Source organism: Primulina eburnea, chromosome 16 (genome assembly GCF_022965805.1).
Source record: "Primulina eburnea isolate SZY01 chromosome 16, ASM2296580v1, whole genome shotgun sequence".
Taxonomy (NCBI): domain Eukaryota; kingdom Viridiplantae; phylum Streptophyta; class Magnoliopsida; order Lamiales; family Gesneriaceae; genus Primulina; species Primulina eburnea.
In genome coordinates this window covers 20,055,983-20,128,071 of record NC_133116.1, presented here as the reverse complement: position 1 = coordinate 20,128,071, position 72,089 = coordinate 20,055,983, and the positions used below count along the sequence as shown (strand labels likewise).

At 36.6% G+C, this 72,089-nt stretch overlaps 2 protein-coding genes, 1 long non-coding RNA gene and 2 other non-coding genes across 5 annotated transcripts; 2 read left to right on the top strand and 3 right to left on the bottom strand.

Annotated features, from left to right (window-relative positions):
- Positions 1–13,617: 13,617 nt before the first annotated feature.
- Positions 13,618–15,004, bottom strand: LOC140817570 (uncharacterized). Its single transcript, XR_012114806.1, has 5 exons — positions 14,855–15,004; positions 14,674–14,781; positions 14,485–14,571; positions 14,328–14,374; positions 13,618–13,803 (listed from the first exon to the last, which is right to left on the bottom strand). It is a non-coding gene; the product is annotated as an uncharacterized lncRNA (long non-coding RNA).
- Positions 15,005–15,194: 190 nt separating this feature from the next.
- Positions 15,195–17,894, bottom strand: LOC140816103 (uncharacterized). The gene is made up of 8 exons (XM_073175170.1): positions 17,483–17,894; positions 17,169–17,378; positions 16,984–17,078; positions 16,722–16,838; positions 16,264–16,640; positions 15,900–16,143; positions 15,569–15,813; positions 15,195–15,402 (listed from the first exon to the last, which is right to left on the bottom strand). Exons 3-8 carry the CDS (start codon positions 17,041–17,043, stop codon positions 15,195–15,197), a joined length of 1,251 nt encoding a protein of 416 aa, XP_073031271.1. The 5' UTR covers positions 17,044–17,078; positions 17,169–17,378; positions 17,483–17,894.
- Positions 17,895–45,370: 27,476 nt separating this feature from the next.
- LOC140817165 (uncharacterized) lies at positions 45,371–47,461 on the bottom strand. The gene is made up of 2 exons (XM_073176798.1): positions 45,698–47,461; positions 45,371–45,519 (listed from the first exon to the last, which is right to left on the bottom strand). The coding sequence occupies exons 1-2, from the start codon at positions 47,148–47,150 to the stop codon at positions 45,503–45,505; spliced, it is 1,470 nt and encodes a 489-aa protein (XP_073032899.1). The 5' UTR covers positions 47,151–47,461; the 3' UTR covers positions 45,371–45,502.
- LOC140817634 (small nucleolar RNA R71) lies at positions 46,513–46,619 on the top strand. Its single transcript, XR_012114846.1, has one exon. It is a non-coding gene; the product is annotated as a small nucleolar RNA R71 (small nucleolar RNA).
- A 20,241-nt stretch (positions 47,462–67,702) lies between the features above and the next one.
- On the top strand, positions 67,703–67,783 carry TRNAL-AAG (transfer RNA leucine (anticodon AAG)). The gene has a single exon. It is a non-coding gene; the product is annotated as a tRNA-Leu (tRNA).
- The last annotated feature ends 4,306 nt before the right edge of the window (positions 67,784–72,089 follow it).

The window sequence follows — 72,089 nt, the reverse complement described above, 5'->3', positions numbered from 1 at the left end:
CATATATTTTATAAATGAAGTGAAACATAAATAACACAAAATAGAGTGTAAATATGAAATCTCTTTTCAAAATATAAATAATAATCTTTTGAGACAATCATCAGTAATTTAATGAATATTTGGTTAGATTTATTCAAATTATTTATAATGTTCTATATATTATCAAAGTTACACAATGATTGGATTTTTTAGACATGATAATAATTGTCAATTTAATGAATATTTGGTTAAATTTATTTTAAATAGTTTATAGTTTTCTACATTCTTTAAATTGCTTGAAGATCTTAAAAACTATTAACTCTTATTTTAAAAATAAACTGTTAATATATTTAGATTTTAAAAAAGATAATAGGGCATACATATATGGAAACATTTTCATTTAAAAGTTTAGCGGGTGATTATTTTGAATAAATAAAATTACACTTATTTTCGAGAAAATATTTTCACAAATAATTTTTTTCGTGAGCATTACAAGATATGGTTTCATGTCATGGCAAGTTATATTTGATATACAATCAAATTTATATAGATTTTTTATATTTTAAAAATTAAAAATTTGATTATAAAATTAAGTTACGGTAACCTACTTGATATCTCAGGGATGAACCTATCAAGATCATGCCCAAACTCTCGGCCCATCTCTGGGGCCCACAGGTTAAGGGCCCATGAACAGTCCAGTATTCTCCTATAAATACCAGGTCGGAGTCTTCAGTTAATGAATTCAATATATTGTTTTCAGCAGCATCCTTAGCTGTTCCCCCCATATATCCTCAGTCTCTGATTTGAGCGTCGGAGGGACTACGCCAAGACACCCTCCTGGCCCCCTCCTAACGATCTTATTTGTGATTTCAGGCTCAGAATAATTTCAAAACCTGCGTCTGGACTAGTGACACTTGATGGAATCGGACCCTAAATTTCCCGTGAGTATCAAGCGATCGTTATGGTCAAGTTTAGGGTCCGATTCCAGCAAGTGTCAATAGTCCAGACACAGGTTTTGAAATTATCCTGAGCCTGAAATCACAAATAAGATCGTTAGGAGGGGCCAGGAGGGTGTCCTGGCGTAGCCCCTCCGACGCTCAAGTCAGAGACTGAAGATATATGGGGGGAGCAGCTAAGAGTGCTGCTGAAAACAATATATTGAATCCATTAACTGAAGACTCAAACCTGATATTTATAGGAGAATACTGGGCTGCTCATGGGCCATTAACCTGTGGGCCCTTGAGATGGGCCGGGAGTTTGGGCATGATCTTGATGGGTTCATCTCTGGGATATCATCACTTTTTTTAAAATATATGGGTCATTATGTAATTTTTTTTTAAAAAAAATACAATACATTTTATAAAAATAAAAATATTTTTATTATATTATATTTTACTAATAAATCATTTTTTATCTTATCTGTTATATTCTATCATTTCAAATTTTTTTAAAACAAAGAATCTATCATTTTAACTTAAAAAGTAATAAATTTCAATTTAAAATTAAAAAAAGACATTTATTTATTTATTTTTTCAAGGATCACACGCGATCGACCCTCTATTTCAAGAAGCTCAGTCAAATACCCTTGCGTACATATATGGATTACCATATATTTATACTTTTAGGACGAAATTGTGGACGTAATTAATATAATGTGCAATAATTTAAAAATTAAAAATAATACAGTTGTGAAACAAATAGTGGAGAAAGAGAAGCAGGGAATGGAGGAATGTGATAATTTATTGATTTGGCACGTTTATTGAATTTTGGGATTGTCTTTCGGAATAGTTGATGTTATCTCAGTAAGAGCTCAGGTCATTTTTGGATTCGAGCATGGAAATAGAAACTGAGGCACGACCAACCCAAAACTGGTCACGAGAGTATGGGATTGGGAGTTAGCCCAACCATGTTAACCATATAAGGAAGGAGAACTCCTTAACACGATAAATTGATCACTCATTCTCACTTAATTTACTCAAGCATAATCAATCGATAATGATTTAAGATGATCATTTACAGCCTATCTGACACAAATGTCCTAAATTAAGGATCACACTCGAATTTTATACTAATTATAACAAATTCATCTCTCAACTCAAATAATGATTTAAAAGATCGTATTATATCAACATATAATATCACAGTTGATAGTTTCACTATAAAATAATGCTCCTCGCGCATAAGAGGTCATTGCACTTTATACTATATTTCTTGTTATATAAACTGGCTCTCGCACGGGGATAGGAATTCTAAATACTTTCATGCTTGTGCGACAGCTAGAAGAACCAGAAATCATATCAGGGGACTAGTCTCATCCCACGGGGACTGGTGTACAGACAAGAGTGGCATGGCTGAGATTGTTGAGCGCTACTTCACAAATCTGTTTAGCTCTACTAATCCTACCGCAGATGAAAGGAATAAGATCCAGCATTATGTAAACGCAACAATTGATGATCAAATAAACTCAGTTCTTTGTGCCCCATTCTCGGCTGCTGAAGTGAGGAAGGCCTTATTTGACATGCACCCAGATAAAGCCCCAGGACCAGATGGTATGTCAGTTTTCTTCTTTCAGAAATTTTGGGATGTGATCGGGGAGGAAACAACTGCGGCCATATTAAAAGTACTCAATGATGGGCAGCTATTGAGGATTGGAATGCTACAATAGTTACACTGGTGCCGAAAATTCAGAATCCTCTGACTATGAAGGACTTTCGTCCTATCAGCCTTTGCAATGTCTGCTATAAAATAGTTGCCCGGAGTTTGACGAATAGGTTGAGTCCTATACTAAACAAGACAATTAATGAGTTCCAAAGTGCCTTCATCCCAGGTCGACTGATTTCTGATAATATTACTCTGGGCTTCGAAGCGTTACATTGGATCAGAAGCAGAAAAAAAGGCCAGAAAGGGTATGGTGCGTTGAAACTTGATATGAGCAAAGCCTACGATAGAGTGGAATGGAGCTTCCTTGAAGGTATGATGATTAGACTGGGCTTTTCCCCGATCTGGGTGGAAAAAATTATGCGATGTGTGCGTACTATAAGGTACTCTTTCTCTTTAAATGGTGACATTATTGGAAATGTTATCCCAAGCAGAGGCCTGAGACAGGGAGATCCTCTTTCTCCTTACTTATTTGTATTATGTGCACATGGATTATCTTGTGCTCTTCTATCTCTTGAAGAGCGACTGTTATTAACTGGAGTTCGTATAGCATCATCATGTCCTGCCATTACTCACCTATTCTTTGCAGATGATAGCCTGCTTTTCTTCAGAGCGACACTGGCAGACTGCGATTCCATCAAGAATTGTCTTGCATCTTATGAGAGAGCTTCCGGTCAACTTATTAACTTTGAGAAGTCATCTTTGTCCTTTAGCCCGAACACGGATGTACAATTAGCAGAAAACATTAAGTCTCGACTGGTCATTCCTATGGTGCAAGGTCATGAAATTTATCTAGGCCTCCCGGTATTCTCCGCTCGAAATAAAAAGTTACAGTTCAGGTATTTGGTTGAGCGGGTAGTACAGAGGATTCAAGGGTGGGGCAACAAAACTTTTTCAGCAGGGGGGAAAGAAACTTTGATAAAATCGGTGCTACAGTCAATCCCTACCTATGCTATGTCTTGTTTTCGTATTCCAAAATCGGTCTGTGAGGAGATAGAGCGTGAATGCTCGAACTTCTGGTGCGGAGTTGATGAGGGAAAGAAAAAGTTGCATTGGAAATCCTGGGACGCCCTGTGCCAACCAAAATGCAAGGGTGGTTTGGGTTTCCGCCACCTCGAAATCTTCAACAAAGCATTGTTAGCTAAGCAGATATGGCGTATCATAAAGAATCCCGGCTCGCTGGTAGCTCGAGTCCTCAAAGCACGGTACTTTAGACACCAAGATATCATGAAGGCCAGGCTGGGAAATAATCCATCTTACCTTTGGCGGTCCTTGTTGTGGAGCAGACCTCTACTGGAGAATGGGATTTGTTGGCATGTGGGAGATGGAGCTAAGATTGCCGTGGAGGGGGAAAGATGGATTCCGAATTGTAGAAGAGGCGTCATTCTAGTTGGGACACATGACAACCATATGGTGGTTAAGGACCTTATTGAAAATGGGACATGGAAGGAGGCACTGGTACAACAGTACTTCTCACATCACCTGGTGGAAGAGATCCTAGCCATTCCCATCTCTTCGACCCACCGTGAGGACTACCGATTCTGGCTCTTTGATCCGAAAGGAAATTACACAGTTCGAGATGGATACAAGGTAGCCACGGGATTCTATGACTCTCCAACCTCTAGTTCGAGCTCTCGCTTGAAGAGTTGGTGGCAATACCTTTGGGCTCTTTCAATCCCTCCAAAAGTCCGGATATTTTATTGGAGAGTATCACATGATATAATACCTACAGGACAAAATTTATTGTCTCATCATGTCCCAGTCTCTGGTATGTGCCCGTTGTGTCAGTCAGTTTGTGATTCAACAAGTCACGCATTATTTGTGTGCCCCACAGTCAAAACCTGCTGGAAAGGGTCCTGCTTCTGGGCTCTATTAAAACAGGTTAGCCATTTACCTACGATTGATATTTTCCTATGGATGAAGGAGAAGCTTAGTAAACTAGAATTTGAGATGTTTGCGATGCAAACTTGGGCAACCTGGTCTGAACGATTGAGCTTGACCCACAAGAAAAAAGGACGCTCAGATGGCATTAATGCAGACTGGAGTGAGATTCTATTACATGACTTCCAGCATGCTAGACTAGCTCTATCTTTTACCACGGAACCTACCAAGTGCAATTCACCTAAGGTCTGGGTTGCTCCACCCGAAGACAAACTCAGATTGGATGTAGATGCTGCTTATAATGAAGATTCCAATAACTATGCAATTGGAGGGGTGGTCAGAAACCACGCGGGACAACCGGTCCTAGCATTTGGAAGGAAAATTGATAAACCCCAGTCTATTATGTGTGCTGAACCTCTCGCTATTGAAGGTGGTTTACAGATCGCTCAGTTGCACGACTTACCAATTCATCAAGTTACATCAGACTCTCTTCTAGCAGTGCAAGCAGTCACAAGGCCAGAAGAGAATTTCAGTTATGTAGGGTCCAAAGCTACAGATATCAGAACTCTCTTGGAATCTCAAAGTAACATTACCCTTAGTCATATTAGGCGATCGGCAAATGTAGTTGCTCATTCGATTGCTGCTTTTTCTATTTCTTCCTCGTCTCACTTCGTGTGGGAGACTGGGGATTTCCCTCTTTGGTTAATTCATCTTGTAATGAAAGACATATTAACTTTTCAATAAAATTACAAGATTTGACCGTCAAAAAAAAAAAAAAAAACTTTCATTGTTGATAAGTGAAGTTTCACATTAATTTAAATTCTTACTATATATGTTAGGTACAGTAATTACATCAGTTATGTAAAATAATCAAAATGTGATGTTTGAGCTGCTATACAATTTAAAAGATAAATTGAATCGTTACCACCAATTATAAATTATATTTTTTTTTTAAAACGGTAAACGTTTGATCCTATAATTGATATCGGATTCAACGTTATAAATTTGATTCACATGAGTTTAAATGAGTGCAATTATTAGAATTATCTTTGCTCAGTATAAATTATAACAAAATCTATTTTTTTTAAAAAAAACTATATTATTTTTTAAAGAACTTTTCTATCCTAATCGCATTCAAATTTATTCGAGTCAAAAAACAATATAGACCTTCCATGGTGATGGGGACGTAAAATAATTGTATTTTATGACATCGGGTTAGTCAAACTCTATGACATGTAATATTCGATTATATCCAAATTGTGAATAGTTTCCCTTTGATTAATTACATCGTAGTTTACTAGTTCAAATATGTTTTGCATTTGGAGTTTTTTTTCAAACATTTTTGTTTCATATTTAAACCGTAATCTGCGACTTCCTTTCCGTTTGGGAAATGAACACTAATAATTTTCTATCACACAATCATGTTGGACTAAAAATATTGACGTTGAGTCACAACAAAAAAATAAATAAATAAAAAATAAAAAAATTGACGTGAACAACTAACAGATAGCTCAATTGAACTGAGAAAAGTAGACAACTAAATTGAACTAACCTAGATCAAAAAGCTACCTGATAATGCTACAACAAAAATATACCGATCTAATGACACTCAACAACTGAACGTATTAAGCTGAATCAGACTAGTCTAGAGCAATTGTGTCGATTAGTAGACTGATATAAAGATATTCTCTTATTGCAACATTTAATTAGCCTCTGAGCTTATTCAGTAAGGACTGACAACAAAATAAAGTACCGGTTGGTTGTCTATTTCAGTTATATGTCCAAGGAAATTCGAAACTACCCACCACTATATTTAGGAGGACGCGTGGAACTCTCTAAATGTTATCTGACATCCAGTACAATTGTGAATACCAATTATATTTGTTAACGTTGGATTGACATTTGTAAAAAGTAAATGAATCATGTGAATCTATGACCACTGTTACATTAAATCCATCTTCAAGTATTCTCAAAATCATCAGCATCTCCTAAATATTTATTTCAAGCCGATCTGGACACATGCAAAAGTTCTATCACATCAATTAAGGATTGTTCTGTGCACTTGTTTGTTCTCACTAATCTTCTGTATTCTTGAGCTTTATGGCTTTGTGAGAAAATATTGTAATTGTCAGAAAGTTGTTTCTGAACAGATTGAGAGATATACAAATAGTTGCTAGGAGTTTCGACTCAATAAGGTTGATTAACTAAACTGAAATAAGTTTGTACAATGAGTTGTATTAACCAAATCTTTTAATGGAATAATTATGAAAACAGAAGAACGAAAGACATATAAGATTTGTTTTCGAACTTCTATAAACAAGCATAAATATGACATATTAATCGATAATTATAAGTTTTTTTTTAATATAATATTTTGTAGATTTGTATGAAATATTAATTATTGCAGTTTTAATCTTATATGTTATTTAGAACTTGAAAAATTTATTCATTTATTTTAAATTTATGGTAATTTTATCCTTTTATTTATTATTTAAATTAAAATAATTAAAACTATAGTAAAAATAATAAATTAAAATAATTAAAACTATAGTAAAAATTGAAAGAAAAAAAATATACGTTTAAATTCATATTAATCACATTTAAACTTGAAACCTCAACTCGTCGACGACTCTTTAAGTTTTTTTAAAACCTTGATTTAATTTACTGTGTAGCAAGGTTCATTTATATTTTATATATTTAAATATATTAAATGAGGTCACATGTGAATTATTGGGAAAGTAAGGAATAAAAATTATTAATGAGAGTGGGTGCAATGAGCCATTTCAACTACCCAATAATGACTCATTTATCACCACACTTGAATGAACACATTGGGGCAGCTCAAGTGAAAGTTGCACATTATTACTAAATAATAATAATAATAATAATCAATCTCATCACCCAAATACCATCAATGGTCCTACAAAATTGGTGCCAAAAACAAAGTTATTCTCATTGGGTTGGGATATTCGTGTATCGATGGTGAGTATATATATACACGAAGACCGATTCGGTTTGAACGGTTCAGATTCGTCTAACTTGAAATATTTTTTATGTTGTTAGTTCAAAACCCTAATTAAAGGTTTGAGATTAGATATATTCCATGAGTCTATATTACCATTATTGAAACATGAGGATGTATATTGTACGACAATCTCACGAATTTTTATCTGTGAGACGCGTCAATCCTATCGATATTCACAATAAAAAGTAATATTTTTCATGGATGACACAAACAAGAGATCTGTCTCACAAAATATGACCCGTGAATCCGTCTCACACAAGTTTTTGCCTTTGTAACATGTGTAACATAACCTCCATGTCTATTTGTATTATATGATATACAAATTTATATTTCAACCTTTTCTTTCAATCTAGATTAGGGTAGGAAATTAGGTAGAGTACCCTCTACCTATTACCCTTTCGGCCGGTTGGGTTGGTTTTATTTAAAAAGATCGCGGGTTTAGGTATTATCTCGAACTTTAATTATAAAATGTCGGATTGAGATCGGGTACCTATATTAGTCATCAAAAAATATTGAACAATTTTGCGTATATGATATGAAAAAATAAACCGCCCTGATGTCCTAATTTATTTTAATTAAATTGGCTACGATTCTTCTATGTCATATTCATCTCCTCGACCATCTCCAATTATCAGAATTTGCAAGGAGTGTCCCTTTGAGCAGCATGCTAAAATATTCATCACGCTGGCCCATTTAATAAAATAATTTTTTTTTGTAGGTATACTGCCTGCCAAAAATGTTTAATTTAATTGCATGTGATTGTAATTAGTTTAATTTAAAATGTTGTTTCATTTAATTTGTTTATATATTTTTCAATAAATGACACGGTTATTGGAAATGACAGAGAAAATTAATTATTTTATTTAATTTCATGTGATGTAATTAGTTTAATTTAATATGTTGTAATTATAGGTGATATGATTGCATGGTGGATGATTGTAAGTCTCGACCAATGTGTTCATGTGAGTGCTTAGGCTAAAATCTCGGTTCAGTCCCATTATTTGGGTTAGTTCTCGATTTAGTCCTAAACAAATTTTATGAGCCGATTTAGTCTCAAGCGTTTCAAAAGTTTTTTCAATCTAATTTCTCCGTTAATTTGCGGTTAAGATAAACGGAAGTTAAAGATTTGTAAATTAATTTAATTTATGATACCTCTATATCATCATCTCAAGGTATGTACGCAATTGCTGCTGGTAACAATTTTTTTTATTTGCACGTGAAAACGAAGTATCGTGAATTCATTGATAGAGATATTAGCTTGAAATTGGGCTAAATTTTTTCTCCCTTGAGCTCTGCTCGGTTTGGTTGATGATGGGCAATTCCAATTTATTTTAATTGTTCAAATATTTGATTTTCACACGTAAGCTAATTGCTTGAAATTTATTAGCAGCCGAAAGTACATCTGTGAAATCAAATGCCTTGTAGATGATGCTACATCAAGAGTTCAAAATACAGAGGAGCAAGATATTATTTGCATGTGTGGTAAAACAAAACAAAACTTCGGTATAATTCTATTTTCGTAAATGGTGAGCTTCATTTTTTTAAATTTTTTTTGTGAAATTATATTATGTTTGTTTCCTTGTGTGAAATAATTAATTGTTCTTATATTTTTGTTGTGATATAGGGTAAAACATATGTAGTTTTATTGGACATAAACCCGATATATACGAGACTTGGGAAGAGGCACAAAAGCAAGTCAATAAAAGTAGCGTCGCATCCCACATGTCATTCTTGAGTGGGGAGGCGGCTGTAAAAGCTTTTGATTCTTATATGGACAAGAAAGCTCCAGTGCAAGCTTCTTCCTCTACCAATACTGCCGAAGAAACGTCGAACACAAATTCTAGTGCAAATTCAGATGCAAGTGCAAGTACAAAACCCACTCAAGCTGGAAAAATAGATAAATTGACCGAGGCGCTATCAAATTTAGTAAAGATAATGGAAGATATAAAATAACAAATCGAATATCTAAAGATTAGTGGTGATGACAACTGATGGATTGTATTGAGCATGTTGTATTATCTTGTAACCTTTTAATGGATTGTATCGAGCGCACAATATTATTTTGTAAACTTTTAACGGAATGTATTGAGCGCACAATGAATTGTATTTAATTGAATCCAATATTATTTTTTAACCTTTCAGATTAAGTTTGGTCCTTATGTTTTCAAAGGTTTATTTTTGAAAATATTGTAGAGAATTGAATCCAATGATACATATGTAGCCTTGATATTTTCTGGTTTGGAATGAATTTTTGACAGTTGAGGTGCTAGACTTTATCCCTTTTGTTCCAATTGATAAGAACCAACTTCTCCATATTTTTAGAATAACAGTACCACCAACCAAAACCTCAACCAAAATAGCACAAACTTCTGCGTACTTTCAAAGTAAGAGTACTAACAACAAAAATTACAATATTTTGTTAGTGAAAGAATTCAAATCCAAAATAAAAAAAACCCGGTTAACAAAATCACTTGTTCCTGCTAGATCCTTCAGACGAGGTAGACTTCATGGATGATCGTAGTTGTGAGACAGTTGTGAGTTGACTCCTTCTTTTACAAAAGCAGGTTTCTTGATATTCACTGGTCTATTACCCTATAAAAAAAACATACATTTATTTCCTATTATTGAAGAAATTTAATGCAAATATGCATTATACATTTCAAACAATTTACATTTATCAATGATATTGAACTTAAGCTTACTTGAATATGAACACCAACGTCTTGTGGTCTTCTCACATGTAGTTTAATAGGTACTCAAATAAGAATTTTTGTAAACAACACAAAAAAATGAAATAAACCAAATATGTTTACATGTAGTTTTTCTTTTCTTATATTTTGTGTCACAATCTCTTGTTGGACGTGTTCATTCCCCTTACAAGTCCTTTGATTATGTTAGATCCACCACATAATTTGCATTTATTGAACTTTTTTACACCTTTCAACTTATTTCCAGAAGAAGGTGGAGGTTCATCTGGTTCTCTTCTTTTGCCGGTCTTCCAAGTTTCTGTTTGTGAATTTGAGGCAATGAAAGAGGAAAATGACATTCAGACAAACATGGACCATTGGTAGACATTATGGACATTGCATAACATTTTTTATATGTCTCCATCAGGTAATAAGAATGGAAATACATTTCTGGATCCTCTTTTTTACGTGCTTGCAAGTAATTCCAGTCAAATCATATCTCCTACAACTGCATGGCATAATCGACAGGTCAACTGAATGCTGATCACGTATATCATCTGACCTTGATATCTGTTAATGCATCTCAACGGACTTCATTGGGAAATACCCAACAGCCTCCATATAGATCTTTGCCAACACATATTTGATGTTTGGACAAATTCAACTCTTCTATTTTCTTACCTTCTCTCTATTAACTTGAAATCTGGCCATCAAAAGATTCCATATTGTTTCAAACATATCTATCACTAACTTTTCCCTGGCATCTAATATAATGCTGTTAAAAGTTTCATACAAGTTTTTCAATAAGACGTCAGATATAGGGGAGGTGCTGAAATATGCTTTAGACCATTGATTTTCATGTTTCTTAGCAAGCCATTCATATGCATTTTCATCAATATATTTCATCTCAGTCATTCGAACTCGAAGATCTTCAATTCTTGTCGCTTTTGCCGTAGCCCAAAAGGTGATCTTAACAGCTAAATTCTTGAATCCAGCATGTTTCATATGGCTGTATAAGTGTCGGACACAAAATATTTGCTCTGCATCAGGAAATAAAGATTCAAGTGCGGGAATCAAACCTTTTTGCTTATTTGACATAAATGTAAAGTCATGTTGAGCACCACTAATCCCAAGGTCTTAATCTAAGAGCCGGAGAAATCATGTCCAACTATCTTTTGTTCACGTTCAACCAATGTGTAACATATTGGGAATATGTTGTTATTCGGATCTAACCCCACAGCCACTAGCAATTGTCCACCATGTCATTTCTTTAAGAAGCATCCATCAACACCAATGACACGACGACATGGATCCTTAAATCCTTGCTTACACGCTGAAAAACAAAGATATAATCTTTGGAACCTTGGCTCTTCTTCGTATTCGGTCAACTTCCAAACTACCGTGGCTCGAGAATCTGATATTTTAAGTTCAGCACAATATCTCCTCATTTGACGATATTGCTGGACCCTACTGACCAATCCTAGCCCATAGAACCAGCCCCTAAGTCGCACAATCCCTGCTGGAACTTGACTCAAAATACTGCATGTTTTGTGTGTGAGTCTCCTAGGATATTTAGGACTCCTAGCCCAACTAGGACACTTCCAACCCCTAACCACTTGACCCCTCATGACCCTAACCTCCCCTAGACCACGCCCAGCTTGTATGTTCCTTTGTTTGCTGCGATTGTGTGGGTGTTCTAGGCCTTTAAACTTGTGTAAAACCATCCCCTAACAATTCCTAATCATGACATCCCCTTTTCCATCATAAACATGATTTTGAAACAATTGCCAAGCTTTAAAAATCCATGATCATGTAAAAACGAAAATAAATAAAAAGTCACTTGTTTTTCATGCAAATTCAATTATATAAAATACTATGGTGTGATGGATGATTAAAGGAAAGAATATGACATACGTGCCTTTGCGTTTTAAGCGCACGAATAATCGTTGACAATGAAGAACGGAGCAAGACATTGGCTTGATTCTACCTTGAACCTTCGAATTCCTCCCAAAATAATTGTGTGTGTATCGTGTAAGGGGGTGGGGAGAGTTTCAGAAAGTGGGGCATGGGAATTGGGGTGAAGAGTGTAGGGTTTGAGGTGTTTTAATATATTATATATACTAATCAATTCTCTAATCAAGGATTTAGGCCCATTAAGAATAAGTTTAGGCCCATTAGTACTTGATTAGGATTTAATTAAAATATTAAAATAGTTTTGGTAAAAATAAGTTTGTGAATTTAATAGCCGGGTCGCCAAAAAGTTCGTATTTTTGTTGAAAAATCAACACCGATAAAATTTACGTCCCGGCGTATAGAATCACCTAAAAACCCCTTATTTTCAAAAATATGAAAAAACATCACCCTTAATTTAAATAATTAAAAATAATTAACCAATAAAAACATTTTCTATTTTTCAGCCATCGGTCTCCGTTCCTCGACCGCAACTCGAATAACCTTTAAAAATACATTTTAATGCAATCATGTAGAAAAATATATTTTAAACATGTAAATATACGCAACATAATTAATTAATACAATTAAAACAAATAATTAAAATACAAGAGAATTTAATAATTACATGCATGTGATTCGCGTGGACCTTTAAATTTTTCGGGCGTGACAATCTTCCCCCTCTTAAATTGAATTTCGTCCTCGAAATTCACTTATCCTTAATAACCCAAAGTTTAGATTCAGTTCTAGTATCTCAAAATCCACGCTTCCGCTGTACTACTCTGATCAAACTTAAGTTCTAGAATGTCCTTATGTCTCCTTGATCCCAATTAAATTTTCCTTCTAAATCCTTATTTTCAAATCGCAACTTAAAAAGACCCATAATGACTTAGTGCTATTACTATTCACTAGAAGTAAAACGCTAATTGACAACGGATTTTATCCGTTGTCTTTTAGGGTATTTATAAGCAGTGTTGTAGAAAGTCAGGACAACGACAACAGATAAAATCCGTTGTCTTATATAACAAAGACAACGGTTTTACATTGTTTTTTATATGTTGTGTGATATGAGATACGACAACGGTTTTACAACGTTTAAAAACCGTTGTGTTATATGAGTTACGACAACGTTTTTGCAACAAATTAAAAACGTTGTTGTTCTGAATTACAACAACATTTTGACAATGGATAAAAAACGTTGTTGTTTGTGTTTTACAACAACTTTTATGCAACGAATGAAAACCGTTGTTGTATGTCTTTGACCTTGATTACAAATCAATTTTGCATCATTTTATAATTGTCGTCGTTAAATTTTTAAAAACTGTTGTTTTTCACATTTTATATACAATGACCTAATTAATTAATAATTATATAAAAACACAAATTAAAAAATCCTGAAATTAGAACTAATAAAAACTAAAAAGATACAATCATCCTCAAAAAATTCAGTCCAAAAGTAAAACATAAATTGTGCCCACATCAACGTACCATAATCCATAATATTTTATCGAAAATAAGTCTACAACACCAAAAACACTAGATATAACTAAAGGTGCATATTTTTATGCAGCTTTCTTTCTCCGTCTACCGAAGCTGCAAAGTGTTTATCATTTCGAACATATCCTGTATTGAAAAACAAAAACTATGGTTATATTTTTTCGAATATTTAGCTGAGCTCAAAAACAAAACAAAAACAGCTGATGCAAAGAGAAAAACACATAGATTTCCATGCACTATCTCGCGGTTCCTAGCGAAAACAACATAACAACTGTATACTCGAAAATGAAGTCCCCAGGGAAAATCATTAAATCATTATCAAAAGGGATATATCAAAAATATTTGGTTAGGTTTTAATTCAGCAACATAAAGAAGGATTTCATAATGGTATAAATATTTTGATTTACTTTTCTAGAAATTTCGGCATGACCTCCCCGTAAATAGGACATCCCGAAGAAAACCAAAACAACATAACAACTGTATACTCGAAAATGAAGTCCATCGATTCAAACATAAAACAAATCGCATGCAGAGCCGGCCAAGCTCGATCATTCCAAATAAAATCTATCAATCAAGTATCACACCATATGTACACATACACGGGGTATGTCCTTGGCAAATGACTGAAGATGCAATTATTTAGTACTTACCAACAAAAATATCCGAAATGTCTCAACAGCACAACAACATCAATTCCCTGGAAATAGAGGAGTTATAATTTTCAAACTTTGCAAATGTTCATTTACTTATATCAAACAATTGTTAAATGAAAAGAGAAACAGAATTATGGAGGGAAGCGTTCCATACCTACTCATAAATATGATCATGTATACATTCTGCCAACGCAGAACGCACCTCATCGATTTCTTCCCGAGAGTACTCCGATTTTGTGAACTGTGAACACATACAAATATGTTACTAAAAAAAAATAATTACTGAATTTTCAAAATGTTGAAATCGATGATGTAAATTTTCAAAGAAGCAATATAATTTTACTATTGATCGTAGTGAATCTTTCTCGATAGTAGCAATTTCTTCAATAATTTGTCTCATAAATCTCATCACATAATAACCACATTGTTTTGCATGTTGTTGTCGAGGAGCCTATGGTAATTAGAAACAAATGGTTAATTAAAAATATAAGCATTAAATTACTGTTTAACATAATTACACATACCTTTACCACTTCCCACAAAGCATTTTTCTTGCCTTTCCTTCCCTTGTTTGAATTAAACAATCTCAAGGTCCTCCATACAATAACAATAATTATTATGAGTTGTTTATTGACTAAATTTAAATTCTTAATAAAAAAAGAATATTAACTCACATTTCCATCACATATTTCAATTCCTCATCGTGAATACGATGATACAGGGAATCCAACAAATAAATAACCTCCTTGTAATGTTCAATGACAACGAGGATCCAATTAAAACTATGCATAAACACATAATCAGTGCATAAAATACAATAAATTGTCGAAATGAAGCGATTGAAAGTGAGATTGAAATTCGTACTCACCCGATATTACACGGCACAAAAACTAATTGATCCATTGATGCACCATTGAGCCTATCTGCTATAACACTTGCATTGTGGTTCAACCTTTCAAGCTTACCTGTTTTGTCTTGTGCACATTGTTTTGACACATATGGAATGCTATGTGGATTGACAAATCTGAATTTCTCCATCTTTTTATCTTTCAATAGATTTTTGTAAAGATGCCTAGCATTTAAAACATAAGTAGCATACAAAACAATAATGTAAACAAGACAGAATGGTGGCACAAAAGTTTCTGTTACAACAAATCAGATTTCGGGTTCATTATAATGACAGTAGAACAAAATTTTTGCAAAATATTTGTGTTTATAACTCAAATCAAATCACTTACCATATGTAGCCAACTGCACAATTGGCCGAAATTGGGTCCAAATGATACAAAGGAATGATGTAGTCAAGGTGCAGAATAAGTTTGTAATCATCGCCGAATACATCATGATCTAAAATCATTGATATGTATCTTCCTGCATCAAGAGCACGCTTACTATAACAATACAACATATGTAATGATCTTGGGAAACTTGCTGACAAATGATGTTTCTTCATTGACTGTTCAATTGTCTTCCTTTCGGCCTTCTGGTAATTGCAAATATAAACATGCTAGATTGAATGAATAAGAAAATTTTTAGTCAATTTTATTTTCCATGGAATATAACATGTACCTCATTGGATTTTACTATCAAGTGTTCTGGCCAAACCACAAGTGTTCCTACAGCATCACCAATAGTTTCACATTCACTAGGAATCGGAACTGGCAAAGGTGTTAATTTGTCCACTGCTTCATCAATGGAGACCCGTATGCAATTATGGGGTAACAGAACACCATGGATCAATTTATCTTCTCCTTTGACACAAACAACTGTACCATATGCAACAATATTTTTTCTACCTTCCAAAGTAATGCAACTTGTTTACCATAAAAAAATAGGCATTTCGATAAATTTTACTTACTCTATGTTACGTTGTTATTACTTTGCCTACAGCTACTGTCATACCTGTTAAACATTAAATCTGCTAACAATTTGCAGCTCCACGTCATGTTTCATGTCGCTTTCATTCATTTGATTTAACTTCACAGAGAAACTGCCTTTTTCATCGATCGACCTGTCACATACACCACTTTTATACATAATTGCTTCAAGTTTTTTGATACGTGCATCTTGTTTTGAAATTTTCTTCTTTGCTTCCATCATCTCCCTTTTGTGCTCATTGCTTACATCTTTCGCAACATCAGAACCCTTCCAGTTTCTACCAACATTGAAGTAGACCGTTGGAGTGATATGACCTCCAATGCCTCTCACACGCCCAGCATGTTCTTCAGTCTCAAGTGCTTTTGTAAGTATACCATCTTTTGGCCCTTCAAATTTCAGCTTACCCTCCCGTTTTTCTTGTATATAAGCATCCTGTAATATTTAAAACATTTTTTTATTGAATGAGTACAGTTGCAATAAAATTATTGGTTGACTTATTTTCATTTTCCTCACAATCTTATCCACTCTTTTCGTCAAATCATCGCCTTCAAAGCTCCTTTCTTTGTTGAGTCGTCCTTTCTTCCAAATAATAGCTCTATTGATCTCATCATCATCACATAATTCAGCAGCCTACAACAAGAAATTAGTAACTTATCAAACTCATCATCATCACATAATTCAGCAGCCTACAACAAGAAATTAGTAACTTATCAAACTTATCAAATAAAGAGATTTAAAAACATCAAAAAATAAAATTCTCAATTGGTTGACTTACTATTTCTTCGGCAAAGCATGCATATCCTTTACGTGCAAGCCTATGAGGGTATATATTCATCTTTCTTCTCTCTCTTTTTGTTGATCACTTAGTCTCTAGTTATTTCAGAAAGTCCACAATCAAATTTCAATATAAATAATGAATTATGGTAGACTAATTTTGAAAGAACAAATTAAGAATCTTACAATGAAGTCGTCTGACATGCGACTAATGACAAAAGAACTCCAATCATCTTTGCTAATTCCATAGCCAGTAGGTGGCTCGTTCAACTCTTCTGGCTTGTCAAGCTTGCTTAAAATGAATGTTCGAGTGAGATGAGTTTTGTATTGACGCCACTTGTTATTTGCTGATTTCAAACAGCCCTTCTTCCATGTTGTGTCAACATTGTACGTCAACTGTAAATAAAAAAATGGAAATAAGTTCAAAAGATAAATTAATAACATTAAATGTACCATATAATCTAAATATTATAGCTGTAAAAACATGAGAACTTACTTACATTAACCGATTCCCATATCAATTCTTTAACATCACTTGGAACCCGCTTTCAATTTTTGTAACTAATCCTAATCTTTTCTCGAGAAAGTACGTCAATATAACTTTGCATTTCAACAGCAGCTTCTCCTATTGGTTGTCCCAGTTTATTGAATGTAACATCCTTTCTAATTCCTTGAACCCTTTGTCTAGCAAGCTTATCCATTTGTGTCCGACCTCTAGAATTTCTTGTGGTTTCGGTATCTGTTGATTCCAAATTTGTGTTGCATTCCAAGCTTTCTCTCGTGCCAGCAGACGTAATTTTTTATTTACCCTTCCCAATACTTGCATGTTGTCTTAGTCTCTTACTGTTTCAAACCATGTCATCACCAGGAGAACCTATCTTAAGGTTGGTATTGGATGCCATCAAGTCCACAAATATGTTGACAAAAAAAATGGAGTTAACAATTGATATATGTAACATAATTTATAGGCAGAATTTACAGCCATAATTTTGAAAAATAATATGCTTAATATGGAAACTACAGCATTGAGAACTTCGAAAACACATTGCACCACTGTTCCACAAAATAGAATCTATGCAACTTTTATATTGCAACACTAAAGGAACAAGTATTGCAACACTAAAGGAACAAGTACAACATATAATATACTGAACAAATGTTTGTAATTAAACAATCAATTGATGACCAAAAAACAAATTGAGAACCCACAACAACACGATAAAAACGAAGACAAGATAAGAAATCAATAGTCAAAAGAAACGTAACAAATCAATAGTCAAAAGCAAGATAACAAATCATTATTTAAATATTTTTAACCCAAGTCCCATCACAGTCTTCACGAACGCATGGTGGTTCATTATCTTCTGCTCCGTCAATATTCATTGATGGCAAGCCTCTGCTAAAACATTGATAGTGGAGAATAGTGTCTTCACACTCGTCACCCTTTATGTATTCAAAATACTCCCTACTTGCTAAAACATTGAAAGCAAAATGTTCTCTTTCAAATATAACAAATGGAGAGGGAAAGATGCTAGAACTCCTGATGCTAGAGGGAAACATGATTCGAGAGGGAAAGATGCTAGAACTCCTGAGTTCGAATTTTATCAGCTAGAACGGTATTCAAGTACTGTGGCAGGGCCTTTTGAAGGCAAGAAACCGATTCGGTTAACGAGGGAAGAGTTTCGTTGTTACTGAAGAAGGTGTTTAGCTGAATGTATGGCAGTGGCAAAATCAGTGCAAGGATTTGCAGCCGTGCTAGGAGAACTGTAAGGATTAGGCAAGCCAAGCAGAGAATTTACAGAACAAGTGTGGAAACAAGTCCTGGATGCCTCTCTGATATATCTGACTCAATAATAATATTTTGTTTTCCCTTCAACTCGAATTCCCTTGTTTTCATCAAGTTTCTTGGTTCCTAATCTTTATCGTTATTTGTTGTTGCTCCTACTAGAAATAACTATGACCACCGTGGCTGTGGCCGGGTTGTCTAAAGGAAAACGTACTAGAGTTGGAAAAGTCAATTACATTGTTTGTTTATTGGAATACTTCTATCTATGTATAGTGTATTTATTGTTGTTCAATAAACCCTATAACAACGGGAAAGGCCTCAACATGTGGGATGATTTCACGCACACGTATCCAGAATATAAACGCAGTAGAAGGGCAGTATTTGGGGAAGAACAAACAACCAAGAATCGATTCCACATAAACTTAATTCCTTACTCAATACAAGACAAACAACCAAGAATCAAACGCAAATCTAACCTGAATCGAACGCAAATCTCGCACAGCCAACAGAAAAAAGTTGCAAGGGCTTGGGGAAGAACTTCAGGAGCTCGACGCTTCTTGTCCGATGTTCTGGGCGGCGCTCGCCGGAGGCTGTCGTACGTGAAGGAGAGAGCAACGGGAGTAGGGTTTGGTTTTCTTCTTCCTTAGCTTGGACGGGGCGGGAATGAATTTGGGGAATGGGTTCGCCGCTCGGCTTTCAACCTGTTTTTTTTCTTTTTAATTATTTTTTTTTGGTTTTTTAATGGTTTTTTACATCAAATTGCCAAAACCTGTTGTCGTATGTAATAAAAAACACGCTCATCGACAACGGTTTGTAAAAACGTTGTCTTAGACACCTACAACACAACAAATTTTTAAAAAACTTTGTTGTAGCCACCAAAAAAACCGCTCATAGACAACGTTTTTTAAAAAAACGTTGTCTTTGACCCATAAAAGACAACACTTTCTCAAAATTTGTTGTCCATGAAAATAAAAAAACGCATAAAGACAACAGTTTTCCTTGAAACCGTTGTTAAAAAAAAAAAGACAACAGTTTTTCGTTAAAACGTTGTCTTTGGAGTGTGGTTGAATGTAGATTTTGTTGTAGTGATTATAACCTCAAATTTCAACTTTTCTTACAATTCTCAATATTAAAATATGGATGACCATACTTATCTATATTATTTTTTTTATTTTATACCTAAAATATTCATCAACTTATCAAATTTCAATCTTAAAATCCCAAACGAATCCGCTAATGCTTAGATTTTCAAGCCTAATATCGATTCATTCTTAAAAACCTTTGATTAACATTCCTTGTAATACTATAACCAAGATATCCTAATGTTCCAAATATCCTTAAAGTCTACATCATAAAAAATTCTTATCATTTAACCCATTCAATTCTCGCTTATTGCTAAACTAGTCCCCAAATTCTTAAAAATTACAAAATAAATTCTTAATTTCCTCAAAAATCATCTTAATTGGTCTTTAATTTCAAAAATCCTATATTTAACCCATAAGTTCTCGGTATTCTTAATTTTCTTCTACAGGTTTCCCATTACATAAATTTCAAAAATTTAAACTTATTTACCCAAAAATCAATTCTCATAATCAATCTTACCTTTCATCAAAACTTAAAATTCTAATTTATACATTTCTATACTCCCAAAGTCATTGCAAATCCTCGAATCATTATTACTTATGAGTAATCCCCAAAAATTAATTCAACTAATAACTATGAATCATAAATATTTTCTTAGAAAATCTACGTGTCCCAAAGCATTCATAATATTCATGATCAACTTACGACCCAAAAAGTGGAATGTCATTACTAAAACCCAAAAACCAACATAATCTAATTCCACGACAAAACCAACATGCATTGAAATCAAATAATTTCTTATTTCATATCATATCACGTATAAAAATTCCAAAGCATATATAACATATATCCTCATAAAGTTACTAAACATTTGACATAAACATATGATTCATATAATTATGTAGGTAACATCATAAAATCATATAAAGCATGTAAACTTACAGACTGAGGCTTGACGACTGATCTTTCCGGCGCTGATGGTGGCCCAACCCTTTACAGGACCTTTGCTCTGATACCAAATGAAACGTCTGCCCTTTTTATTACTTTAAAAGTACTAGATTTTTTTTTAAAACCTCTCTAGCATCGGTTGAACACCAAAAATTACATAAAATATTTTGGACATTAGTTTAAAATAAAACAACCAACTTTATAATTGAGAAATACAGCCCATACTATTGTAACTCCCCAGATTCGACGACTGTCCTCACTGTATCAAGACAGGTCTTTCCAGCGTGCATATGTTCTCACTCACATGCACCCTAGGAAACTTCCCAGGAGGTCACCCATCCAAAATTAAGACAACGTAATCCAACTGCATGCAAATCTAGGAAATATGAAAAATGGGTAATTAATTGATTTTAATTTCTAATTAATTATGTGACATACTTGTTTATATGCTAAATGAGATTTTATTGTCATCATGCATAAAATTATATTTTTAGGAATATTCAAGTGACGACCGAGGAACGGGGAACGAAGGCTGAAAATGTAAAATGTTTTATTAAATGATTATTTTTAATTATTTAATATATGGATGATGGTTTCTCATATTTTTAAATAAAATAAGGAGTTTTGAGGTGAATTCATACGACGAGACGTAATTGTTATCGGTGCGGGATTTTCAACTAAAATACGAGCTTTTAAGCAGTCCGGCTATTTAATTCACGAACTTATTTTTATCAAAACTTTGTTATTATTTTATTTAAATCCTAATTTAACTAATGGGCCTAATTAGATGGCTTAATAGGCCTAATAAGTCTTGTAGGTGCTTAACTATTATTTAAAGTGTAAAATAAATCACAAAACCCTATTCTAGAAACAAACCATCGGCTACCCTATTTTATTTTCTGAAAATACTCTCCCCAACCCTACAATCACACGGCAGCACACACCATAACACTTTGAAGGATTTATTCGAAGGGTTCAAGTGGGTTTCAAGCCAAAGTCGTTTCCCGTTCTTTGACGTCAAAGGTTTTCGTGCGTAAATAACGCAAAGGCACGCCTAAATCTCCCTTTTCTCATCCATCATATCATAATAATGTTTTAATTATCGTATGCATGAAGAACACGATTTTATCTCTGAAATTTTCGGATTTTTGCACGTATGTGTGTTGAACTCATGATTTTGAATCCCATAAATTGTTTTATGCACGTAAGGGGCTGCCATGATGTTATGACATGATCAAGAGATGTTTTTACATGAATTTAAAAGATGCTAAACTCACGTAAATTTCTGCACCACAAGATGTACACAGAAAAATCGGTTTGCTGTCAAAAAGCTTTAGGGGGACTCGGTGTTCATGTTTTAATAGGAGGGCTGGCCTGGGCCGGGGCTCATGGCTAGCCTAGGGTCTGATGGTGTCAGGGGGAGAGTCCTAGCCATGCTAGGACTCGGTCTGGAAGGGCAGGGAGGAGTCCTTGCAAGCAAGGACTCCCACCCGAGAAGGGATAGCACAGCGCGCCTTGTGCAGCAGCTTGCAGGGACTTGCTCGGTTCAGCCAGCGGTCTCGGGATGGGCTAGAGGGGTGCACCAGGGTCCTATGAGGGGACACGGGGGGGGGGGGGTGTTGGTACAGGGGCTGGTTCAGTTGGTCAGGGTTTAGACGTTAAATAAGAGTCCTAGTGCCATTGCAACTCTCGGCCGGCATACTAATCCTTTAGGGGGCTTTCGTTTTTGGCTTTGGGTGAGGTTTCCGTGAGTTTCCTAGGTCCAGTAGGGTACTTCAACATGTTGGGCAAGTTCTGGTTCGTTATGGTCCGAGGGTAACTCGATAAAATTAAGAGATGGCTCGGGGTCGAAGTTTAGGTGTCAAATACGTTTTTAAAACAAAAAGAAAAATTGGAAAACGGCTCACGGGGGTCGAGTCGTGGTCCATAAGGGCTAAAATAATATAAAAAGACTACATTTAGAATTTAGGAATTTTATATTAAATTTTGGGATTTTTCGGGATTAAAACACCGTCAAAACCACTAATTTCGAATAAATGAAAAAGTCTACTTTTTAAGCTTAATAAAATTATGGAAAAATTAATAGGCTTAAATAATTATTTGGGACATGTTAGAGTCAATGAATTCAAGAAAAAGTCAATTTCGAGAAATCTTACGTCTAGGGGTAAAACGGTCTTTTTACACCTAAAATTAGTAAAGTCATGACAGTGCCCTAAATGCTGTTTTTATGATACTATGATTATTTTTAAATGTTTATGAAATTTTCATGATTAATTTATGATTTTTAAATGTCTAAAGGATTTTTATGATTAAAGGAAGACATTTAAAATACGTGTTGCATGCTTGGTTTCAAAAATAGAAAATGTAAATATTATTCACGATTTTTCTAAGTGATGTGAATGAAAAATGTTGAAGGATGAGAAGTGATTGTGACTAATTCGTTAATGGTGGCGACGTCGTGAGGGTTATGGTCCCAGTGGGAGCCCGACATCGTGTTTCCATCGTTACGAATATGTGGTAGCAGTTTTGTGGTAACGGAAGAATGGGAATGTCGTGAGGGGAAAAGACCACAGAAGGAGCCCATTTATGGGAAAAGGCTTCAGAGGGAGCCCCGACGATCGTATTTCTATTCGATTATGTTAGGCCAGAGCCCGGTTGACCGGCGAGAGTGTTGCTGGTGTCCCCCGCCGCTAGGAATGTAAATGAGCCGAGCCGAACAGTATCAGGCTCGGGTTCGGCTCGTTAAACTATTTGCTCGGCTCGGGTTCGGCTCGGGCTCGTTATGAGCCTTTGGTTTGAAGCTCGGGCTCGGCTCGTTCGGAAGTTATGAAGCTCGGGCTCGGCTTGTTAATGGCTCGTTTATCTTGTTTAATGAGCCTGGCTCGGGTTCGGCTCGTTAAACAAGCTCGTTAAGCGAGCTCGTTTCTGCTCAGAAGACCTCGCCCGTGTTTTTAAACATCTGAAGTAAAATATATTATTTTACTTCGCTTGTGTTATTACTGAAGTTATTGGTAATGTATTACTTCGTAATTTATTATTGCCGAAGTAAAGCCTGCCGAAGTAAAATCCGATTTTTCTATTAGTGTTATAACATTGTAATTTCTGTAAGATACACTTTAGAATTTTGAATAATGAATATTATATATATATATATAGATATAATGAATTACGTGGACCTATATAATTTTGGACCATATCATATTATAATATGATACTATATAATGTATCACGTACGTGGCCTTGTATTTTTGGACCTCACAATGTTAAGGTTTCTTCTATGCGGCGACATTAGATATCTAGTCGGTTGCCTTTGATGTCTGATATTCGGTTTATTATATTAAAATATTTTAATTTTTTTATATATTTACTTTAAAGTATAATTATTTTCAAACCATAATATTTTTAAATAATAAGATTATATACGTATAATCATATGTAGAATTAATTAGGAGTGAGAGTGAATACGCTAGATTCATTGTCGTAGCAGCAATAACAGATTGAAACTTTTGAACTTTTGTCTCTACATACGCTAGAATTAATTTCTACGGAGTGAGAGTGCATACGCTAGAATTAATTTATATCATTGCATTAACAAATATTTATATCATTGCATTAATAATCCAACAAATATGAGTTTCTTAAGTAGACTAAATTCATTGTCGTAGCAGCAATATTCAAACACACCTGAGAGGCTGAAACTTTTGAACTTTTGTTTCTAATTGTTTTGCCCACTGTATTTGGAGATGAAACCAAACCAGAATCAGAGCTAGGGTTCGCGACCTATACGATCTCCAAACTCTCGATTCACGCCTCAATCAAAGTCGACCCAGACGGTACAAGGATTTTCATCCCTCGGCACCGGCGGAAGAACGGAGAATCGTCGGAAATCGTATGCGGTTTAGAGGTGGACGGGAAAGGGGTCTCGCTACCTATACACACTCAAATCTACCGATTTCTGCTTCGATAATGGTCGACCGGACCTGGGCTACGACCGGAGACCCTCGACGACGGCGGGCGGAGGTCAGAAGGCGCGGATTCGGGGAGAATAGGTGAGGTTACGGGAATAGCCGAATAGGGTTTGGGATTTGGAATAGATGAAGATAAGGTTACGAGAATATGCCATTATTGTAATAACATTCACATTTTTAATATAATTTTTAATTTTTAATTTATTATTATTTATCATACATAATTATTTTAATATTATAACTCATTAATTATCTCAAATTCGAGCTCACGATCTACCTAAACGAGCCGAGCTCGAGCCCGAGTTCGTGAACCACTTAAACGAGCCGAGCTCGAGCTCGAGCTAGAGCTCACGAGCCAGCTAAACGAGCCGAGCTCAATTTTGAGCTCACGAACTTATTATCGAACATGTTCACGAGCTAACGAGCCGAACATCATTAATCTCAAGCTCGGCTCAACAAAATTGTCGAGCCCAAATAAGGCTCGAGCTTGGCTCGATAAGCTTAACGAACGAGTCGAACGAGCTTTTTAACGAGCCGAGATCCGAAAAGCTCGCGAACAGTTCGGTTCATTTACATCCCTACCCGCCGCCCAGTACTGTGGTTTTATGTAGATGGATCCATCGACCCTCGTTTTCATGATCAGGAAAGTCATAATTAACGATCTGAATTCAACAAAGAAAAAGGAAAAGGAAAAGGAAAAAAGAAAAAGGAAAAATGCTTACGATCATGTTAAAATATTTTATGTCATGAAAAAGAAACAGATTAAGATTATTTATGCATGTCATGAAATGTTATTTTTACCTAAAATTATTTTTACTGTTGCATGCGATTTTATACGTATTATTTGTTATAAAGATTATGGTGTGTTGAGTCTTTAGACTCAGTAGGTGTGATGGATGCAGTTGAGCTTGATGGAGGTCTTGACGGTTGACCTTACTGGACTGAAGATGCACACAACCCGAGGACCATCGCTACATTTTCTGCATTACGTTTAAGATTTTTAAGATTATTTACTTATGCTTTTGAGAGATTTTTGAGAGGTTTAGTATGAGCTTTACTTTTCAAATTATTGTTTTAGGTTTGGTAAAACATTAGACGATGTTGCTTTATGACTATTTCACTTGAATTTTTAAATGCAAGTTGGTTGAGGTATTATTTTAAAAGGCAAAATATTTTATAAAAATATTTTCATGTGTTATTTATGTTGACCGAAATATAAAAAAAAATTTACTTTTAAAGCAATAAAAGAACACGGGACGTTTCAATTATAATCTCTCAAAAACCTCTCAAGACATGAATAAAAAGTCTTAAATCTTTAACGTAAATCATGAGTCATAAATCGTAAATGCGGAAAAAGTAGAAGCGCTGGTCCTCGGGTTATGTGCACCTTCAGTCCAATCAGGTCAACCATCAAGACGTCCCTCAAACTCACATGTATCCATCACACCTAGTGAGTCTAAAGACTCAACACATCATAATCTTTATAATAAATAAGACGTATAACATCACATGCAACAGTGAAAATATTTTTACGTAAAATAACATTTTTATGACATGCATAAATAAACCTTAACTTTTTCCTTTTTCCTCTATCCTCAACATGACATAACATAAAACTTTTTAACATTATTATAAACATTTTCCCTTTCCTTTTTCTTTGTTGAATTCAGATCGTTAATTGTGACTTTCCTCAAACCTCAAAAGTCGATGGATCCATCTACATGTAACCACAGTACTGGGCGGCAGGGACATCAGCGACACTCTCATCCGTCAAATGAGCCTTGGCCTATCCTCCTCAAACGGAAATACGATCGTCGGGGCTCCTTCTAGGGTCTTTTTCCATAAATGAGCTCCCTCTGGTGCCTTCTCCCCTCACGATATTCCCATTCTTACCTCAAACCTTATATCCTCAATGGTATAACTGGAAATACGATCGTCGGGCTCCCACTGGGACCATAACCCTCACGATATCTCCAACGTAACATCATTATAGTCACAAATACTTCACTTCCTTAAATCATAAAAATCCCGTAGATATTTAAATGTTTTTGAAACCAAGCATGACATAACATTTTTGTTTTTGAAACCAAGCATGCAACATGTCTTTTAAATGTCTTCCTTAAATCATAAAAATCCCATAGATATATAAAATCATAATTTAATCATGACATTTCATAAACATATAAAAATAATCATAATATCATAAAAACAACATTTATAGCACTACCATGACGTTTACTAATTTTCGGGTGCAAAATTACCGTTTTACCCCTAGACGTAAAATTTCACGTTTTTCACTTTTTATTAATTTCATTGACTCTATATGTCCCAAATAATTTATTTAAGCCTACATAAACTTTCTCATATTTTTATTTAGCTTAAATCGAGGGCTTTTAAATTAATCTTTAAATGTGACGTATTACTACGTTTTAAAATTAAACCAAACCTAAATATAAAATTTCCAAATTCAAAACTTAGACTTTTAATAATTATTTGAGCTTAAATATAATTTTTCGTAATTTTATAAAACTTAAACCTAGACGTTTCAATGAACTCATTAATTAGCGTTTCGTGCGGCGATTAAATCGTCAATAAATCCAAAACTCGTTATTTTGATCCCAAATTTTAAACATAATATTTTTATTATTTATTATACCCTTTCAAGTCATGAGCCACACCCGTGGACCCATGAATTCAATTTTTATCTTTTAAAGTTCGAAATTGACACATTAATGAACCACCCGAGCCATCTCCCGATTTACTCGAGCCACTGATAGGATCGATTGACGTGTCAAGAGTGTTTAGAAAGGGGGGTTGAGTAAACACTCTCAATTAATATTGGTCTTTTCGAATTTTTGAGTTCAGTTTGGTGACAAACTGATTCTCGGAATCTTGTTGGTCAATATCAATCAGTTAAACTGAGGTAGTTGCGGAAGGTAACTGACTGACAGATAGAATACAGAACTGAAATAAAATACACAAGGATTGTTTCTGGATGTTCGGAGAATTCAATTACTCCTACGTCACCCATTCTATCACAAGGATAGGATTTCCACTAAAAGACTTTGATCCAATACAACACTTGTACAGACCCACTTCAGTTAGGACTTACCCACTGCCTAAACTGAAACTCTTAGTATTACAAAATGATCTCTGTGAGTAACTGATCTTAGCACTATTGAATTAACAAATATTACAGAGTGCTAGTTTGCTCAACTTGTAGCCTTGATTGCTACAAATAAATCAAGTAAGAGTGAGCTGAGATTTTGACAGAGTAATAGCAAGTTTTTAATAGTGTATCGTTACTTCTTCTTTTTCTTCTGCCATATTTATACTCTTCTTTTCCAACGGTAATCTTGAGATAAATTTGAATCTTTGTATCCGTTGGTTTCTACTTGATTATTCCTCCGATATTGTCTGCTTCATTTATTGTAATTCGGCGTCTTAATTGCTTTGTCCGGAATGCGTTGTTTTAAGTAGTCTTGGTTGTTGTGCGGCGCTCTTGTAATATGTTATGTCTTCTTTGTTCTTTCCCAGAGACATCTTCAGTTGAGAGACTTTAAGGCATTCGGCTGAATGTTTTAACTGATCAGTTCCAACTGATCAGTTTACTTGTATCATTGTATCAGCTGATTTCAGTTGATAAGTTCAGTTGCCGAATTTGCTTGCGCGTATCAGTTGATTCATATTTTGCTAATCGATTGATTCATGTTTTGTCAAACTCCAGAATCTAGTTTCCAACAATTTCCCCCTTTATGGTGTTTGACAAAACCAAGTGATTTAAGATCGAATAACTGAGCTCTTGTAGATAATAGATTACGCAACTGAATCATAAAATAACTGGATTCCTTGTAGATAACATAAAGTCTGAGAATATAATATCAGTTGATTCTAATAATCCGATTAATTCTTCTTCAGCTGCTGTTCTTCCCCTTTTTGTCAAACAACTCCATTTTGTCTGATAACTTTCAAACATCAATGGAAAGAAGTTTTACATCTGATGAGATAATTGTGGCAACAATTGTGAGGGAGGTCTGTAGCAATTCTATTTGATTTGAAACAGAAGTTTTCAGTCGCCCAACTCTCTGACTGATTACATCCTGAGTTGTAAAGAGTGAGTTAACTAGCCCCTTCTTTATTTCATGCACAGTTCTGCTAAGAGAGTCCATGTTGGCTTGAAGAGCGTTTAGTTTTTCCAAGTCAAATTCAGTCGAAGAATCTAATTTGACAGTATGAGACAGTTGTTCTAATTGAATTTTCTTGATTTCAGCGAGCATCTGCTGCATATTGTACTGTATGTTCTGGATTTCTTCAAGAACAACATCCATTTCTGTGGATTGAATTGAAGGTCGCTGACTGGGCGTTTCTGAATGCTTCGATGTTTGTCCAAAAAAAACTAATGCTTGATTAGTTTCCATTGTTCCAGCCATAGGCTGAGCTGGAATGTTTTCTTGAATTTGAGATGATGAACGTTGGTTTTGATCAAGAAATGGACTGTCTGACTGAATGATGGAGATGGATGATTCATATATAGGGGCCTCATGTGGAGAATTAACTGAACTTTGTTCTTGCTCCTTTGATTCAGTGAGCAACTGACCTTCTACATGTTCAGCAGTTTCTTGTTCTGAGGGTTTTGCTTGTTCATCAGTTTGAATATCTTGTTCAGCAGAACTTTCTGGCTGAACTGGTGCTTCAGTTTGAGCTTTTTCCGATTCAGTTATTTCTTTTTCTGAAGTTTGGTTTGGCATTTCAGTTTGATCTTCAGTTTGAGCAGATATAAATTTTTCAGCAATAAGTGACTCAGCTGGTGCTTCAGATGATATCTTAATGTCTTGCTCTGGTTGTTCAGCTGAATGGGTAACTGAGTCATACTGTGTTTCCTCTAGCTGAGCTTCCAAGGTAACAGCTTGAATGATTTCATCAATGTTTGCCAAGGATAGTTCTGCTTCAGAATATAGCTGATGTTCTGTCTGAGAGGATTGAGGTATTCCCTGAACTGGCTTTTCAGTTGCCTGTTGTGGAGATGGTTCTTTTTGTGGAGAGGAGGATAAAGCTTTTTCAGTATTTGAGTTGGGGGGTTTGTCATGAAGAACTAGTTCCTGATCTTCCCAAAATCTGATTTCACTCTGCAGACTACTAAGATCTGTGTCCAGTTGAGTGAACACAGCTCTATCATTGTATGCAGTTGAACTTGTGGGATTGTAGTTGGACTTCAGCTTTGCTACCATTCTTGTTAGCTTTTTGACGCGAATCTGATCAAAGAAATATTTCTGCCTTTCTAATGCCTGTGGAATTGTAGCAGCTTTGACTACTTTCATCATAATCGCTTCTAGCTTGATGAGCTTTTTCAGTTGAGATCTATGCTTCAGTTCTTTGGCAAAGATTTCTGTTCTGAAGCTTTTTCAACAATCAAAAGATTTTAATTGTGATGTGGCAAATGCATTGACTTGTTCCCAAACTAGGTCAATGTGTGTTTGAATGACATTGGATGGCCGGGGTTCTTCAACCAGCTTGCCTTTTCCTTTGTCAATTGAGAGAATGTGAGGAAGATCCATTCTAGAATGTGTGGAGTCACTGGTTCCCTTAATATTACACCTTTAGATCTGGCTCTAGGCAAGATGGTAGGGCGATTTACAAGAGTCAAGGGAGCTCTTACCTTAGCTGGTGTCTTTACTTTGGTAATTGAATCATCAGGTGAGACTACTTGCAAACGAATAGCCTGAATGGGCTGTTGAGCAGCTGATTGAATAATTTTCTCAGGTGGAATGACTTCCACTGTTGTTATTGGTTTGGTTCTTTGAGTCCTTGGTCTCTTGACAAGCTTAGGGGAAGGAGTTTTCTCTGAATCTGATTCACTGAGAATCAGTTTCCTTTTTGTTGTTTTGGCCTTCTTGACTGGTGATGGATCAACCTCAAGTTTGGTTTTTGATGGCAAGGTGTTTTTGGCAGTAAAGACCTTGAATTTTGATGATGTTTCAGCATTTTCAGCTACCAAACCCTTCAATTTTAACAGATAACTGATTTGGATGGCAAAACCACATGACTGTTTGGATGACTTGAGCATATTCTTCAAGATGTTAAAAAGAATATATCTCCAATTTTCTTTCTTTTCACCCATGATTATGGTCATTACCTGTAATTTTCCGAGTGTAAGAGCAGCATAAGAACCGGCTTTTGCTAATATTCCCTTTGCCACGATATCAGCTAACAACTGAATTTCTGGTTTCAGTTCCTTCTTTGGATCGGAAACCTTGATTTTCCGTCCATCAGCAGATAATCGAGACTGCATTTCTTCAATGTCCTGAGTTTTTACTTCAGAAAAGCTGACATAACCATCAGTTGGCAAGAGAAGATTATAGTGCTCGGATTTCTCATTTGTGACTTGTCATTCCTTGAGTTAAGTCTCCTCTTTGAGAGTTTTGGAAGGATTCTAGGGCTAGTTGTTGTTCGAGCGATAGCCAAGAGCTGCCGGGATTGGTAGCATAGCAGCGCCGGAGTTTCGAGGCAATCGACATCAAAGGGCTGTCGACGGACGAAGGTAAACCCTAAACCTTTGGTAGTACTAGGGAGTACTGGTTTTTGCTAGTTGAGCATGGTAGTATTGTTTGAGTATGCTTTTGTTGCGTAGGCTTGTGCTAGACCTGATTAGCGGTGTTGCGTAAGGCTAGGCTTGCTGTGATAGAGGTACGAAAGTACTATCCGAGATATCCTGGTTGAGTATACATTCATATATGTGTTGCATGATTATGTGGTGCATTGTTATATGTCATATGATGCATGCTATTATGTCACGTTTATTACTGCACGTTGCATTTCATGTTGAGCCGTATCTCCTTCGAGATAGCCTTTGCTGTTGAGCTGTATCTCTTTCGAGATAAGCTATATCTTGGGGCCGCTCAGCCCTGTCTTGTGGACGCATGGACACCGAGAGTACACAGTGGCCGACGGGTCGGGAGGGCTTCGGTGGTCCGGGACATTTTAGGTCCACGTCTGTCTTGTAGTGGATGCAGTGACCCAGAGGTTGGACCGCGCGGCACTATCCACTTGGCGCCTCTAGACTGAGCATTGTTGAGATCCTTTTGTGACTCCTGTTTCTTGACTACCCCGGTATCATGATCATAGCATGTGCATTTCATATAGGTCTGTATACTCATACTTTTGTACTGGGCGTTCTTATCGCTCACGTCCTCGGTTTTGTTTATCTTGGACACCCCATTCCCACGGGGCAGGTCTCAGGTTGGATGGTTCCGGAGGAGCAGGAGGAGGACGTTGAGTAGCCGGTTGGTTTAGTTTCGGTATCATTTGATTCGATATGGTTGTACCAGATATTCTTTACCTTATTTTGAGTTGTTCTACCGAAAGCTTCTTCAGAAAGGAGTAGCAACTGATCATTGATAGTCACAGAGATAGTGTCATTAGTAGTGATAAATCCCTTCCGATAGAATTCATTGACCTCCTTGAGGTATATCGTCTGAGAAGATTGTCCTAAGAACATCCTGAGACCTGCCGACTCAAGCTTTAGAAATACATTCTTAACGTCTGCTTCTTGAATCGATAGAACCGAGTTAAAATCGATGACCATCGCATTCAAAATATGGGCTGGGATCTGGTTTGCCATTTCGGGAAATGTATTGATCTGCAAATTGAAGAGAATAAGTTCTGAATTTGTATACTCTTAGAAACTGATTGTAATTGTGAAGAATAGAACTGAAGTGAAGCGGGCAAAATGCTTTTGTTCGTGACTGTTCAAATTCTGGACACGTGTCAGCCCGAGAAAAATTTTGAATAAAAATGTGTGCACGTGTGCTGTAATCGTGTGTATATAACAATGAGCGGTTTTAAAATATGCCACGTCATAAAAATTTAGTCACGTCATTTGATTTGGAATATAATAAGTTTTTAATTGGTTAACTTATATGAGAAGATTTGTAAAATTTTCAAACTGAACGATCAGTTGGGAAACTGATTCAAGTCAGTTGAGAATTCACAAACGATTGTCTTCTCAGTTAACTTCTTTAAAAACTAACATTCCCCCTATATTGGTGCATATAATAATTAAAGTAGTGCTACAAAATAATTTTAAGAGTCAGAGAGGTTATTGGTTTTGCTGAAACGTTGACGACTCTTTAGCTTTCTTGATATTCTGCTATAAATAGAAATGGCTCAATTAGTTTTAGACATATCATCCAAAATATTCAAAAAAAAATGTCTGATACGGGTGACTCAAGTCTTTCTCCCTTTTCTGTGGAGGCCAGGAAGGCTGAGATAGAAGACGAAGTCTTCTATGAAAGCCTGCATTACTGGGAGCGATTGCAGGAGCTTGATATACAACTCTGGGGAGGCCACCACTCCTGAATTGGTGGCAGAACTGAATCAAGTGCGAAAGCACTTGAATATTGCTGTGTGGGTGGACGTCTTCAAGGACGGTCACATGTATCAGCTGATGCTCCGCAAGGAATTGAAGATCCTGAGGCGCATAGCTCATTCTCACATCTTTCTCATGACTGCTCCTTCTTCTCTATCTGTTTGGCTGAAATTTTGGATAATTTTTGTGGAGGAGAAGTATGATGATGTAATCCAGACCAACATTTATAAGTAATGAAATATTTATCTAGTTTCAACTCTGTTTTTCTGCAAATGATATATTTCATCAATTGTGATATGTAAACAAATGAACTGATGAGAGACTAACTGTCATAAGTTTCATCAGTTGTGCTATTCCTACTCGTGCTCAGGAGGCAAGAGCACTGAAATACCTTGAACGTTTTGAAGTTAGGCATGTTAGGGATTTGGTTGAAGACAAATGTCTTTTGGAGGCGATGCTATGGAAGGAGTGACATGTTGTTGATAAGATTTCGAAATCTAGGGCATTTGCTAGAGTTCGAATTTATGAGTTAAATGATTGGGTTAGGGTGTGGCTAGATTCAGTTGATTCCATGATATCTTCTGTAAAATGGAACGTTGGTATTCTTAATGAAGTGTTATTTTCAATTTGTTGTGTTCTTATTTTCTGCATATAATTCTGTTAGTGAAGCAATATTACTAATAATTTCTAAGATAAATCAATTAAACCAAGAATATTTCGAAAGTAAGAAAACTTAGCCTCGGGTAATGGTTTTGTGAAGATGTCAGCTGCTTGCTGTTCAGTTGAAATATATTCTAGTCGAATATCCTTCTTTAACGCATGATCCCTAATGAAGTGATGCCTGACATCTATATGCTTGGTCCTTGAGTGAAGAACTGGATTATAAGTGATGGCAATTGTGCTGGTATTATCGCAAAATATGGGCGATTCAGTTGACGTTACTCCATAATCCTTCAGTTGTTGTTGAACCAGATCAGTTGTGCACAACAGCTACCAGCAGCAAGATATTCTGCTTCTGTTGTTGAGGTAGCTATGGATGTCTGCTTCTTGCTGAACCAAGAGATCAGTCTGTCTCCTAAAACCTGACAAGATCCACTTGTACTTTTGCGATCAAGCTTACATCCTGCATAATCTGCGTCTGAATATCCAACTAAATTGAAGGTGGAGTCTTTGGAATACCATAGCCCAACATTTTGCATGTCCTTAAGATATCTCAGAATTCTTTTAGCAGCTGAGAAATGTGATTGCTTAGGATTTGCTTGAAATCTGTCACACATACAGACAGCAAAAACAATATCAGGTCGACTGGCTGTTAGGTACAACAATGAACCTATTAATCCTCTATATAATGTCGCCTCTACTGATATTCCCCCTTCGTCAGTATCTAGTTTAACTTATGAGCTCATGGGAGTAGTTGCAGCTGAGCATGATTCCATACCAAATTTCTTTAGCAACTCCTTTGTATATTTTGTTTGACTAATGAATATACCAGTTTCCAGTTGCTTCACTTGCAGTCCAAGAAAAAATGTCAGTTCACCCATCATGCTCATTTCAAACTTGTCCTGCATTAATTTAGCAAACTTTTCGCACAATTTGGGGTTAGTTGACCCAAATATTATATCATCAACATAAATTTGAACTAATAGAATATGATTATTTTTAGTAAATTTGAACAAGGTCTTATCAACTGATCCGACTGTAAAGTCATGATCAGTTAGGAATTTTGAAAGAGTTTCGTACCAAGCCCTGGGAGCTTGTTTAAGACCATATAATGCTTTGTTCAAATAGTATACATGATCAGGAAGTTTGTGATTTACAAAACCTGGAGGTTGTTCAACATATACTTCTTCTGTAACTGACCGTTTAGGAATGCACTCTTCACATTCATCTGGCAAACTTTGAAGTTTTTGTGAGATGCATAAGCAAGAAATATTCTGATTGCTTCCAATCTTGCAACTGGAGCGTACGTCTCATCGTAGTCAATTCCTTCTTCTTGCCTATATCCTTGTGCTACTAGTCTTGCTTTGTTGCGTATAACTGAACCGTCCTCGTTTAGTTTATTCATGTACACCCATTTTGTACCTATAATGGTTTTTGAAGTTGGTCTTGGAACTAAGTTCCAGACGTTATTGTGAGTGAACTGATTCAGCTCTTCTTGCAGAGCATTTACCCAGTTAGGATCAGCAAGAGCTTCATCAGTTTTCTTTGGTTCCAATTGTGAAACAAATGCTGAATGAATAAATAAATTTAACATTTGATTGCGAGTTCTTACTGGATCAGATGGATTTCCTATTACCAGTTGTGGTGGATGTGATTTTCTCCATCTGTACTCTGCATTTGTTGCATCAGAAACTTCTTCAGTTGGTAACTGAATGCAGTTTTCAGCTTCAGTTGATGCCTCGTCAGCTGGTATTTGAATGTTATCAGTTTGCTTTAATAACTGATTGTCAGCATTGACTTCCTGCTCATTTAATTGATCTAATATCTCTGGTTCTGGTGTTTGAAAGATGTTTTGATTATTATGACTTTCATCTTTGTCATCATCTTCCAAACTGATATCTGTAAATCGATCAGCTAGCTCAACTTGATCAGTTGGCTTATCAGTTAGTACAGTTTCATCAAAATCAACATGCACAGATTCTTCAACATTTAAAGTTTTCTTATTAAAGACTCTATAAGCTATACTAACTGATGAATATCCAAGGAATATTCCTTCTGCAGATTTGGCATCGAATGTTTTTAAGTAATTTTTACCATTATCATGAATAAAACATCTACAGCCGAATATTTTGAAATAAGTGATTATACTTTTTCTTCCATGTCAGATCTCATATGGTGTTTTCATATGATTCTTATTAATCATTGAACTGTTCTGAGTATAACATGGAATGTTTACTGCCTCTGCCCAAAATCTTTGAGAAATACCAGAATTAGCAAGCATTGTTCTAGCAGCTTGATCGAGCAAAACTTGCACAGTGAATAGTCCCAAAATTTGTTTTATAAATGAAAGCTCGATTTAAAATATCGCAAGTGCACGATAGTCAAGTTATAATAAACGTAAGTGAATACGAGTATCGATCCACAAGGACTGCGTTACAATATTCTTATTTTCACTTCAATTTCTTTAGCAACGATAGATTGAGTTGGTGATTAAACTAAAGTGAATTTAATAACTAAAATGATTAAAATGCAAGAACAAATAATCAAGAAATCAATGATTAAATTGGATGTAAATCAAATGAGAAGCGAATTTGTTGGGAATTATCAGTTCACCTACCGCTCGTGTTCAAATAATTATACTCGACTTTTACTCGTGCATTCGACGGAATTCCCTAGACTAATTAATATACTCTGTCGAGCTATATTAATACTAATCATAAACATGCAGTAATCAAGTATCCTCAATTATTTAACAGTTCACGATTGCATTACGTTCTATGGAATCCGCTAGCTTTCATCCGGGTGAATTATCACTATCGACACGTACCCAATTCCGTATATCTACTAAAATTGTAAATCCGTGGTCTATGCTATTCGATCCTATTGTCAATTATTCTATCGAAATCATTAAGAACATGAAATAATCAAAGGAAGTTAGCTAGACTTCAATTGAAATGAGAAAGCACAAAAGCATAAACAAATCACTCATAAAGACGTCGATAAATAATGTTAAACAACGAGTACGGGGTAGGATCCCCTCAAATCCCAACAAATATAGAGTTTAGCCAACAAAATTCATAATAAAAATCAACAATCTATGCAAGAAATAAAACACTGAATATGAAAATACTAAAATATGACGACGGATGAAGGCTGCGACGCTTGGAATTCTCGAGTTCTTCGAAAGTCTCTCTTGCTACTAGCCTTCCTCCCAAGAAAAGTGATGGAAAATATCAGAATCGTCTCCAAAACGGCGCCTCTCTCGTGTATTAGGTTATGGTGTAAGATAGAGTCCACAAAACTTGGAAACAAATCTTCTCGGATTGCGTCGCTCGCTAGGGCGGTCAAGATTGTCCGCTGGGGCGAGTGATTCTCGAATTAAAATTCCTGGCCGTGTCTTTGGTCTCGTTGGGGCGGTCACTTTTGACCGCCCTAGCGAGAGCTTTGCGCAAAATATTCTCGTTCACATCGATGGATTCGCTGGGGCGGTCACTTTTGACCGCCCTAGCGAAGGACTCGCGCAGAAACTCCTCGGCTGGGCCAATATGCTCGCTGGTGACCGCCCTAGCGAGACCTCTTCGATGCTATGCAAATAAAATCCCACTTTTTGGTCCACTTCCTACAAAACCACCACAAAATACACGAGATCAGCCAAATGCTAAATAATGCTAAATGAATGCTAAATTAAACTAAACAAACTAATATGATGCATGAATGCGACTCAAAACCAACACTAAAAACACGTAAAAACGAGTCCTATCAACCCCCTCATACTAACCTTTTGCTCGCCCTCGAGTAAAATAGGTTAAAGCACGAGATACTAAACAAACTCAACAAAAACAAACAAACTCAAACAAGAAAAACCAACACAAGTAAATGTCAATGGTGAGTCGACAACGGTTATGTTCATGCCTCAGTTTACTTTCCCACTACCAATCATAGTCAAGTCAAATCGCAAACGAATACTCATTTCTCATCTACACATCAATATCAACACTAGTTTGAACGTGTGTGTGTGTCGTGATGGGTCTAGTCATTCGTACGTCAAATAGATCAATTATCAAATCATGCGAGTCACTTAATTAGCACTTCAATACAAGTCTCACTAGCATGCATTCCCGTATCCATTTATCACTAGCCATAAAGTGAACTTTATTCAACTTTTAAGAGCAGATAGGGGTGTCGAAAGGAAGGGAAATAAGCTCAAGTGGCTAAAAAGTTGGGAGTACACCGATCATTTTCATTGTGCAATCGTCAAGACTTTTGCGTCTGACTTTCCTCGTCTCCTTACATCTCCAACTTTTAGCCTAGGAATAGAATTTCATTCCTTTTATTTAGGCTCCCCCTCACCTTACATCTCCTTATTTTCTTTTCTTCCTTTTTTTTTTGAATGCACAATTTTCACACATGTACTCCCTAGGCTAAGAATGATATCACTTTGGATTATAGCCGGTTGGGAGTTTGATCTTTTAATTAGTGCATTGGAGAGGAGGTACAAGTAAAGTTCAAGGCAAATCAACTTTTCTCAATCAAGGTCACTATTAGCGACTTATTTTCACGGGTTTGCATGCTAAATCAACTCATAAATGGTGCCTTTCAAGTTAACGAAACAAAATTTTCAAATTTCACCATTATTCCTACAAAATCCTAGTCCCCACGCAAATGAGCTCAAAAGTTCAAATTTTGTACCAAACTTTATGCTTCAACAATTAAGAGTACCGTTCACGAAGTGACCCAATCAACATTTTTGTAAACTATCAATTCAAGATCATCATTGGCTTATAAACTATGTCTTCTCACCATAAACGACACCAACTAAAAGAAATGCAACGAAACTTAAAGAAATGCAATGAACTAAAACAAATAGCTAAACAACCAAAACAAACTACCCACCCCCTCATACTAGAGTTGTGCCATGTCCTCATAGCACAAAACGAAACAAAGACTAAAAACAAACATAAAAACGCATGAATGCAAATGCAAGGACTGAAATAAGCAAACAAATAAAAAAAGAAAGGGGAAACAGTAAACTCCCCTGATCAGAAGTCCTCCTCCTCGTCATGCTCAGGTGGTCGGACTCCCTCGTCAGCTGGTGGCGGCATAGGATAATGGTACTGGAACTGGAAGGGTGGCGGGTATGCGGGTACAGGAGGCCGGCCGGATGTGTCGATGCCCAAATGCGTGGAGATCCCCTGTACCAAGTACTCGACGTTCTGAATATGAGCTTGATTCACGGCCTGATACTCAGTCTGATATGTGGCCCAAGCGCCCAATTCGTTGATGCGATCTCGCATGGCACGGCGGCGTGGCTGCGGAGGTGGCGGTGCATGTAATAACGCCGGAGGTGGGTGAGCGGCGCCCCCATACTCGAAAAACACATCCTCGGGCAGCTCTGCCTGCCTCTTCTCCCTCTTGGATCGATAGAGAGCGTCATCAATGGCTCTCATCGGTGGTAGCCACTCATCATCATCAGCAAATATCACCCCCGCTCGGGCACATAACTCAGTCACGATCGTCGGAGCTGGACACGTGCAAGTTCGGACGGTCCGAAGTGTATGTTCGGTGGATCCGAACATGAGCTGTCAAGAGCTGATGGACACGTAAGAGTTCGGACGTTCCGAAGAGGGTTCGGACGATCCGAACATGGCCTATAAATAGTGGTCGGATTTCCTCATTTTGACTCGCCAATTCAGAGAATTCCATAGCATTTCAGTCGTTTCTGACAGGTTCTAGTCTTGTTCCGAGATTTGGGCACTAGCGGGGAGCTGCTGGTCTTGTAGCAGAGCTGTGCTCTAGTTGGGAGCTAGCGGCATCAGCGGGCTAGCGACGGACGAAGGTTTGGAATTTTATCAGTATTTATCTCAGGATTATCTAGTTAAGTCTGGTAGATAAGTTTAGTGATGGTTTTCACTTGATGCGTAGGCTTGTTCTAGACCTGTTGTCTGGTTGTTCCAGTGGATTAGGATTGCTGTGTTAGAGGTACGAAAGTACTATCCGAGATATCCTGGTTGAGTATACATTCATATATGTGTTGCATAATTATGTGGTGCATTGATATATGTCATTTGATGCATGCTATTATGTCACGTTTATTACTGCACGTTGCATTTCACGTTGAGCCATATCTCCTTCGAGATAGCCTTTACTGTTGAGCTGTATCTCTTTCGAGATAAGCTATATCTTGGGGCCGCTCAGCCCTGTCTTGTGGACGCATGGACACCGAGAGTACACAGTGGCCGACGGGTCGGGAGGGCTTCGGTGGTCCGGGACATTTTAGGTCCACGTCTGTCTTGTAGTGGATGCAGTGACCCAGAGGTGTACCGCGCGGCACTATCCACTTGGCGCCTCTAGACTGAGCATTTTGAGATCCTTTGTGATTCCTGTTTCTTGACTACCCCGGTATCATGATCATAGCATGTGCATTTCATATAGGTCTGTATACTCATACTTTTGTACTGGGCGTTCTCATCGCTCACGTCCTCGGTTTTGTTTATTCTTGGACACCCCATTCCCACGGGGCTCGTCGGAAACTAAAACGCCAAATTGCTGCTGTTTATGCACATGTTGAGCTGTCCAAAGATGAGTCTGCCCACATCAATCGCCATCCCCGTGTGGATGGCCTACAGAAACAACCGCCCGCTCACGCTGGACATCACTCGTATCCGGACCGGCATCAATCTCTTAGTATAGAAATGCATACCACATCGCCGCCTCCACTCTCAAAAAATTTTTCAAGAAAAACCGTATACGTCCCCGGTTGTTTCCACGTGGTGCCCGGATAACAGAGTGTGTGTATAATCGAATCATAATCCGGGTTAAGTACCCACGCCTGAAACTCAGAGTCATCCACCGACGGTAAACCCAGCAAGTCATTGATAGTTCTCGAATCATATGGGACTCGACGCCCCCGCACAGATGCCTTATGCTCACTCCCCTCCGGAGCATTCGCATAGAATTCACGCACAACCGGAATCACCGCGGCATTCGGTTGTGCTAAAAAATTACTCCACCCTCGTCCCTCTACTAATACGTCCGGAAAATAACGAAGAGCAGATGTAGTAAATCCTCGCTCAGGGATTGGTTTTCGATGTAGTTTAGCATGCTCAAACCGCTCCCGAGCTTTCTCATTAACAAAATTAGACGGAGTCGAACGAGAACTAGAGGCACCGTGAGTTACCTTAGACCGTTTAGGTGCCATGTCGAGATGGGAGTGCAAAGAGTTTGAAGTCGCCGGAAAATTTTCGAAGTTCGCCGGAGAAGCTCTCCGGAATCCTTGGAAGATGACCGGAGTAGAAGAAATTGTAGTGTAAACGCGTCCCGGTGGAGTGTAGCGTCCAAGATCAAGTCTTTTCCCTGAAAAGATCACAAAATAAGAAGAATTGAGCTTAAAAGAAGGAGGAGGCGCCGATTATTGGAGAGGAAAGGGGTAGGGTTCGAAGTGGGGAAGAAAGGGGAGAAAATTTTTTTTTATAGTCTGCGCGACTCGCTAGGGCGGTCAAAAGTGTCCGCCCTAGCGAGTGGTTTGCGGTGACCAATTATTTTTTATACGCGTGCTCGCTGGGGCGGTCAGTTTTGACCGCCCTAGCGAGGGGTTCTCGCCAAGACAAATTTAAAAAATATGAGTGCTCGCGGGGGCGGTCAAAAGTGACCGCCCTAGCGAGGTATATTCGGTGAAAAAATTTTTTAAAAACAAACGACGCCTCGCTGGGGCGGTCAAAAATAACCGCTCTAGCGAGGTATATTCGGTGAAAACATTTTTTTAAAAAAACGACGCCTCACTGGGGCGGTCAAAAATAACCGCCCTAGCGAGGTATATTCGGTGAAAAAAAAATTTTTAAAAACGATGGCTCGTTGGGGCGGTCGGTTTTGACCGCCTTAGCGAGATACTCTCGAAAAAAAAAATAAATAAAAACAATGAATGCCATGCCATGCAACTACCTAAATACAAATGATGCGAATGCTAAAAAAAAAATCTAATTAAAATGAAAATAAGGAGTAGAGGTAGTTCTCAATTTATAGTCTAGAGCTCGACTTTTCACCCATGTCCTCAACGACTGTCATGGAGCCGAGTGACTCCAATTTGTGGCTCAATTGTGCCACCAATATAGTGCTTTAATCTTTGGGCGTTCACAGTAAACGTCCCTTCCTTGCCATCATGCAACACCACTGCACCTGATGGGAACACCTCGGCTATGATGAATGGTCCTGACCATCTGGACTTCAGCTTGCCCGGAAAAAGTCGTAAGCGAGAGTTGTATAACAACACTGCTTCACCCACTTTGAATTCTCTTCTTACAATGTGTTTATCATGGGCTCTTTTGGTGCGTTCCTTGTAAGATAGGGCAAGATCATAAGCTGTACCTCGGAACTCATCCAACTGACTCAACTGCAGCAATCGTTTCTCACCTGCAAGAGCAAAATCAAAGTTTAGTGCCTTGGTCGCCCAATATGCTCTATGCTCTAATTCTACGGGTAGATGACATGCTTTACCAAAAAGTAACCTATATGGTGTAGTGCCTATAGGTGTTTTGAACGCAGTACGATAAGCCCACAAAGCATCATCTAACCGAATGGACCAGTCCTTTCGATTCACATTAACCGTCTTTTCTAAAATCCTCTTAATCTCTCGATTGGACACTTCAACTTGTCCACTAGTTTGGGGATGGTATGGAGTGGAAACTTTGTGGGTGACACCATATTTGCCCAACAGTTTATCAAAAATTTTATTGCAAAATTGGGTGCCACCATCACTTATGATTGCACGCGGTGTACCAAATCGATTAAAAATGTGTTTCTTTAAAAATTTTAACACCACTTGTGCATCATTCGTGGCACAAGTCTCTGCCTCCACCCATTTCGACACATACTCCACTGCCACCAAAATAAATTTCTTTCCAAAAGAAGCAGAAAAAGGACCCATAAAATCAATCCCCCACACATCAAATATTTCACACTCAATAATATTATTCAAAGGCATCTTATGACGGTTGGAAATATTACCTGTGCGTTGGCATCTATCACAATTGAGAACATACAAACGAGCATCCTTAAAAAGAGTTGGCCAATAGAAGCCACATTCAAGTACCTTAGATGCCGTCTGTATGGGTCCAAAGTGACCACCTACCTCACGGTCATGGCAGTGGTTCAGAATTTGACTGGTTTCCTCCTCCTGCTACACATCTCCTTATCATGGCATCTGCACAGATTTTAAACAAAAACGGTTCCTCCCAAAAATAATATTTCACGTCAGAAAAGAATTTCTTTCTTTGGTGAAATGATAAATTTGGGGGGGGTGTGCCGGTGACAAGAAAATTGGCAAAATTGGCATACCAAGGGCACGCATTCACCTCAAACAATTGCTCATCAGGGAACCAGTCATCTATATCAGCATCAACGCCATTAATTCTAACATCCTCAAGCCTAGACAGATGATCAGCAACCACATTTTCTACACCCTTTTTATCTCGAATCTCGAGATCAAATTCTTGCAATAGTAAAATCCACCTAATTAACCTAGGTTTTGCATCTTTCTTAGCAAGCAAGTATTTTAGGGCAGAATGATCTGTATACACAATCACTTTAGACAGAACAAGATATGAATGAAATTTCTCGAAAGCAAATACTATAGCAAGTAATTCCTTTTCAGTAGTAGCGTAATTCAATTGAGCATCATTTAAAGTCTTACTTGCGTAGTAGATGGTATGAAATACCTTGTTCTTCCTTTGACCCAGCACCGCACCAACAGCTGTATCACTAGCATCGCACATCACCTCAAACGGTAGCTCCCAATCAGGGGCAGTCAGAACAGGTGCTGTCACCAAACTCTCCTTGAGTATCTCGAATGCCTGCAGACAAGTAGAATCAAAATTAAACTCAACATCTTTCATCAATAGAGAGGACAAGGGCTTAGCGATTTTAGAAAAATCTTTAATGAAACGCCTATAAAAACCAGCATGCCCCAAGAAACTGCGGACTCCCTTGATTGATGACGGAGGTGGTAGATTTTTTATTACTTCCACCTTGGCTTTGTCGACCTCCATTCCATTTTCTGACACCTTGTGCCCTAACACAATCCCCTCTTGCACCATGAAATGACACTTCTCCCAATTTAACACCAAATTGCTCTCTTCACATCTAATAAGCACCAAGTTCAAATTTTCTAGACATTCATTAAACGAAGAGCCAAAAATAGAGAAGTCATCCATAAAAACTTCAAGAAAATTCTCAATCATGTCATGAAAAATAGCGGTCATGCATCTTTGAAATGTAGCAGGTGCATTGCATAGACCAAAGGGCATACGTCTAAACGCAAAAGTACCATAAGGGCAAGTGAAAGTAGTTTTCTCTTGGTCCTCAGGTGCAATTGTGATTTGATTGTATCCCGAATACCCATCCAAAAAACAGTAAAATTCATGACCGGCTAATCGTTCAATCATTTGATCAATAAATGGCAGGGGGAAGTGATCTTTACGGGTTGCATCATTTAATTTCCTATAATCCATGCACACACGCCAACCCGTAACAGTTCTAGTGGGAATCAACTCATTTTTTTCATTGGTAATAACAGTAATCCCACCATTTTTAGGCACACATTGCACAGGACTTACCCACGCACTATCAGAGATAGGATAGATAATACCTGCATCCAGAAGTTTGATCGTTTCAGCTTTTACGACCTCCTGCATCTTTGGATTGAGTCTCCTTTGAGGTTGTGCTAGGGGTGAGTATTTATCCTCCATCAGAATTTTGTGCATGCAGATCGAAGGACTTATCCCCTTGATGTCCGCAACTTTCCAAGCGAATGCTCCTCTATGCTCCTTAAGGACTTCTAAGAGCTTACTCTCCATATCATCTGTCAAAGAAGAAGAAATAATAACAGGCAGTTTATTATTTTCTCCTAGATATACGTACTTGAGATGTGGAGGTAGTGGTTTGAGCTCCAAAGTAGGTGGCTCCTCTAGGCTCGACTTTTGAGGCATTAAATCTTTTCTGTCTCCCAATTCCTCTAGTCGAAGCCTCACTTGCTTTCTCCAAGGTGGAATGGCATTCAAGTGAGCTACCATCTCCATCTTTTCCTCGTCTAACTCGTCCTCCTGCTTTTCCGTAGTGAGAGTGGCCTCCAATGGCTCTTGCAATCCATCCTGCACAAAATCACAAACGAGAGAATCTAAGACATCAACACGAAAACAACTATCATTGTGCATTGTGTGCTTGAGAGTATTAAAGACATCAAAAATAATTTCTTCTTCTCCAACTCTCAGTCTCAATTTTCCCTCGTCAACATCAATCAGTGCTTTCCCTGTAGCCAGAAATGGTCTCCCTAGGATTAAAGGCATCTCTAAATCTTCCTCCATGTCAAGTACTACAAAATCTGCAGGAAAAATAAACTTATCCACTTTCACCAAGACATCTTCGATAATCCCACGTGGATACTTGACAGATCTGTCAGCCAGCTGCAATGACATCCTAGTTGGCTTGGGTTCACCCAATCCCAGTCTCCTAAACACAGAATAGGGTATCAAATTAATACTCGCACCAAGATCACATAGAGCTTTATGAAAATTAATATCACCAATAATGCAAGGTATAGAGAAACTCCCTGGATCTTTTTGCTTTGGAGGCATCTTGTTTTGAACTAAAGCGGAGCAATTTTCAGTCAAGTTCACAGTCATATGATCTTCTAGCTTCCGCTTATTCGCCAAGATATCTTTCAAGAATTTTGCATAACTTGGCATATTCAATAAGGCATCAGCAAAAGGAATGTTAATATGCAGTTTTTTGAATACCTCAAGAAATTTACCAAATTGTGCATCTAACTTAGCTTTCTTCATTGCTGCGGGGAAAGGTGGAGGGATAACAATTTTATTCGGTGCAGTAGGTGTAAATGTAGAGTTAGAAGACTTACCTCCTTGATGTTCCACCTCATCCTCACCATGCTTGGTCCTTTCCTCATTAGACTCGAGTGCTCTTCCACTACGCAATTCCACAGCTTTCACTTGCTCTCTCGGGTTAGTCTCCGTGTTGCTTGGCAAAGTTCCTTGCTCCCTATTAGCAATTAACTTAGCCAACTGCCCAATTTGATTCTCTAACCCCTTTATGGATGCATCCTGATTCTGAAATCTCGTCTCGGTTGCTGAAATAAATTTAGTCATCATTTGCTCTAAATTTGACTTCTCCTCCCTAGGCGGTTCTGGCTTGAATCCTTGGTGCATCCCATGTGGTGGACCTCTTTGTTGGCGGTTTTGGTTGTTTTGACCTCCCCACGAAAAGTTTGGGTGATTCCTCCATCCCGGATTATAAGAGTTTGAATAAGGGTCATTTCTAGGACGGTTCTGGAATCCCACGTGTTTTGCTCCCTCAGGCACATAGAATGGATTGCCATCTTGGCAATCCTGCACGTCATGCTCACCTCCACACTTATCACAGAAAATCTCTTGCAGACGCATAGCCGATCCACTCGCACTCATCCCATCAATCTTTCTGTTCAAAGCCTCTAACTGTGCTGACACCGCAGACAAATCAGTAACTTGATTAACTCCAGCACCTCGTTTCTGCCTATCAGAATGAGGATGATAGCTACTAGCAGCCATCTCCTCCAATAATTCATATCCTTCCTCAGCCGTTTTTCTCAGCAAGTTACCACAGGCAGCAGCATCTATCATGGTACGGTTAGGAGTAAGCAGACCGTAGTAAAAAGTTTGAACAACTAACCCAAGAGGTAGCTCATGGTGTGGACATCTCCTCAATAAATCCTTGTATCGCTCCCACGCCTCGTAAAGTGACTCAAGCTCATATTGAGCAAAAGTAGTAATGTCGGCTCTCAGCTTCATAGTCTTCGACGGAGGAAAGTACTTGATCAGGAATGCCTTCGCCATATCCTCCCATGTAGTGATAGACCCTACAGGCAAACAGTTTAACCACGCCTTAGCTTTATCTCTTAGTGAAAATGGAAATAAACGCAAACGAACAGCATCATCAGACACAGCATTAAACTTAAAAGTATCGCAAATTTCAAGAAAATCAGCTATATGAGAATTAGGGTCGTCAAGTGCACTTCCCCCAAATTGAACAGTGTTTTGAATCATCTGAATGATAGCTGGCTTGATCTCAAACTGGTTAGCTCGGATGACTGGTCTCACGATGCTTGGACGTGCTCCATCAAGAGACGGTTGTGCATAATCCATCATCGGTATACGGCGTGGCATCTCAATCCGTCTCTCATTTTGGCGGTCCGCCTCCTGCTCTTGTTCGTGCCTATCCATTTGTTCCTTGAGTCTTTGCTGTTGTCTTCGGCGTCTAGCAGTGCGTTCGATCTCAGGGTCAAAAGGCTCAAGCTTAACTTCGAGTGATCTTCGCATGCACCACAAGAAAAATCTGCAACAGAATAGGAGTATCAACTAACAATAAAATAAATAATACTAAAGAATTTAAATGAAAAATAGAAAAATTGTGAATCAACAGTCCCCGGCAACGGCGCCAAAAACTTGATCGAGCAAAACTTGCACAGTGAATAGTCCCAAAATTTGTTTTATAAATGAAAGCTCGATTTAAAATATCGCAAGTGCACGATAGTCAAGTTATAATAAACGTAAGTGAATACGAGTATCGATCCACAAGGACTGCGTTACAATATTCTTATTTTCACTTCAATTTCTTTAGCAACGATAGATTGAGTTGGTGATTAAACTAAAGTGAATTTAATAACTAAAATGATTACAATGCAAGAACAAATAATCAAGAAATCAATGATTAAATTGGATGTAAATCAAATGAGAAGCGAATTTGTTGGGAATTATCAGTTCACCTACCGCTCGTGTTCAAATAATTATACTCGACTTTTACTCGTGCATTCGACGGAATTCCCTAGACTAATTAATATACTCTGTCGAGCTATATTAATACTAATCATAAACATGCAGTAATCAAGTATCCTCAATTATTTAACAGTTCACGATTGCATTACGTTCTATGGAATCCGCTAGCTTTCATCCGGGTGAATTATCACTATCGACACGTACCCAATTCCGTATATCTACTAAAATTGTAAATCCGTGGTCTATGCTATTCGATCCTATTGTCAATTATTCTATCGAAATCATTAACAACATGAAATAATCAAAGGAAGTTAGCTAGACTTCAATTGAAATGAGAAATCACAAAAGCATAAACAAATCACTCATAAAGACGTCGATAAATAATGTTAAACAACTGAGTACGGGGTAGGATCCCCTCAAATCCCAACAAATATAGAGTTTAGCCAACAAAATTCATAATAAAAATCAACAATCTATGCAAGAAATAAAACACTGAATATGAAAATACTAAAATATGACGACGGATGAAGGCTGCGACGCTTGGAATTCTCGAGTTCTTCGAAAGTCTCTCTTGCTACTAGCCTTCCTCCCAAGAAAAGTGATGGAAAATATCAGAATCGTCTCCAAAACGGCGCCTCTCTCGTGTATTAGGTTATGGTGTAAGATAGAGTCCACAAAACTTGGAAACAAATCTTCCCGGATTGCGTCACTCGCTAGGGCGGTCAAGATTGTCCGCTGGGGCGAGTGATTCTCGAATTAAAATTCCTGGCCGTGTCTTTGGTCTCGCTGGGGCGGTCACTTTTGACCGCCCGAGCGAGAGCTTTGCGCAAAATATTCTCGTTCACATCGATGGATTCACTGGGGCGGTCACTTTTGACCGCCCTTGCGAAGGACTCGCGCAGAAACTCCTCGGCTGGGCCAATATGCTCGCTGGGGCGGTCACTTTTGACCGCCCTAGCGAGACCTCTTCGATGCTATGCAAATAAAATCCCACTTTTTGGTCCACTTCCTACAAAACCACCACAAAATACACGAGATCAGCCAAATGCTAAATAATGCTAAATGAATGCTAAATTAAACTAAACAAACTAATATGATGCATGAATGCGACTCAAAACCAACACTAAAAACACGTAAAAACGAGTCCTATCACAGCTTCTTTAAGGGTTCGATTTCTTCTCTCAGCTACACCGTTTTGCTGAGGAGTTCTTGCCGCTGAGAGCTCATGCTTGATTCCAGCATTTTCTAGAAAGCTTGAAAGTGTTTGATTGATGAATTCAGTTCCTCGATCAGATCTGATTCGATCAATCCCAACTGATTTTTCATTTAAAAGTCTTTTAAAGAGTTTAATCAGTTGTGCAGCCGTATGGACTTTGGATTTGAGAAAGATAACCCAAGTAAATATTGAAAAATAATCTACGACCACCAAGATGTATTTCATTCCCCTAAGCTCATGACTGGTATTGGACCGAAGAGATCCATGTGCAATAGTTCTAAGCATCGGGATGAAGATTTACAGCCCTTGTTTTTGAAAGAAGATCGTTCTTTTTTTCCATACTGACATGCTGAGCAAAGATTTTCTTTTGAAAAATTTATTTTGGGCAAACCAGTTACAACTTCATGTTTACTCAGATAGGCAATGGATTTAAAGTTTAAATGATTTAACCTTTTATGCCACAACCAGCTTTGAGATGATTTTGAAGCAATAAATCAGACTGGTGCATGAGGCTGTTCATTCCAACTGATTTTATATGTGTTTCCACATCGTTTGCCAGTTAGTATGATTTCATCAGTTGATGTTTTAACTGAGCATGAGTTTTTATCAAATTGTACCGAGAATCCATTGTCGCATAACTGACTGATGCTAATCAAGTTATACTTCTGATTCTTTACTAATAAAACATCTTTAATAGTAAAGTTACCATGGATAAGCTTACCCTTTGCCACGGTTTTACCTTTGGAATTATCTCCGAAACTGATGTTTGGACCACTATATTTGGTCAGTTGAGATATCATACTTGCATATCCTGTCATATGTCGTGAGCAGCCGCTGTCCAAATACCATATTGAATTTTTATTTTCACCTGTTACCTGCAAGCACACACATAATATGATTTGGTACCCATATCTATTTGGGTCCAAAACTTATTAGTCCCTTTGGAACCCATACTTGGATTAGTCTAACTGACTTTCCAGTAGCTGTATTCCAAATGGTTTTTCTCGGCTTTTGTGTGCTTGGTGAGTAGTGTATAGATGATACAGTATGTGTTTTAGTCTTATTCAACTGATTGTTCAATCTGTATCTCTTCTGAACTGGCTTGCAGTTATAGTAATTGTCATAGCCATTCGAATAGTTTTTGTGAAATCTTTTTGATGACCCGCTTTGTGAATCAGTTGAAAGCTTTTGGCTATAGCCAATCTCATATCTTCTAGCCTTGTTCAACATCTCAGTTGGTTGTTCAATCAGTTTACTGGGCTCAATTTGTTCTTGTACCACTGCTGATTTGACAAAGTGAATGTACTTCCCTTTGTTCATTGTCAGCTTTGATTGAATATCATTTGAAAACGTTTCTCCTTGATTACTGAACCCTAAACCAGTTTTATCAGAAACTGATTTTTGTGAATTCTGCATCTCATTCAGTGCAGTAGACGACTTATTCCAAGATTGAATGAGTTCAGCCTGTTTTGAATTTTCAAGGATCAATTTCTGGATCAGTGACTGATCTTTCTTTCTCTCTGCTTTTAACTCAGCAATTTCCCCTTTTAGACTCAACCCATCAACTGATTCATCAGTTTTGGTTTTATTGTCCATGGGATCATTTTGCTTTGACTTTATTTCCTCAAATGATGATGCAAGTTTCTGGTACTCATTTATCATTTCATGCAATGTTAAAATGAGTTCTTCTCGTGTAAAATCAGTTGAACTAAAATCAAATACCTGTTGACTTGTAGATTCTGCTTCTGTATCATTGGCCATTAGACATTTGACTTCCTCTTCATCACTTGAGCTATATGAACTTTCTGGTTCTGATTCGTCACTATCAATTTCTGCCCATTTGGATTTGTTCTCTTCAGCTAATAGAACTTCATGTTTCTTTCTGTAGGTTTTCTTATCATCTCTGGGTCTTATCTTATGCTCATATGATTTCTTTCTTCTGTCAGTTGATCCTTGACTGTCCTTTTTAGGTTTAGGACAGTCAGCAATATAATGACCAGTTTTGCCACAATTGTAGCAAGCATTTATTTCTTCTTTGGAATTGTTTCTCTGCTATTGCTTCTGAAAGTTTCCCTAGTTCTTTCTCGTAAATCTCCCAAACTTTTTGATGAATAATGACATAGCATCATTGCTTAACTGATCGGCAGATTTTTCGACTGAACTAGTTGATTTAGTTCTTACAGCTGCTAGAGCAGTTGTAGCTGTAGGAGTAAATGGTTCTTCTTCTCTGCTCTGCAATTCAAATTCATAAGCCTTTAAATCAGCAAATAGTTCATGAAGTTCGATCTGGTTCAAGTCTTTAGATTCTTTCATAGCCATGATTTTGACATCCCATTCCTTTGGAATACCTCTCATCACTTTTAGTGCAACCTCTTTGTTAGTATGCACTTTTCGAGTGCATTTAATTCATTTACAATACTGCTCACCCTTTCATCATACTCATTCATTGATTCTCCAACCTTCATTTTGATATTGTCAAATTTCTGAACAGCAACAGAGAGTTTATTTTCTTTTGTTTGGTCATTTCCTTCATATAACTGAATCAACTTTTTCCAAATTTCTTTTGCTGTTTTGCACATCTTTATTTTGTTGAATGTTGCTTTGTCCAGTGTTTTGTATAGAGTATCTTTGGCCACATTGTCAAGATTGGCTTTTCTTTTGTCCTCAGTTGTCCACTTTTCTCTGGGCTTTTGAATTCTCTGTGGTTCCCCTTCAGTTATGGCAATTGATGTATTTGATTTTAGAATCTTCATGGGTCCGTCTGTTATGAAATACCACATGTCATCATCTTATGCAGCTAAGTGAGCCTGCATTCTGATTTTCCAGTCATCGAAATATTCTCTTGAGAACATAGGAATTTTATTGAATGAAGTCATGCTAGCAGATTTATAGATCAGAAGTATTCAAGAACAAGATTCAACTGCTCTGATACCACTTGATAGGATCGATTGACGTGTCAAGAGTGTTTATAAGGGGGAGGGGGTTGAATAAACACTCTCAATTAATATTGGTCTTTTCGAATTTTTGTGTTCAATTTGGTGACAAACTGATTCTCGGAATCTTGTTGGTCAATATCAATCAGTTAAACTGAGGTAGTTACGGAAGGTAACTGACTGACAGATAGAATACAGAACTGAAATAAAATACACAAGGATTGTTTCTGGATATTCGGAGAATTCAATTACTCCTACGTCACCCCTTCTATCACAAGGATAAGATTTCCACTAAAAGACTTTGATCCAATACAACACTTGTACAGACCCACTTCAGTTAGGACTTACCCACTGCCTAAACTGAAACTCTTAGTATTACAAAATGATCTCTGTGCGTAACTGATCTTAGCACTATTGAATTAACAAATATTACAGAGTGCTAGTTTGCTCAACTTGTAGCCTTGATTGCTACGAATAAATCAAGTAAGAGTGAGCTGAGATTTTGACAAAGTAATAGCAAGTTTTTAATAGTGTATCGTTACTTCTTCTTTTTCTTCTGCCATATTTATACTCTTCTTTTCCAACGGTAATCTTGAGATAAATTTGAATCTTTTATCAGAACTTCTTTTTTATTTATTACGTACAATAAAAATAAAATTAAAGTAGTGGACAAACAAAAAAAGGGGGGAATCTCATTTTTTTTTATAAAATAGAAGTTATTCAATGAACTTATAAAAAATTGAAATCTTTCTGAGATAAGATTGGTTTCCACTTGATTATTCCTTCGATATTGTCTGCTTCATTTATTGTAATTCGGCGTCTTAATTGCTTTGTCCGGAATGCGTTGTTTTAAGTAGTCTTGGTTGTTGTGCGGCGCTCTTGTAATCTGTTATGTCTTCTTTGTTCTTTTCCGAGACATCTTCAGTTGAGAGACTTTAAGGCATTCAGCTGAATGTTTTAACTGATCAGTTCCAACTGATCAGTTTACTTTGTATCATTGTATCAGCTGATTTCAGTTGATAAGTTCAGTTGCCGAATTTTCTTGCGCGTATCAGTTGATTCATATTTTGTTAATCGATTGATTCATGTTTTGTCAAACTCCAAAATCTAGTTTCCAACAGCCACACTCAAGCCACCTCGAGCCAAACCCTAGCCAACCCACCTAGGGACCCTACTGACCAAGCCCAGCCTATAGAACCAGCCCCTAAGTCGCACAATCCCTGCTGGAACTTGACTCAAAATACTGCATGTTTTGTGTGTGAGTCTCCTAAGATATTTAGGACTCCTAGCCCAACTAGGACACTTCCAGCCCCAAACCACTTGACCCCTCATGAGTCTAACCTCCCCTAGACCACGTTTAGCTTGTATGTTCCTTTGTTTGTTGCGATTGTATGCGTGTTCTAGGCCTTTAAACTTGTGTAAAACCATCCCTAACAATTCCTAATCATGATAGCCCCTTTTCCATCATACAAACATGATTTTGAAACAATTACCAAGCTTTAAAAATCCATGATAATGTAAAAACAAAAATAAATAAAAATTCACTTGTTTTTCATGCAAAATTCAATTAAATAAAATACTATGGTATGATGGATGATTAAAGGAAAGAATATGACGTGCCTTTGCGTTTTAAACGAACGAATAATCGTTGACGATGAAGAACTGAGCAAGACCTTGGCTTGATTCTGCCTTGAATCTTCGAATTCCTCCCAAAATAATTGTGTGTATCGTGTAAGGGGGGTGGGGAGAGTTTCAGAAATTGGGGCGTGGGAATTGGGGTGAAGAGTGTAGGGTTTGAGGTGTTTTAATATATTATATATACTAATCAATTCTCTAATCAAGGCTTTAGGCCCATTAAGCATAAGTTTAGGCCCATTAGTGCTTGATTAGGATTTAATTAAAATATTGAAATAGTTTTGGTAAAAATAAGTTTGTGAATTTAATAGCTGGGTTGCCAAATAGTTCGTATTTTTTGTTGAAAAACCAACACAAATAAAATTTATGTCACAGCATATAAAATCACCTAAAAGCACATTATTTTCAAAAATATGAAAAAGGATCACCCTTAATTTAAATAATTAAAAAAAATTAACCAATAAAAACATTTTATAATTTTCAACCATCGGTCTCCGTTCCTCGATCGCAACTCGAATAACCTTTAAAAATACATTTTAATGCAATCATGTAGAAAAATATATTTTAAACATGTAAATATATGCAATATAATTAATTCATGCAATTAAAACAAATACTTAAAATACAAGAGAATTTAATAATTGCATGCATATGATTCGCGTGGACCTTTAAATTTTTAGGGGCGTTACACTGACTAAGGATGTATCTGCTTTATTCTCTACAGTGGAAAAGATGAAAAGAGAAGCGTATACAACTACTAACCTGATCAATTCCCATGAACTACTCAGCAATATGATTGACTTTGTGCACACCACTCTGTCTAAGAAGATTGACATTGTGCAGAATCAGTTAGCTGAAGTTTCAACTCAAGGAAGTTCAGCATTCCTTCTCCTTTCCAAAGTGGCGATATTGACAAAAAATGGGAAGAACAAAAGAAGCCAGCAGCAGTAGAGACAAGTAAGAAACATAGTGAACCGGACAAACCAACTGATAAAAGATCGGCTGAATAGAAAGCAAGGAAATGATCAAATGTTCAACATTAGTTACTTAGTCCGAGGAGCTTCTGTATAAAAATTTTCATTTTGAAATGTCTATACGAATCTGTCCTTATCTCTTTCAAATTCAATGAAAAATTATTTTTTATTCTATATGAATCTATACATTATTTTATCTACAATCAGTTTCAGTATCATTTATATCAAGAATATCAGATAAATCAGTATAACAGTTCAGAAATCTAAGTTTTGTCAAACAACGAAAAAGGGTAAATCATTGGAATTTATGAATTCCAGAGTTTGACAAAAAATTCGTAAAAGAACTGAAGAACCAAACTGAACTGACGCAATTGAGAGGTCGTAACTGAAAGAAGTATCGAACTTAAATGACCTAACTCAACTGAAGTGTTCAAACTGAGAAGACATCAGTTAGAACTGATGTAGTCCAGCTGAACTGATCAGCTAGCACGTCATCAGCTACATTTTGAAATATTCAGTAGACAAACTGATAGTCCATACCAAAGCAGAAGAGAAGAAACAGAACAGTCTGATATATCGTACCTCTGTTAGAATAAAGTTGTCTACATGGACTAGAAGACAATTCAATGAATATTAACTATCAAATGCATTCAACATGACCGTTGGAATCGAAAACTATTTATAGCTGATGAGTTCAGTTGAAGAAAGGTTACGAGACAAAAACGAAATACCAACATAACTATCAGTTATCTGCGATTTACATTCAAGTTTATTCACTTTCCAAATCGCACAATCTCGCTCTTACTTCATTGTTGTATTCGTAGCATTCAGACTACTTATTAGAGTTATTCAATTATCAAACTGTTAAGTAAGAAGATAAGCTAAGAGTTTCAGTTTGACATTGTATTAAGTCCAACTGAAGTGGGTTATTACAAATATTTATAATCAATCAAAGTCTTTTAATGAAATCATATCTTTGAACTAGAACGGGTGAAGTAGGATCAGTTGAAGACTCCAAATATTCATAAATTTTTTTGTGTTCATCATTATATTCATTCTGTTTTCAATACCTTATCTAAACTTATTCAATCTATCTTTTAGTTTAGTTCTGCACTACAATCTTTAGTTAACTTATTGCTATCGACACACAAGATTTCTGAATAAGTTCGAACGAAATGATTTATATTCGAAAAAGTTACATAAATTGAAGTGTTTATTCAAATTCATCTTCTAAATACATTATTAGATTTAACTGATCCAAAGAGACATTTCATCGAGTATTAGATTGCGTTAGAAATTATCAGTTGCTCAAGCTAATTATCAAGCACACAAGCATAATCAATACAAGCAAACACACTTGATATTCAAATCAAAATCGAACAATAAAGCTTACTCAAACCTCACAAGAAAAATAAAACTCCAAGGTATCGTCTCCCACAACCAACAATTAAAACTTAGCCACGAAGGGCCATGAAATTAACACAAGGAATTTTTATCTGATGAAATCTGATATTAAAGAGAAAAAAAAAATAAAACTCCAAGGTATCATCCGCGTGGGTTGGGCATCAACTTTCCTCGTGATATTTCTTCAGTTTTGTGCCAATACATGTCGACGTGGGTTCTTCTTTGGCCCTTGCGCTAAACTTGGACCATTATTTCTCCATCTTTTGCGGCATTTCTCATGACATCCACTTTTTGAATTTTCCACCAATTTCATCATCTCACATTTTTGTGCTTATCATGATGCACGATAGTGTGCAATAATTTTCCTGCTTGGTAGCGTGGTGCTTGTGCTATTGTGCGGTTTAAAAAATTTGAATTGCACCATTACCACCAGCTATAATTTTTGGTAAAATGGTAAGCATTCGGTCCTATATTTTCTGATCTAATAAAGTTCATGCATCAAGCCCATTTATTATTGTTCAATTGAAGTCAACATACGACTCTTCCTTCACATCAAAGTATCATTCGATTTTCATTTTCTTCTTTACTTTCGGTGTTGGGCTGGTATACTGAACTTATCCGAATTCATCCAAAAAAAAAAATAGGGTTAGGAACTACAAAATAAATTTAAAAAATTAAATTCACCTAATCTCAATAAATAAATTCAAATAATTATATCAAAATATAATATCATCAAGTCGTGTATTGGGTCGTGGGGATTAATCGTGCACAACCCCTTAACTATAAATTTTATACTCGATTAGTGATAACCACTTAGAAAATTTAGGATGATGGTAATTAAGTATTTTTATTCAACCAAAAACTAGTTTAGAGATTACAATCAGTAAGAAATATGTTTCATGATTACCAAAAATAATAATTCCAATTCCAACCAACTTATTAATTTCTCTCTCTGGTTTTAAACAAAAGCCATTATATTAATTTTACTTGTTTCTGTATTTCCTTAAAAAATACAAATATTATTTCAAACTTTCGTACTTTTCTCAAGGACCTGTGTTGACTCACAATAAACTGAAATTTCTATCAAACTTCAGTACCAATGTCATGCAATTACGAATGAAAGTAACATATTTTGTACGCAATAAAATAAATTAATTCTTTATATATATATATGAAAAAAGAAAAATTCAATGCATGGAAGTAATAAGAAATAATAAATGCATATAAATAACTAGTCTAAGGTAGGTTTACCAAATTAGTTGAGAAAACCAACTACATATAAAAGGTGCCGAAATAAAATTTTTTTGCCCAAGTCTTATAATTTGATTTTAAAATTTTTTAAAACGGGATTGTTCTTTGCTATGAGACGATCTCACAAATCTTTATCTGTGAGACGGTTCAATCTTACCGATATTCACAATAAAATTAACTCTTAGCATAAAAAATAATATTTTTTCATGGATGACCTAAATAAGAGATTTGTCTAACAAAATACGAGTTATATGAGATCGTCTCATACAAATTTTTTACCTAAATGTAAAGTTACCACGGATAAATATCATATAAAAATCCAAGAAAATCTTCCTGCGATTAAATTTAATTCTTTTCAGAAAATTCTGAACAAAAAAAAATCTTAAGGGAACGTTTGCAACATCTATTTCTTGTACAATAATGATTAAACAAAAAATTAATATTGGGCCTGGATGCAGACATGTTTCCCATACCAAGATGAGGCCTATCATTGGGCCTGATATGGACTGGATCAGAAGAGAACCCCGAAAGTAAAATCCCTCGTCTAACCCAAACATCCGACAATTTCATTTTTGTCCTTTGGATATACACCATCTGTGAAATTACCGTTTTGCTCTTGAAACTTATATGTTTTTTGTGGTTAATAATAATTGGCTTAATTCCCCGTATTAGTCTATTAAATTATACTTTTTCAATTTTTGTCCTTTTTCCTCCAATGTCGACATGATGGTGGACTTGTAAGCATTTTCTTGTATAACATCATCGTTTTTTTGTGTGATTTCAACATTTTTGTGAAACATAAGTGTTAACGTTTATATCTTTGAGAGACGTGAAAACTTGCAGCACAAATTCACTCAATGTTCTTGAAGACTCGGTAATCAAGATAACCAAATCACAGACCCTACTCACAAGCAAATAACAACACAATACGATTACGTGGTTCGGTCTTGATTAGACCTACATCCACGGAGAAACACACCAGCCTTTATTGAATTACCAGAAGAACATATAATACACAAAGTTTAAACTCGGCAGAAACAAAACCAGGAACAAAATACAAGAACCGATAAAGCCTTATTCCCTTTAATCTCCTTGTGTTCCTTGCTTCTGACCTCCTCTGTGTATAGCGTGATCTTCTGTATCCTGATTGTATCACCAGGTTCCTCCTTGCTTGGTCCTTTCTTCTGGAAGCCTGTTTTTCTCTGTGAAGTCAAGAAGAAGAAGCATTCCGTTGATTTTCCCCCGCTTTATCAACCAACCACTTTTAACCGTCTTCTCTGATGTCCGGTTATGGGCTCTTAACTCACCAGTGTTGATAGGCCCATCTTCTTCCTCATGCTTATTGGGCTTTACTTTCATTTGGCCCAATACCTCCCAGCCCAAACTCTTGAGAAACCCGTTCTACAATCTCCACCTTTTCTCTAAAGGTTGGCTGCTTCTCTTACTTGTTGGCTTTACTTGAACTCCACTATATTTACTAAGTTCAAGCAATGTTTGAACTTAGTATAGGGTAGTGTTTTGGTTAACATGTCTGCCGGATTATCTTCTGTTGCGATTTTCTCCAGAGACACTTCTCCTTTATTCAAGATGTCCCTTACAAAATGCATCTTCACGTCAATATGTTTTGATCGTTCATGGTAAATCTGGTGCTTTGATAAGTGTATTGCACTTTGGTTGTCACAATATACAACCACTTTAGATTGCTGTATACCTAGTTCACTTATAAATCCCTTCAACCATAAAGCTTCTTTGATGGCTTCGGTGGCAGCTATAAACTCTGCTTCAGTAGTTGACAGTGCAACAACTGACTGAAGTGTAGCTCTCCATGTAATGGTCGTTCCAAATATAGTGAAGACATACCCAGTTATGGATTTTCGAGTATCAATATTTCCAGCAAAGTCTGAGTCCACATATCCCACCACTGGTCCTTCTTCTCCATTTCTTTGCTTGAACTTTAGTCCTACATCTACAGCTCCCTTCACATATCTTAGTAGCCACTTTAGCCCTTCCCAATGGACTGGTCCAGGATTAGCCATGAACCTGGACACTACACTTATAGCAAATGCTATATCAGGCCTACTACATACCATTCCATACATTAAGCTCCCCACACCACTTGCATATGGGATGGTTTTCATTCTCTCAATTTCCTCTTTGCCGTGTGGAGCTTGATCTATTGATAGTCTAAACTGTTGCCCAAGTGGGGATGTAACAGTTTTAGCCTTTTGCATGTTATATCTTGTTAACACCTTCTTTAAGTAGTGTCCCTGGCTTAGGAACAAAGACTTGTCTCTCCTATGTCTTTGTATATCCATTCCCAGAATCTTCTTGGCTTCTCCCAGATCTTTCATTTCAAATTTGACATTCAGCTTTTGCTTTAACTTCCTGATTTCTTCCATACTGTCACTAGCAATGAGAATGTCATCTACATATATGAGAAGATACAAAATAACCTTTTCCTTGTTCCTTTTTAAGTAGACGCAGCTGTCATACTCACTTATGTGCATTCCAATCTCTCTCATGTAATCATCAAATTTCTTATTCCACTGCCTTGGGCTTTGTTTTAAGCCGTAGAGAGATTTCTTTAGGAGACAGACCTTTCCTTGATGTTCATCTTTAACATACCCTTTTGGTTGTTCCATGAAGATTGTTTCCTCAAGTTCTCCATGCAAAAAAGCGGTTTTTACATCTAATTGATGTAACTCTAAATCCAGTTGAGTGACCAAGGCAAGAATTAGTCTTATTGAGCTGTGTTTCACTACTGGCGAATAGATTTCATTGAAATCTATTCCTTCACGTTGTGAGTAGCCCTTTGCAACCAACCTTGCCTTGTATTTTGTATTCACAGTTCCTGGATTTGATTCCTTGAGTTTGTAAATCCATTTACATCCTAACACTTTTTGATCCTTAGGTTTGTCAACTAGATCCCAGGTCTCATTCTTATTCAAAGACTCCATCTCCTCATCCATGGCTTTTATCCATCTATTACTGCAGTGACTATTCACTGCTTCATTGTATGATGAGGGTTCCATGGTTTCCACTTGTTCAGCTATTGTTAGTGCATACCATGTCAGATCAAGTTGACCATACCTTTTGGGAGGCTTGATTTGTCTCCTTTGTCTGTCCCTAACCAAGGAATATGTTTGTGTTTCTTCATTTGTTTCCCTTTCTTGTGAATGTCCAACTGTGTCATCTTCTGCCTCTGTTTGAGTTTCTTGATCATTCATGTGAGTCTCCTTTTCAGGCTCCACCTCAACTTGTGATTCCTTAATTACTGAAGTCTCACTTGCTGAGTTTTGATCTTTGAGATCGTATCCCATTTTTGACTCATCAAACACCACATTCCTTGTGTTAAAACATCTTGGTCCTGTTGACTCTAAGTTCCATACTTTATATCCTTTAATTCCTTCAGGGTAACCAATGAATATGCATCTTAGAGCTCGTGCATCTAGCTTATCTTGCTTCACATGTGCGTAGGCAAGACATCCAAATACCTTTAAATTTTTATATTCGGCTGGACTACCACTCCACACCTCCATAGGTGTCTTGAACCCTATGGAGCTTGCTGGACATCTGTTAATTAAGTAACAGGCAGTGGACAGGGCTTCTCCCCAAAATGTCTTAGGCAACCTTGCACTCAATATCATACACCTTACCCTTTCTAGTAAGGTTCTATTCATCCTCTCTGCAATCCCATTTTGTTGAGGAGTGCCTGCCACTGTTCTATGTCTGGTAATACCTCTTTCCTTGCACAGCCTATCAAATTGTTCAGATAGGTACTCTAGCCCATTGTCAGTCCTGATATGTTTGACTCTCTGGTCAGTTTTGTTTTCAATCATTAATAGCCAATCTTTGAACTTGCCAGCCACTTGATCTTTTGTTTTCAGAACGTAAGTCCATACTCTTTTTGAGAAATCGTCTATGATGGTCATGAAGTATCTTCCACCCCCATATGTTGATGTCCTTGAAGGGCCCCATACATCAGAGTGTATGTATTCTAATGGCCTAGTGGTAGTGTGTTTGGCTTCAGAGAAGCTGACTTGTTTCGATTTTCCCAGAACACAATATTCACAGAGTTCTATGGTTTGAATCTTTTCATCACCTAACAGCTTCAGTTTGGACAGTTCTTGTAGTCCTCTTTCACTTAGATGCCCTAGCCTTTCATGCCATAGCCTTGTTTTGTGTTCTGATTTTTGTGCAACTGCGGCTCCACCTATCACTGTATTGCCTATCAGTAGATACAGGGAGTTCTTCATCATTGCTTTCATGACAACCAGTGAGCCTTTCATTACCTTCATAATTCCCTTTTCAGATTTGAATGTGTGGCCTCCTGAGTCCAGTGTTCCTAATGATATCAAATTCCTTTTTAACTCAGGTACAAATCTTACATTCTGTAACAACCTATCCACTCCATCATGCATTCTGATTCTGATTGAGCCTTCTCCTTTGATCCTACATGCTTTGTTGTTTCCTAATAGAACCATACCTCCATCAGCATCTGTCAGCTCCTCAAACCAGGATCTGTTTGGGCACATATGGAAAGAGCATCCTGAGTCCAGTATCCACTCATTGCTTGAGTCTTCAGGAGTTATCACAAGAGCTTCCGCTGACTCATAACCATCTGACACTAACGATGCTTCGCCATGTTCTGATGGTTTCTGCTGTTTCCATTTATTTTTCTCGGGACAATTTCTTTTGAAGTGGCCTTCCTTGTGACATATGAAGCATTTAAGTTTCATTTGGCTTTTAGACCTTGACCTGTGTTTATTAAATTTTGGTGTTCTTCTTTCTGGCCTTCCCCTTGTCATTAAGACTTCACCCGAGCGTTCTGTACTCGATGTGGTTTTCCTTTGTAGTTGCTTAGACCTTATTGCTGACAAGACTTCTTCAAGGGTAATTGTTTGTTCTCTGCCGTATAAGATTGCATCCTTGAAATGTTCATAGGTTCTTGGTAATCCATTTAGGAGTATGAGAGCCTTATCCTCTTCTTCCAATTTGATTTCTATATTTTCCAGATCATCAAGAATCTTGATGAACTCTTCAATTTGGTCCTCAAGGCTCTGTTCTTCCTTGATCTTGAAGGAGTAAAGTCTTTGTTTCAGGTACAACCTGTTTGCCAATGACTTGGTCATGTATAAAGATTCTAGTTTACTCCATACAGCAGCTGCATTTACTTCCCTTGCTACTTCCCGCAGGGGTTTATCACCAAGACATAAAATTATAGCACTGTGAGCCTTTTCAATCACTTCTTCCTTGTCTTTGATTGAACTCGACATTTCATCCTTCCTCTTTAGCGCTTCTAACAGACCTTGTTGAGTAAGTATGGCCCTCATTTTAATCCTCCATAGTGAGAAGTCATTCTTGCCTGTAAACTTTTCAATATCACATCTCATCGTTCCCATTGTCGTGGGTTCGATTCCCACAGACGGCGCCACTTGTTAACGTTTATATCCTTGAGAGACGTGAAAACTTGCAGCACAAATTCACTCAATGTTCTTGAAGACTCGGTAATCAAGATAACCAAATCACAGACCCTACTCACAAGCAAATAACAACACAATACGATTACGTGGTTCGGTCTTGATTAGACCTACATCCACGGAGAAACACACCAGCCTTTATTGAATTACCAGAAGAACATATAATACACAAAGTTTAAACTCGGCAGAAACAAAACCAGGAACAAAATACAAGAACCGATAAAGCCTTATTCCCTTTAATCTCCTTGTGTTCCTTGCTTCTGACCTCCTCTGTGTATAGCGTGATCTTCTGTATCCTGATTGTATCACCAGGTTCCTCCTTGCTTGGTCCTTTCTTCTGGAAGCCTGTTTTTCTCTGTGAAGTCAAGAAGAAGAAGCATTCCGTTGATTTTCCCCCGCTTTATCAACCAACCACTTTTAACCGTCTTCTCTGATGTCCGGTTATGGGCTCTTAACTCACCAGTGTTGATAGGCCCATCTTCTTCCTCATGCTTATTGGGCTTTACTTTCATTTGGCCCAATACCTCCCAGCCCAAACTCTTGAGAAACCCGTTCTACAATAAGACTAGAATTTGAAGGAAAAAAATCACATTTTTTGTGGTTCATACACGGGGTCAGTCATTTGCGTTTTTTATTCAAATTTAGTCATTTTACTTGAATGTTGACATGATATATACACACAGGGGCGGAGACACGTGCTTGGCCTGGGTGGTCCAATTTTTTGTTAATGTATATATAAATTTTATATAATTTTGGAATAATATGATATTAGCCCGGGTAGATCAATTTAAAATATTAAAATATTTTAAAGTATAAAATTTCAGCTCGGGCAGAGCCATATTTCTCGTTCCGCCACTATATACACATAAGCAAAGTTGAACATCATATCAACATTTTCTAGAGTCACGTCGTCATTTTTTCTAGTTCAACTTCAACACAAATATTGGAATGGAACAAAAATATAAATTAGTAAACTATAGTTATGAATTGGTCGAAAACATTATAAAAAAATAGTTAATGTACAATTATAGGATAAAAATTGTGATTTTTCCTAAAGAAGGAGACATGTTAATTAAAACAAAGAAAAATTTCAAATTTAGTTCTGCATCTTTGATTAAATCAACATGGACGGTCATGAGAAAAATAATGCCCGGGACAAAGTTAAAAATATAAAATATTTTCATCAACTTTAGGCCATCTCCAACCTATAAATTTATTTTGCTGCAATTTCTGCACCAAAATAGTGCATTTTCTGAATCAAATGTAACATTCATATCCAACTCATTTACTTCAAATCTTACACTAAAAAGTATATTCCTAGAATATTCTTTTTGTTTACTATTTATTTATAAATTTAACAATATAATTATAATTAATGTTAACATTATTATTTTAACTATAATTTTATTTTTATTAATAGTTAAATTTATTTATTTGATTCTTATATATATTAACTCTAATATTTATAATACGAATTAATACAAATGCTTCATTATTAAAATTGACATAATTATAATACATATCATTTATTTTTAGAACTTAATATGAATCCAAATTCTTACATCTGAACAACTATATTTCTCCAAAAAATGATCAATTAAAGCATTTCGTAGTGCAAAGTGAGCATCTTTGTCTTTTATCCTTTTATATCGAGTGAGAAATTCCTGAAATCTGATATCCTAATCGACAATCATTTCTACATCCGGAGTTGGTGCTTCTCTCATATCTTCAATGGGTGCGCGAAGGTCACGTATCGCTCAGCAAAAACTTCCACCACGGCTCGAAAAAAGCGTTGCATGCATTACAGATTACGGTCGGCAATTTCACGATCACGATGAATTACTATATGACCTGATATGGAATCTCCGTGTGTGACTTCTTGCTTTTGGTGGATAATGTAGGTAGCAACCAACTATTGATCTTGTGCTACAATATTCAATATTGCATTTCGTGTATTATCCAAATTCTCAAAATAATCCATCCAATTAATAGGTGTTTCATCTTTATTATCAGACTGTGAAGATGAACTAGATGATGATGCGTGAAATTGGAAATAAGAATTCATTTTCAAGTTTGTGAGAGCGTAGAATATGATGTGAGAATCTAGGATATTTCGTCGCATTATATAATAATTTATCAAAAAATATGACCGTTGGATGAGATTGCGTACAATCTGTCCGTTGAATTAGATTGTGTTATCTACAACCTCATCAGTATTATGACCGGTGGATGATATTACATCTGATCTTGCCCGTTGTATTAGATTACAATCTTATCTTCTTTCTACTATAAGTAAAATATATCCGATTCATGAGATCATCACATCTTTAATTTTCATTCCAATCAAATATTTATTCCAAGCAATTCAATGACTTCAAATTCTAGAACTGCTTCTTATAATGTCGAAGAAGACAAAGTCTTATGTCATATATATCTTGATATATCCCAAAATCCTATAATAGGTATCAATCAATCCAAAGATCAGTTTTGGACTCGTATCGAAGAAGCTTACAACATCAGCAAATCAAACAATCTACAAGTACGTAACAAAAGATCATTGCAGTATCGCATGAGAAATATACTCCGTGAAGTTGGAAAACTAAGGGGATGCATTTGTCAAATTGAAACTCTCCGCCCAAGTGGCGCATAAGAGGATATTATAAGTATTTCTTATTCAACTATTTATTAAATTACAAGTTTAATTTCTTATAAGATAGTAGTTGGATATTTTTGTACAGTTAAATCGAGCAAAAGATTTGTTTATGCAAGATGCTGATTTTAGTAAAGGATTCAAATATGATCATGTGTGGGATATTATGAAAGATATGGAGAAATTCTCGAGTGACATCAATCCAATGAGCGCACCAGCAAGAATGCATGTCACAAGTTTGGACTCGTCACAGTCAGATAGCCAGACACCAAATACTCCAATATCAGGTTCTCCTGGATTACCTTCGTTTTCAATTAATTTAAGTAGTGATGAAAATGGAGGCGGCACTTCATCCCAGTTACCTCTTGGTGTTAAAAAATCTAAACTAAAGTAAAAAAGGGATGACAATGTGTTGGAATTGATATCTACAGTGAAAGAAGGGCATCGCGATCTTATAAATGTATTACAAAAAGGATCCACTGAACTTCAACAAAGTTATGAGATGAAACTCCTAGCATTGCAAAATGAGCAGCTCAAATTAGCAAATCAACAAAAAAAAAATTGAAACTAGACAACAACAAATAGCATTAGCAACCCTTCAAGAGGAGAATAAAGTTTTGTACATGGATTTAAACACAATAGGTGATCTTGAAATGCGCGAAATTGTTCGAAAGGAACGAGCCAACGTTTTGAAAAAAAGAAATGAAGAACATGGACAACACAAAAATGACACATTTGTGAAATATTTTGGTGATGTTGGAGGATCAGGAGCTAATTTAGGAGATTATTGATCATCTATCTTGTTTGTCATTTTTATATTTTTATTCGCATTGTTATCTTTGTAATTTTCAATTATGTATTATCTTCGAATTTGTATTCCAATTATGTATTATCTTTGTATTTTGTATTTCAATTGAGTATTGTAATTTTAATTTCAAAATTTTTCTGTTGGTTTTTCTGATATTTTATCAATTATTATATTTATGCGAGTTCAAAATAAAATAAAAAACTAGAAATATTTTTATAAATTTTCTAATATAATTATAATTAATTTTTTTGTGTTTTAATTTTTATTATGAATTATATTTTATATCAATACGATTTAATTTTACTCATCAATTATATAATATTATTATAAAAAAGATTTAATACATATTTATATTAATTAAAAATATTAAAAAAAAAACTCAGCGCCAAAATGGCGCTGGGTTTCTCCTCTGCGCCAAATTTGGCGCAGAGGATGGAGGCTGCGCCATTTTGGAGAAATTTGCATGTGCTATTATTATTTTTAATTTGATCAAACAATTAACACAAAATTATTTTCAATTTAGAATACTTGTTCGATTTAAAAGAAAAAATTTGTTTATATTTTTCTATGTAAAATATGGAATGACTTGAGAAAGTTTTTAGTAGGATAAGAAATGTAATTATGAAATTAAATATTTTGGTGTCTTCTAAGATAGTTATTCTAAGGGTCTCACACTTAATAATATAAACTATTTATATACTTATAGAAGTATAGATATATAAACTAACAAATATCAAAGTAAATCATAATAAGTAACTAAAAAAACTATACATGAGAAAGAATTACATTATTTCTCAAAATAAATTATTGAAAAACTAATATTATTTAAAATGCATTATTCTCGTATTTTTTTTTGAAGCAAAATCATCATTTTTAAACATATATATTTATGACAAATAATTGTGTAAGAATAAAACTATTTAACTAAATCCATAAACAATGTAAAATAGTACTAAATAATGAACTAAAAAAGGAACAAAAATAAACATATATATATTTGAAGAGAAATAATAAATTAGTGTGACATAACTTAATAAATAACAATGCAACAATCAATTAGTAAATAAAAAGGAGTCTTGACAAGTTATTTTCGATGTTTTGAGTTTGATTCAATTTTATAATTTATTTTGATTCATTAATTGATGTCCTTTATCATGTGTTCTTTTAATTTGGCCAAATAAATTGCATATTTATCGGTTAATCTAAAACGATAGACGATAGATTAATATTTACTTCAATACATCAATCAACAAATGATTAAACTGACTAAAAATAATATTCAAGTTCAATGTACGAATTTATGTTGAATAACTGAAATTCTACAACGATTTAACGCGGTTGAATTTAATTAAATCCAATGAGGAAAAATTAGACTATTAGATATAATTAGATTTATTAACTAGAGGAATCGTTTCATAAATAAATTGAAATTTCTAAGTCATTGTCAAAAATTCAATAATTAATTGAATTTTACACGTGTTAATATAGTAGAGTTTGATACCGATGTTTGTCTTAATTTTTTAATTTCAAGTTGAATCACTCATTGATCTTTGAATCCATTGTTTTTTTTTTTTATTGCAATTGGTTTATTTACTACTTTAGTCTTTAGATTAATAATTCATATATCTTCCTTTTATTTATTTATTTTGTGTAGCTTAAGTTAAGTGATAAAAATCTAATAATTATATATTAAAATATAAAATATAAAACTATGTATATCTACATGTTGTAGAACTCTCAATCAAGTTGAGATGGCCGAGTTGGTCTAAGGCGCCAGATTAAGGTTCTGGTCCGAAAGGGCGTGGGTTCAAATCCCACTCTCAACACTTGGGTTTTTATTTCTTATTGGGCTGAAACATGGGCCATCGGTGATGGGCTGCATCCAGGTGCTTCAGGTGTACTCACATTAATATGTGCACTAATAGTAAGTTTCATATTTTTTCGTACTTTTTTTTTATGGACGCGCGCATATATGTTAATATTTTTCATTATAAATATTTTTTGTATAAAGAATCGAGATAGTAATTAACAAGGTGATCATGATACCCTTTATCATCACTCTAATTAATTTCTGCAATAAATAAAATTGTGTTGAGTTACCAGTTCAATAAATTCTTTCTGGACTGCGCTATTGATGGCGCAAACAACTGAGTAGTGTGCAAAGGTTGTACTATCAACTAAAGTACAGTTTGGTATATAGGATATTGTTGAGGATCGAAGTTGAGTTTAGAGAGGGGGTGAATAAACTCTACTCGTTTTTCGTTCTGATGAGGTACTAAAATCCTGTTAAGGATAGTAGTTGATCTTGTGCGAATACTTTCACCTGATTATAGTAAAACGTTCGGAAACAATCTGATGAAGTAGTTGAAAAACAATAAAGCAGTAGACAGCAGTTGTTTATGGAAGTTCGAAGATAAACTCTTCTACGTCTCCCCTTCTTCTGTTTCCAGAAGGTATAACTAAAAGACTTTGGATATTACAGTACAACACTTGTACACACCCAATTCAGAAGGACTTACACCTCAGCCTACTGAAACTCTTAGTTTCTCAACTCACAAAAATGCGAAACACAAAGTTCTGAAAAGACTCTTTTCAGATTACAGACTCTTTTGATAAAAGTATGAGTGATGTAAAGATTGTGAAGAGTGTAAGAATTAGTAGCACAGGATGATCTTTAGAAGATCAGATACAAGCTATGAAGCGTGTGCTACTTTTCTTTGTGTTGAACTTTTTAAACTCTCAAGGAATTCTGATATTCGTTTGATAAGAGAGTAGCTTTGTTCCTTGAAAATGATATTATGCGAAGTGTCGTGTCGAACAAGGATTTGATCCAAGTATATATAATCGACTGAGTTCAACGTTCACAATCAGAGAAGTCTTCAGATAACTGATACAATCAGCTTTATTACCGAAACAAGTTCCTGGAGAAAAGCTATAAAACAATCAGTCTTGTTTTATACTTAATTGGGTAATATGCATTAAATGACTCCGTATAGTATTTAATGCTGCAATTAATACTAGTACTAGGAACTCTTTAATGGTAACATTTAAGATGGCAACGTTAGAAAACGTTCTCTACTGGTTTTGTATTGTTATCCCTTTTCTACTGGTTTAGTTTTACTAGAGCAGCAGCTACTGATAAGCTATTCTGTTGTTCTGGTCTGCTGGTCTACTGGTTTTAGTTATCATCGCCACAATAAAATTCATATCTAACAATTCCCCCTTTGTGGTGATGCCAAAACCTAAACAGTAGAAAGTCGTTAAGTAAAACAGATAATCAATTAAACAAACGGATAATGTTAATAACACATTAAAGTAAACAAATCAATCGGTTCCAATGTCCCTGTAAATGATTTCTTCATTTTGAGGTTCTTGATCTCTTCTGTTAGAAGGTTCAGTCTCATCTTCTGTTTGCCTAGCTCCTGCTTGATCTCCTCTATCTTCCCCTTTTTTGGCATCAACAGCAACCACATGGGTTAAGAGATCATTCAGTCTGCCGGAAATATTTTGAATGCCATCGGTTAGCATCTCCAGATACGGGGTCTGAGAAGAGATGCGATTATCTAGGGCAGTGATAGATTGATTTTGAGAGTCAATCTTGGCATCCAAAAGTTCCACAGAAGTAGAGAGTGATCGAAAGAGATCATCATGCTCAGTGATCCGAGTGAGTATATCAGTTTGAGCAAGCAAGATGGCGTTGTGAGTTCTTGATATAGCTTGTCTGAAAACGGAGGCTCCAGCATACATCTTGTCCGAGGTCTCCTTAGTGAGATAGATGTATTTCCCCATTCGCTCTCGGAAAGATTTAGCACCACTGAATTCCGCAAGGTTTTCACAAGACATACGTTTCACTAAATCAGAGATGTTGTTGAGGTCGGTTTGTAGACACTGAATCTGATGTTCCAGGTTGAATGCATCTGATTCCGGGGAAGGGGTTCGAGCAAGAATACGTTGTTTGATCTCAGAAAGACGAGAATTCGTCGCAGCCAAAACAGGGAGGGAGACAGTCAACGCAGTAGAAACAGTAGGAGCATTCATCAATGCAGTAGAAGAAGCAGGGTCTGCTGTGCTTTCTGCTGGAATTGCAGAAACAGTAGGTTCAACATCAACCAGAGGAAGAGTAATATCTTCAGTAGGAACGGCCAAGTCAGAGGCCAAAGCTTCTTCCATTGGTGCAGTAACAGCCTGTGAATCTGAAGGTGCTTCAGTAGAAGGTGCAGAAGGCTGTTCCAGAAGAATGTTCATTTCTGCTTGATGAGCAGCAGAAAACATCTCTAAATTTGGCAGTAAAGAAGTAGAAACTGGTTCTGCTAATTGTTGCCCTGGGGTAGGAGAATCAGAGGGTGGCAACGAAGTAGCCGGTGCTGCTTCTAGAGTAGTGGAAACAGTAGGGACAATTGATTCAATGACTTCCTCCACTGAAGCCAGTTCATGCACGGACAATAGTGATTATGACTGAATGGGCCTAGTCGGAGATGCAGGAGTACTAAGAGCAGCAGCCTTTGGGGAGGCTGCAGTCCGTTCCTCAACTGTCTGATTCTGTTGAAAGATCGGGACAAGGCCAACATGATAGACAATGGGCTCTCCAAAGCCTTGTTCTTGAGCAAGAAGTTGCTCATTCATCTGCTTTAACCTGTCAGATAGAATCATAATAACATTTTGATCCTGAACAGCAGTAGGAACGGCAGGATCAAAATTCGATTGAAGAAATTTCAGAACTGATTCTAATTTCTGACATTTCAGCTGATCGAGGATGAAGTTCCTTCTGCGCAAGGCCTCGATGACATTTTCTGTTTTTGCCAGCTGAAAAGTCCTCCTTTCTGCATTCATCATCTTGCTATAATTCCCTTTTGTTTTGAAGTAGTCAAAAGAATGGAATAGTCGGACAGTATGCCATTCATCAAAGAATTTTATGTAATCGTTTGCAGAGGTCTCAATCTCTGCTAGATGAAGATCAACGCCGGTGGTGACAGTGGTTTTGTGACTAAAAACAGGTGGTTCTTCCACCATTTTCCCTTTCCCTTTGTCAGTAGATGAAATAGGCGCAACAGGTCGAAAAGCAGAAGACCCGCTTGCTGGTTCCCGAATAACGATTCCTGATGTTAGCTTAAAAGCAGTAGCAGAAGAAGGTGCTGAGATGGACGCAGTAGCGAGTGCAGTCGAAGAAGCAGTCGATCGAGCAGAAGGAACCGCTTCTGGAAAGACCTGTCGAATAGGTACTTTCTCAATTTCAGACAGTGCTGCTGTCTTTTTAATCTTAAGAATGGTGCGCGGTTTCTTCTTGGCTGGGGTTGGCACTGCTGGTTGAACAACAGCAGCAGACTCTTCTGATGCTGTTTTATCTGAATCCGTCGAAATAATCAATCGTTTCTTTGAAATTTTCTTTTGAGGTTTAGGAGCCTGAGAAGCAGTTTCCCCAATTTCCTTCTTCATCGCAACAAACTCCGCCACTGTTGGCTTAGGCCTTAGAGCCAATACATTTGCTGCATCAATCATGGTAACGGAAGTAGCATCGAGATTACTGGTAGATGCGAAACCAGCATCCTTGAGCAAAACACTGATCTGAACCGCGAAACCAGAACTTTTCCGAATAACCATATCCTTCATAATTCTGAAAATAAAATGACTCCAGTCCACCTTAATCCCCTTAGAGATGGCAGTCATTACTTGAACTTTCTCCTTCGTCAGCTTGTCGAAGGTGCCAGCCTTGATCAAAATAGCTTTAGCCACAATATCGGCCAGAATCTGATACTCTATTTTGAGCAATTTCTTGTGGCAGGAAGGAGACACTTCTTCTCCAGATGCTGAGAAAAGCTTAGAGCAATAGACATATCTGTCTTGGAAATATCAGAGAGTTCAGACGTACCCGAAAGTGGAAGGAGGAAGGTTGCTCCTAGATGTGCGGCATCAATAGAGATAGAAACATCTCCTTGAGTATGAACAATCCTTCCTTCATGCACTGTTGCTTTAGCGTAAAATTCCAGGAGAGAATTTTTCTAGATAATTGCTGGTGCTTCCAGGAATTTCCGGAGTCCCGATTTCTCAAGATCCTGAAACATTTTCAAGAGATTCTCATCCTTGATGTTGAGAACCGAAGCAAAGTTAACTTGATAAGCGTTAAGAGTGTATGCT

Coding starts and splice junctions, on each gene's coding strand:
- LOC140816103 (XM_073175170.1), bottom strand. CDS start 17,043: ATGAATATATACCCTCATAGGCTTGCACGTAAAGGATATGCATGCTTT. Junction 16,641..16,721: donor CGAAAAGAGTGGATAAGATT/GTGAGGAAAATG, acceptor TAAATATTACAG/GATGCTTATATACAAGAAAA. Junction 15,403..15,568: donor TGTGCAGTTGGCTACATATG/GTAAGTGATTTG, acceptor TTTAAATGCTAG/GCATCTTTACAAAAATCTAT.
- LOC140817165 (XM_073176798.1), bottom strand. CDS start 47,150: ATGCGAAGATCACTCGAAGTTAAGCTTGAGCCTTTTGACCCTGAGATC.